This window comes from Cryptomeria japonica, chromosome 8, assembly GCF_030272615.1.
Source record: "Cryptomeria japonica chromosome 8, Sugi_1.0, whole genome shotgun sequence".
In the NCBI taxonomy this organism is placed as follows: Eukaryota; Viridiplantae; Streptophyta; class Pinopsida; order Cupressales; family Cupressaceae; genus Cryptomeria; species Cryptomeria japonica.
The window spans coordinates 586372248-586444336 of record NC_081412.1 but is presented as its reverse complement, the minus strand read 5'-3'; positions in this window follow the sequence as shown (position 1 = coordinate 586444336).

The window sequence follows — 72089 nt, the reverse complement described above, 5'->3', positions numbered from 1 at the left end:
CTCAGAAAGCACCAGCAGGTCAAAATTAGGGGAGCCTCCATTAGATCTTGCAACCACTAGCTCCGATTTGGAGATAAAGGCTCCAAAATCTTCTTTAACCTCCTTAAGCAGAAACAAAATAGAGAAAAAATTGATAGAATAATTGTAGATAACAAGGAACTCCTGGATCTCAATGATATCAAAGAGGCCTTTGAAATATTCTATAGAACTCTCCTTACCACAGAAGATAATGAGGCCTCAAAAGAGGCTCGACACAAATGTAGTACCATCATCCCTAAAAGGATCTCTGAAGATGATGCTCTCCTCCTCAAAGCTAGGATCTCTATACAAGAAATTGTCGATGCCATTAAATCCCTCAAGGATAATAAGGCTCCAGGTGTTGATGGTCTCCCTTCAGAGTTCTACAAAGCCAATCTTGCCCTTGCTCTATTTGTTATTGCCTCATATGCCCTTTGTATCTCCTTAGAGATGATACTCTATCTCTTAGAGTCCATGTCATCGTGCTGCCGGATGACTCTGAATTGCTGAATATCCAATTGGCTGATGATACATCTCTTTTCCTAGAGCTCTTTAGGCAAAACATTGATTCCCTCAACCTAAAATTTGACACCTTTAGTAAAGCCTCTAGAGCCAGGATCTCTAGCTCCAAATCTATTTTACGTGGCTAGAAGGATGAGTCTCCAGACTGGCTACAGCAAGATGGGTACTCACGTGGAGGACCTGACATGATTATCAAGTATCTCGGTATCCCCTTCTCTATTTCCCCCTCTCTTCAGGACATGTGGACCTGGGTTAAGGGGAAAATTGATAAGAAGCTCAACAAGTGGGATAATAGGATCCTCTCCCTAGCAGGTAGGGTTCAAGTATGTCAAAAACTCCTCTCCTCATACAGTATCTACTACTCTTCGGTTTGGATGTTCAACAATTATCAAATTTATGAAATCTAAAAGGCTATTAGATGCTTTCTCTGGTCTGATGGTAAGGGAAAAAGAAAGGCCCATGCGTTAAAATGGGCCTGGTGCCACTTAGACAAAAAACTGGGAGGTTTGGGCCTTAAGGATCTTAAGCTACAAGGAATCTCCCTTGTCACCAAATGGATATTTTATGCACTAGATGGACAAGAACCTTGGAAGATTCTTATCAGAAACAACATTCAAAATGGATCCCCCAAGGCTGCCAAATCATGGAAAGTCCTCCCACTCAGTGATCTACTTGCTGGAAGTTTCTCAGTGTCTGTCCAAGGCACTTGGGTCCTTAATTCGATCTGGAAAGCCTGGGAGCATGTGCGTACACTTATTTGGAATCGTAGCATTGACTATGACAACACTATACATGGTGAAAGATTGATATGGTGGAGCCTCCACCACAATTCTAAGCCACTGGCCTTAACCCAAGGTTGTTCTGCTAGATTCTAGCATAACAAGGGGATCAAGTATCTTATGGATATCCTAGAAAATGACAACCTCATCATGTGAGAGGAACTTAGTAGTAAATCTAATCTCCCATCTTCGCATAAGCGGACCTACAATATGATTAGGAATGCCTGTAACACCCTCAATCTCCCTAAGAACACTCATGTTGACACCCACAGGTACCTCTCATTCCTTTGGAAGGATGGCTCCCCCCTCCCAAAAATTAAATCCAAAGTTATCTACAACCTGCTTAACTAGGACACCTCTATGATCAACCAAGTCAACACCCTATAGAATGTCCACCATAGCCCTACCGCTTGGTATAAAACCTTTGAGAATCTTTGGAAATCTCCCATCCCCCCTAAGATCAAGTGTTTCAGGTGGCAACTCTTACTAGATAGATTGCCTATTAGGAATAATCTAGCTGCATATGGTCTCTATTTTGTCTGCAATAAACCTGAGTCCACTTGGCACATCTTCGTTGACTACCCTTTTGCTAGGGAGGTCTGGTTAATGTTTGGAATATCCATTACTGAGCACGTCTTCACTTATGATATAATTACTAGTTTCATCCATAATCTTAAAAAGGATGCTAACTTAATTTGGCAAATTTTGTCTTCTTTTATCCTTTGGTTTATTTGGAAACTCAGAAATGAGGAGAAGTTCCAAGGTAATGCTAGGGAACTTACTGGTTTTTTTAAAAAGCTCACACATTATAAAATTGTTGTGCAGGTTTGGTTCCTGATGAATGTTGAACAAAAAAAACTCCTACGGTTCCTCAAAGAAGGCTGAGCCAGCATGTTTATATACAAGATGCAAGATGGTTATGAATGGGCAAGGATCGTAGAAAATCAAACTGCCTTCGAGAGTGTAGCTAAGAAACTGATTAAAGAACTCCAAGATACCAGAGCTCCCTCCTTCAACAGGGTTGACATGTGCATACAAATTATGGAAAGAAAGAAGGTGGTCTGGATGGAAGGACCACAAGGGTGGACCACATGGCTAGAAGACCAGGATGAAATCCTCCTCTAGTTCCTTATGGTAGAAAGCACAACTTTATTTTGGAGCTTTCTTTTAGTGCATTGTATATGACACTCGTCTAGTTCTTTCTAGTTTCACTATTGAGGCCCTGCCTCCCCTGAACTCATTTGTATAAATATCCTTTTTGGTTTCTTGATTTATAATATAAAAAAAAAATTAGCTCAAATTTTACTATTCTTAAATTATTTAGTTTATTTTAAATTATTTATTTGATTAAAATTGAACTGAATTGAATTGAATTAAAATTATCTAATTTTAGTTAAGTTGTTTTATTTATTTTTTAATACTTATATAATTTTTAAATTTTAATTAGCTTAAATTTTACTATGTTTAAATTATTTAATATAGATTTATTTACTTAATTTCAACTAATTTAAATTAATTTATTAATTTAAGTGATGTTGTAAAGAAATTTAAATTTAGTTTTTTCTTTTTCTAAAGAAATAAAACTGTTTAATTTAATTTCATTTTAGTTATTTTATTTTATTTTATTTAAGTGATTTAAATTAAATTATTATTTTTTTTTTTTAAATAAAAGGGTTAAAAACTTTATTGAAACTCAAGAACAAGAATTACAAAGAGAGCTAGAGCCCCGGGCCCCAGGGCAGAACCAAAAAGCTAGCCCCACCACAACCAACAAAAATCTTCTACAATTCTTGAGATTGATCCTCAGAAAGATGCTCCCAACTTTCAACCTTCCAATCACTACCATGTTCCGAGGCCCACTTTGCCAGACAATCAACTGCTCTATTCCATTCTCTAGGGATGTGGATAAAGGCCACCTGCTCCATTAAATAACTAATATGGAGAATCTGCTGAACAATCCCTGCCAACTGCCACTGAATCCTATTATCCTTCTACTCATTAAACAAGTTAACAACAATTTGTGAGTCTAATTCACAAATCACCTGCCTATGACCCTACTCCCAAGCCCGTTCAAGGGCGTAGAGAATTGCAAATCCCTCCATACAATTATTAGAGTATCTCCCTTTATGAACCAAAAATAGGGAAACAACTTCCCCCCTGCTATTCCTGCCTACACTCGCAACACCAGCTGGGCCAGTGTTACCCCTAAATGATCCATTAGTGTTAATCTTGATAATCCCATCCTGATGGGGTATCCACCTTCCCACTCTTTGAACCTTCTTCGAAGCCCTTCTACCTCGCCTGACACAAGCTGAGGCCAAAGACAACTCTTGCAAGACAAACCTACTCACAATGTCTACCTCATCTCTATTCAATGGAAAGTTTACCTCACATTTAGCTTCCATTGACTCCCAGATCATGGCCATGATCCTATTCCAAACCTTCTGTACAAACATTTTGACCTCACGAAAGATCCTTCTATTCCTCTCGAGCCAAATCTACCATAGAATGAAGATGGGCCCGATATACCAGACAGTCTGGAGGAAGGAGGACATGATAGGAGGTCTGCCCAAACTGCTCTAAAACTCCACCAGAGAATCTGAATGGACACACGGATGCTTCCACACTCCCCACCAATAATGCCAAATAAGCATCAAGAAGGGACATCTAAATAACAAGTGTGAGGAATCTTCCTCCCCATTACCACACATAACACAAATAGACGGCCCCAAGAATCCCCGCTTGCAGATATTATCGCAGGTTAGACATTTATTCAGAGCCAAGGTCCAAGCAAAATAGTTACACTTCGGCCAGGAAACCTTATTCCACACCTGTTTCCACCAGTTCACCTCCCCTTCCTCCAAACCTCAATTCAACAATTCTCGGTATCCACTAGCTACCGTAAAAACTCCCTTAGGGTTTGGAGATCAAGCAAGCCCATCCCTTCCCTTGAGGAAGCTGCAGTGTCTACTCACCAGAATGCCTTGCAACTCTACACACTCATCCTCCATCCCCGCAACTAGCCACTCATTAGGAGCTTTCCATCACTCCAAATCTAGCCTACCACACCTATAAGCAACCTTAAAGTCACTCACCCTTGACCAACCCACCTCAAAAAACCTTTGGCCCAAATTCCAAAGATGAGGGAACCAATCAAGGATGGGAGGATAACCATCCCATGAAGCATTCTAGAAAAGGACCTCTTCCCCCCTTCAACGAATCCAAAAAAACCTAGACTTAATGAGAGCAGCCCCCCTCTTGAGAGTGACCCAAATTTAAGAACCCTTTCCCTCAAGTGAATATCTAGCGATTTCCTCCATCAGGATCCTCGTCATATATTTGCTGGCCAAAATCCTAGCCCAGCCATGATCCTGCTCCACACACCACCTCCAATACAATTTAGCAGCCAATGCTTCCCCAAAAAGAATAGATTGCCTTAGACCAAGTCCCCCCAACTGCTTCGGGGTGCACACTAAGTTCCAATTAACCAGACTCCATTTGGATGAGGAAAGATTGCCTGCCCATAAGAATTGCCTAGCCAAAGAATCCAATCCCTTCAAGAACCACTTACTAGCCACATGAAGCACACATTGATAGATTGGAAGAGCCTGAACCACCGACTAAATTAGTTGAACCCTCCCAGCAAAGGAAATCCATCTATGAGTCCAGTAATCAACCTTTGTGCAGAATTTATCAAGAATGCCTTTCCAAAACTCCCTAGGAGGTTTGCCAAGAGAAATAGGGATACCCAAGTAGATCAAGGGCAGGGAGCCAACTTGGAATCTTAATATAAGTGCAATGCTCCTTTGAATAGATTTAGGAGTGTTGAAGAAGATGATAGAATATTTATTCTCATTGATCAACTTGCCCGAGGCCTCAAGATTTTATATCCAAGGCCTTTCGTAGATTAGTAGCTTCTCTGACCCAAGCTAGCCCCATAAGGGTTTTGTCATCCACAAACTAAAAATGTGACTACGGTTGGATGTCATTACCCCATCTCCAACCCTAAATAATACCCAGCTCCACATTCTGCTTAATCAACCTCCCCAACCCCTCAACCAACAAAATGAATAAATAAGGTGAGAGAGGGTCCCCCTAGTGAAGACCCTTGGAAGCACCAAATAGCTCAGTATGGTCTCCATTAATAAGCATAGACAAAGAAGTAGTCATAACACAACTCATAACCCACTGAACCCACTCATCAACAAAACCAAAGGCCATGAGGATCTTCTGAAGGAAGGACCACTGGACTTTATCGTATGCCTTAGCCATATCTAGCTTGATAAATATAGCTTTTTCCTTGGATGAAGCCATGGAATGAATGGTCTCTCTAGCAATGACCACACCATCTAGGATTTGGTGACCTTCCACAAAACCACTTTGCTCCTCTGAGATGATATTCCTCAAGCACTTCTTCAATCTTTCTGCGATAAGCTTGGAGACGATCTTATAAACCACATTGCAGAGAGAGATAGGGTGGAACTGACCTAACCAGTCAGCCCCTTCACACTTGGGGATAAGAGAAATGAAAGTCGCATTCAATGCCCTAAGCATCTACTTGTTCCTCTGGGACTCCTGGACCACCTCCAATAAATCCAGTTTGATAATATCCCAGAACTCTTGAAAGAATTCCATCGGGAACCCATCCGGACCAGGAGATTTTCCTTTCCTCATGTGAAAGACAATCCTTTCTAGCTCTTCCAATAAGATACGACACAAAAGCTGCTCATTCATCTCCCCCATGACCAAAGATGGAATGCAATCAAGAACCTGATTCTCTGCCACCTAGTCCCCCGAGGGGTCCTCCCTAAATTGGGCCTGAAAGAACTATAACAACCCCCTACAAATCTCCTGCAAGGACACACACTGCTCACCTCTATCATTGACCAGAATAGGGATAGAGTTACTATGTCTTCTTGCTTTTATTGAGTTGAAGAAGAAAGCAGTGTTCGTGTCCCCCTCCTTCAGCCAATCAATATGAGCTCTCTGCTTTCAGTATATTTCTTCGTGAAGCTCCCATTCCTTGACCATCTTGATAGCCCTTTTCTCATCCCTTAGTAGCTCCTCAAATAGGCCTTGCTCTCTGATTTCACTAGTGATCCCATTCAATACCAGTTGAGCAACCTTCTTCACATGGAAAATATTCCCAAAGCCCTAGCAGTTCCACTGCTTAAGCTGATACTTAATAAATTGAAGATGCTTGGCAAAAGCATACATGGCAGTGCCAAAGGGTGGCTTCCCCCTCCTCCACCTCTCCACAATAAGGGCTTGAAAGGAGGGATCCCGAAGCCACATAAGTTGAAATTTGAAAGAAGGAGAGTGAGCTACCCGAGCTGAAGAAGAAACTAGCTTGATGGGCTAGTGATCTGACCCTCTCTAGTCGAGAATCTCGGAGCTAGTGGACCACCCTCCACCAATCCAGAACCTAGAGACTAGAAAATGGTCTAGCCTCTTTGCAATCCAATACTCTCCCAGCCTCCTATTGTTCCAGGTGAACAAACCATTGCTAGGCTTAATGTCAACCAGCTGCAGCAGGGATATATTATCCTAGAACAAGACAAAAGAGGGTTCCAATCGCATGACACCCCATTTCTTTTCACTTAACTCAAGGATGGCATTGAAGTCACCTATCATAATCCAAGGATGAAAAGGGGCCAGCCTTCGCATACAAGAAATATGGGACCACAGGTTTTTCTTACCCTAAAACTCTGTAGGGGCATAGATGTTAGAAAACAAGATGGGTTCCCCAGTCTCAAGACTAGAAAGGACCCCAGATAAAGAAGATCTGGAAGCCACCCACCAGACTAGGAAAAATCTTGAGGGGTTCCAAAGGCATGCCACCCATCCTGAAGATCCAGCCACCCCAACACACTGACACTCACCTCTCCCTTATAGCATTGGCACTAGACCCATCATACTTTCCACTGAGATTTTAGTTTCTTGTAAAAATAGGATGTCTAGTGAATGATTCCTAATCAAATCTCAAACATCTTTTTGTCTAGGGCCACTGTTCAAGCCCCTCACATTCCATGAAAGCATAATCATTTAAGGGGATTGGAAAAATGTGTATCCAAAGTCTTTACTGACCCTGACTCAACCAAGTTCTCCCCCATCAATTTGATCTTATCCAGATCCTTTTTTCTGCCAGCCTTTGAGCTCTTCTCTAAAGCACTTTTCTTAATATCTTTCTGATGCAAACCCAGGAGGGTGAAAGACTTGTTAGATTTCCCCCCAACTGAGTCCAATTTAAAAGCTAATGGGGAACCCTTCCCCTCAACCATATTCTCTTCCAACCTAGGAGTGGGTCCCAGCTGAACCCCTACTGTCTGATCCATCTCCATCTGTTGGCTTTCAACCACAAGAAGGGCCTAGGTAGAGTCCTCAATAACACTTTCCGGTGCCTCCCCTAGTGCACCTTGATCTAAAGGGATAAACCCCAGATTAACTTCCTAGTGGCTAAGATCATCTAGAACCTCGAATCTGTTGAAGGAATCCTCCCCCTGTCTCTCTTGTAAGTGCCTCTTTTGTCCTTGGTTCTTATTTTTTGTCTTAACTGCAACAAAACTATCAGTACCCTCAACCTCGACCGACATGGTAGCTTTCCCTTTCTCAACCATATCTGGGCTTAGGTCCGACTGCTGAGATTGATGCACCATCGGTTTATATCTAGGACATTTATGTTGTAAATGACCATACTCATGACACAGGCAACACCAAAATGGGAGAATCTCATAATCTAAATGCTGAGTCCAAGAACAAGAACCTGTGCACATATCTATAACATCTGGAAATGGTTTATTGAGATCAATTGCAACACAAATGCACATGAAGGTCATTACCTTTCTCCCTAGGGTTTGTGTTGAAGATCTCACTGGCCTCCCTAATAGAGCAGCAAGCATTCGTAGCACTTCCTCCATACAACATTCCATAGGAAAACATGGTAGCCAAACCCACACTGGAACCCTATTTGGGAGCTCCTCCAAAGGATTAAACCCTGCATGCCAAGGTTTGATGAACAAATGCACTAGGTTGTAAAAATACGGCCCTCCTTCAAATACCCTATTTTGATCCTCCATGTAGTTGAAAGTAACCATGAAATAGTTATTCGCCAACAGCATAATCTCCATTTATCCTTCCGTTGCCCAAGTCCTCTGTGCCCAGTTTTCCAAAAACTGCAAGGACACCCTCATTCCCAAAAACTTGCAATAAAGGGAGTGCTTTGAAAAATACTCAATGTCTTCAGCTATCATCTCAAGAGGAATGACCAAATTCAACCTTTCGTTGCATCTCTCCAAACATCCATTAATCTTCAAAATGCGAGAACTGCCAGCACTCCCATTCCTAGAATCAGATGAAAAGAGATTATTGTTGAAAGTATTCATACTCTGAGGTGGGGGTTTTGAGCCCACTGTAGCCTGAAAATTCATAGTTGATGCATCCAACGAAGCCATACCACCAAGCGATGCCATCTAAACAACAAAAATAAAAACAATGACCACGCACCCCACCACAAAGGGGCCACACAAGGAAACACTGCTCCCAAAGCACCCTCCCTCCCTCACCACCGAAAGGAGGGCCTGCTAACACCCCAAACCCACAGGAAGAAAACCCCAGCAGCCCGAAACCCACCCCCGCGCAGCCTCTACCTGCCCCCCCCCGCGCAGCCTCTACCCCGCCCCTGCGCAGCCAAAGCCTCGCCCACCAAAACCCCCACAACCCCCTCTGCACCTAGCACCACCCCCACAGCTGCTAAGCACCCCCAACCCCCTGCAACCACCCCACCTACGAGCTAAGGCCACGAAACCCTAGCTCAGCAGCTCAAGGACCCTCGCATGCACGCCATCCATTGGAGAGCAAAAAATCAAAATTAAATTTATTTAATTTAAGTTTTTCAATTTAATTTATTTATTGAGTCCTACATTAACTTTTAGTTATTTAATTTAATTAGAAGGATTTAAATTAAATTGATTAGAGTCAAAGATATATTTTAATCAAAATTATTGTTTACTTTATTTTCTTACTATTATTTATTAATATTGTATAATTAAGTTATATTGTTATTAACACATTATTAATTTAGTTTAATTTAGTTGAATTTCAATGGAGGAGCCAAGGGAAAAGGATCTTATACTCTCAAGCAAGGATAGGTAGTTGTTCTCCATAAATTAACTTCAAATTTTGTGAAGTTTATCCTACATTACATGGAGTCCCCTATTGTGAGGGTTTGGAGGAACATAAGGATGCAAAAAGAGAACACCTTGAACTGTTGAGAAAACCCCTGTATAATATTTGATCAAGTATTTTTAGCTATTTATCTTCAATTTCATTTTTCTATTCCAATTTATTTTAGTTTCCAAAATATAGAAAAAAAAATTAGAAAATAGATAAAAATATTTAAAGAGGACATTACACAAATACAGGCAGAGTATGATATCCCCTACCATAGATTTACTAGAAGAGTAGTAGTATGGACATTCCTATATTTCCTATTCATTTTAGGGTTCATCTTGAAACTTATCAGGGATTAGGTGTAGCTTGACTAAAAGTATTTGTATCATATTTAAAATCTTAAGATAATACAAATATTCAGGACATTTGAAATTAAATGCTTGGTTATCCATTCTTCTCCTACATTATTCTCCTGCATTGAAGGATTAACTTTTTTCAATCTCAAAAATGAATATATCAATTTACCTTGACCATCCTTATCTTAGTTCCTATTTAATCCATAGATTATCCTATATTCTCTATACTAAAATGTGTATAAATATTCTATGGAACTACTTTAGAACCTTTTCGTTTGGGATTCTCTCCTTGTAAATTTGAGCTTACAACTCGGGGACTGCACATGGTACCTCTATTCTAGAATTAGTGCTAGCATTTGAGAAGGTTTTGGGAAAGGTTAGTCAAAATTTTACTATTGAAAGCCACTCCTTCAAACAAATAGATGAAATGATGTCCATTTGTTGCTGCTTATACACTTATGTTACTATCTTGCACTATAGAAAATTGTTTTGAAAGACATCCATTAAATACATTGCAAGTTTTTGTAAGAATCTCTTAATTTCCTACAAAAATAATGTATGCAGCTTATGTTTTATGGGTTCAATATAGAAAGTTCCTATCTAGATGTGTTCAATTTGACCAGTAGATGCTATAGGTGTTTATGCTAATACAGAGAAGGTTGAGGATGAATTGGGTTGGAAGTACGCTTGCCACCATATATATGACTATTTCAATTCAAGCATTCTATATTTTATTAATGTATATATTCCAAATTATGTTATATCATGGTGGTGTTCTAAGTTAGCAATTTTTAAATGTAGTGATTGATTGTGTTTTTATCACTTTCTGGCTGTTTCTCTAGGAACAACATTCTATATCTTTGTCATGATTGCATACTAATTTTTGGGATTCTGACATTTATAAATGACAATTTAATTTGGTGTGAATGCAATTTAATGTTGTCTATTGGAGGGCCAAAATATGTCATGATAATTGCTTTAAAACAATATATATATATATATATATATATATATATATATATATATATATATATATATATACACATATATATATATACATATATATATATATACATATATATATACATATATATATACATATATATATATACACACATATATATATACATATATGTATATGTATATGTATATATATATATATGTGTATATATATATGTGTGTGTGTGTGTGTGTGTGTGTGTGTGTGTGTGTGTGTGTGTGTGTGTGTGTGTGTGTGTGTGTGTGTGTGTGTGTGTGTGTGTGTGTGTGTGTATATATATATATATATATATATATATATGTATATATATATATATATATATATATATATATATATATATATATATATATATATATATATATATATATATATATGTATATATATGTGTGTGTGTGTGTGTGTACAAGAGAGAAAATTTCGATAGAAAATTCAAAACTTTAAGGAAAAAATCTCTTTAAAATTTGCATATTTAGTAAAAAGATTGTTTGCTAAAAATGCATTACAAATATTCGGGAAGTCTCCTGTTGGCAATTTGGAGGAATTGATTATGTGTTGTATTGTTTTTTGTCATTGATGGCAACACGGGCAACACTGACAACACCAGTTGTGCTAGCTGTTTTGGTTGTTTACCAGTATCCTTCTGGGCCCAATAGGTTGTTTGGTTTCTAGCTGGATTAGATCATGATTATCTGGTATGCTCTGCTATGCTTTGGTCTGTGGAACTGGTTTAGATTGGCTATTCATGTGTTCTTGATGTGTATCACATTCAGCTGGTTTTGATTCAGTGATCAGATGCTATCCTGTATGCTAGTAAGCTTGGTTTGTTGTTCCGGTGAGGGTTTCACTGGCAGAGCATTGTTGAAGATATTTGATGTTATACATAAATGGTATTGGTGCGGCTTCTAATAGAGATTCATGATATTTATGGTGATCATGTTTGAGACTTGATTGATTGGGATAATTGGTTTAGCGTGTGGACCTAAATTGGGTCTCGATTTATCTAGGTTATGGACCGGTTTCTATAACGTGTTGGAGGATGTTCCTGATACATTACCGGCAGGATTTAACTGATTTTTTTACATTTTTTTTTCCCTAAGATGACTTGGTTGGTCATTTCATTATGGGTTTAATTCATGAATTTATTGTATTATCTTTTAGGTGGCCGACATAATTATTTCGGTCTTGGGTTGGTATAAATATTTGTAAGATCTCATTGTAGATCATGGTATGGAATATGATGCAAGGGTTATGGTTATTTAAGGACAAAATAATGTAATAATCATCCAAGCAGATGATTTGGTCGGCCATTAGGTATCGAACTGGGTTTGTGGAAGAGGTTTTAGGCCTCTGGTATTGAGCTTAACCAGAACTCTACTCAGGCATGGGAGATACTATACTTGCAGTTGAATCTTCATTCTAGATTGTTGTCTGATGCTTTATGTAGTTAGTGAGATACCTTTTGTGATGAGAAGTGTGCTCTAAGTTGTTGGCCTTCCTGCATGTGCAGGCCCCTGATTGTAATATTTATTCATCTAGTTAGTGGATAGATATTGTGGGTCTCCAATCCCACCGTGGTTTTTCCTCTTTGAGGTTTTCCATGTATAAATCTTTGTTGTTATGGTGTTCATCTTTGTGATTACATTATTCCTTATTGTTATATGCTTTTATATTTATCAGTTGTTGAGTTGTATTAATAAGGTTAAATTTCTCCATTCTGGTAGAACACTAATTCTCCCCCCCCTCCTCTCAGTGTCCTTGGTTTCCAACATCTCCAATTGTTTTTCTAGCTTACCAGACACTTTGAGTTGTGTATGGAGATCTTGGGGTATGCCCACTTTATACATTCTCTTCTATAAATATTCATAATCCTGAAGAGAGAGATCTATCAGGTACATTTTAAAAAATTAAATGGGCTTGGAAATCCCACATTCAAACCCCAGACAAGTTGAAATTGTGAAGTTGCAAATTGGAATTACAAATTTACAACCCGATGATGTGGAGGATACATTTTAGAAAATGATGAAAATACTGCATGCAATTTCACATTCAACATGTGTATCAATAAGTAAAATTCTAGTTGAGAGTCCTAAATGACTTTTATTAAAGAGATGAAGAATTAAAATTGGTCAAGGTACTACATTGAACATGCTAGATTCAATCCATCCTAGCACCTCAAGTTGAGGGCATGACCTATCACAACCCCAAATATCCTTGATTGTTGGATTAAATTTTCTCTACCCCTACAAAAATAGAGGCATCTAACTCTGAAAGTTGGACAAACTATATAACGATAATTTAACAAATCTTAAAAAATCTTGCAATTGACAAATATAGCAGCATCACAAAGAAGAAAAAAAGACAAAAATAAAGACTTAGTTACTAGAGCTTGTCATGAGCAGACTACACACCCAGAAAAAAAAAGAAAAAAGTTATAAAAATTATGAATGCTATGGGGTTTGTAATTTTGCATCAGCATCATAAATGCATTACACACATAAATGCAAAGATCAATCAAGTTAATAAATCTTCACAATTTTAACAAATAAAAAACATCTATTAAAAATGTATTTAATTTTTTTTTTTTAAATATAGTGAAATAAAAAAAATTACAATACATATATGTATATTATACCTAATCCTGACAATTGCTAAGAATTAAGACACATTTCATGATTTTTTTAAACAATAGCACCGAATCAAGTTGCCCAAATCAAACAACTCGCATCAAATCAAACTGCTCAAATCAAACCTTCTTGCACCAAAGCAAGGTACTCTCTATACCCAACGAAACCTTCCAAACTCTTTATCTACTCACTATTTCGCAAAAACTTCCTATTGGTGTCCTTATAATCTTAGTACAATGTGTTGTGAAAAGAAGTTAAATTCAATTTTATAAAGGTAGAGAAATTTTTTTTGGAATCTTAACTTTATATTTCTAATGAAATAAAACTGTTTAATTTAATTTGTTTTAGTTATTTAATTTAATTTATGTTGTTTAATTAAATTAGTTTTTTTTTGTTTAAGTTAAGTTGTTTTATTTTATTTTTTAACTCTTGTACATTTCTTAAATTTTAATTAACTCAAATTTTACTATGCTTAAATTATTTAATTTAATTTAGGTTATTTTATTTGATTAAAATTGAATTGAATTGAATTGAATTTGAATTATTTAATTTAAGTTGAGTTGTTTTTTAAATTTTACTTTGGTTAGATTACTTAATTTAATTTAATTTACTTAATTTTAATTAATTTAGTTTGTTAATTTAAATTAAATTAATTTATTAATTTAAATGATGTTGTAAAGAAATTTAATTTGAATTTCTTCTTTTTTGCTAAAGAAAGAAAACTATTTAATTTAATTTAAGTTGTTTTATTTGAATTTTTTATTGACTACATTAAGTTTAAGTTATTTAATCTACTAAAAATGATTTAAATTAAATGGATTAGAGTCATAGGTATATTTCAATAAGATTTATTGTTTACTTTATTTTTTTAAGTAATATTTATTAATATTGTATTATTATATTATATTTTTAATAACACATATTTCATTTAAATTAATTCAAGTTGTTTTATTTTATTTTTTTACATCTTATATAATTATTAAATTTGAATTAGCTTAAATTTTACCATTCTTAAATTATTTAGTTTAATTTAAGTTATTTATTTGATTAAAATTGAATTGAATTGAATTGAATTGAATTAAAAGTATTTAATGTTAGTTAAGTTGTTTTACTTATTTTTTAATTCTTATATATTTTTTAAATTTTAATTAGCTTAAATTTTACTATGTTTAAATTACTTAATATAATTTAATTTACTTAATTTCAATTAATTTCAATTATTTAATTTAATTTTTTAATTTAAGTGATGTTGTAAAGAAATTTAAATTTAGTTTCTTCTTTTTCTAAAGAAATAAAACTGTTTAATTTAGTTGTGTTTTAGTTATTTTATTTTATTTTATTTAAGTTTTTTAATTTAATTTTTTTATTAACTACATTAAATTTTAGTTATTTAATTTAATTAAAAGTATTTAAATTAAATTCATTAGAGTCATAGGTATATTTTAATCATAATTATTGTTTACTTTATTTTCTTAGTATTATTTATTAATCTGCTCAATACAAAGTGAGCCCTTCAACATGACCCCGACAACTCTCATCTTAATCTTCAAGTGACCATTGCTAGAGATGAGCGCTAGAAAAGACAACATCATAAGGCACTAGGTACCCAAACGAGAGCCAGGATGCTCTAGCTAGACAAAGGAGACAAAGGCTCAAAGTTCTTTTTCAATAGTCTGAAACAAAAACAATGTAAGGAGAGGATTGATAAGCTATTGGTGGGTGACAAGGAAATTGTTGTTGATGAGGAAATCCTGAATGAGTTCAGTAAATTCTACAAGCAACTCTTCTCTTCCGAAGACTCCCTTGCCTCAAAGGCTGCAAGGATCAAATGTAAGGATCTTATTCCTAAACTTGTATCTCCCAATGAGGTTATCTCTCTTAGTAGACCCTTCTTAGTGGAGGAGATTGTTAGAGCTATTAACTCCCTTCATAATGACAAAGCCCCAGGAACGGATGGGCTTACCATAGGGTTTTATAAGGCTAATATTTCATGGATAGCTGATGATATTCTTGAGGTCCATAATGAAGCCATCAAGACTGGAACTTTGGGAATTAACATTAATAGAGGGTTGATCAAGCTTATACTTAAAGAAAGGGACAAGGCTCTAATCAAGAACTAGTGCCCTATTACTCTACTCAATATTTCTTACAAGATCCTTGCTAAACTAGTTGCCTTAAGGCTCGAACATATCCTCCCTAAGTTTATATGCCCCACCCAAACTGGTTGCATTAAAGGAAGATACAGCTTGGAAAATCTGATTTCAAGCTGGGAAGCCATGGAATGGGCTAGAGTCTCGGAACAAAAGGTGGCCATGTTTTTGTTATACTTTGAAAAATCCTATGATAGGATTGAATGGGGTTTCATAACCACTATGATCCAAACCTTTGGATTTCCTGAGATCTTCTCTTAGCCTGTTAAGGTCCTTCTTAAGGATGCTCATGCCTAGGTAGAAGTGAATGACCTGATTTCTCATCCATTTGAGCTCAGTAGATCTATTAGGCAAGGTTGCCCTCTTGCCCCTATCCTTTTTGTTATTGCCTCTGATGCTACTTTTTAATTGCTTAGAGACAACTCCCACTCCCCTAGGGTTAAGGGAATCTCCCTCCCTAATGACTCAAAACTGATCAACATCTAATTTGTAGATGACACTACCCTTTTCTTTGATCTTTCAAAAAGGAATTTGGTTGCTCTATCAGCCAAACTCTCCTTGCTATGTGAAGCCACGGGGGCCAAGATCTCCTAGCCCAAATCTACCATGCTCGGATGACTGAGAAACCTCCAAAATGGCTTGCTACCTATGGGTATCAATGGGGAGGACTGACCACAATTGTCAGATATCTAGAGATCCCTTTTGCAATCTCCCCTTCCCTTAAGGACATGTGGGCATGGATTAAGGGGAAGATTGAATATAAGATCTCTAATTGGAATAAGCACTATATATTGCTGGTAGGAAGAATGCAAGTGTGCCAAAAGATTCTCTCATCTTACAGTATCTACTATGCATCTATTTAGATGTTTAATAACTATCATATCAATGAGATTCATAAAACCATGAGAGACGTTCTGTGGTTAGATGGAAGAGGTCACAGAAAAGCTCACTCAGTCAAATGAGATTGGTGTTGCATGGATAAATCTATTGGAGGCATGGGTCTTAAGGATCTAAGAACCCCAGGGATTGCATTGGCTGCCAAATGGATTTTTCATGGTTTGGAAGGTAATGAACCATGGTAAGTGCTCATTCATAATAATATTAGCAAGGGGTTTCCTAAGAAAGCTAAATCTTGGAAGTCCCTCCCCATTAGTGATCTACTATCTGGATCCTTCTCAGTTTCTACCATAGGGTCTCTTATCTTCAAAACCATCTAGAAAGCATGGGAACTTATTTGATCTAATGTTGACAATGGTTGGAGCAACTGTGTTAATAAAGTGTGTGGTGATAGGTAATTCTGGTGGAACTTAACCCATAAAGATAAGCCTTTAGCCCTTACTTAGGGTTGTTCGGCCAAAAAATGGGCAAGCAAAGGAATTTGTTGCTTCAAAGACATCATTACTAATGAAACTCTGCTCTCTTGGGAAGAGCTCTCTGCAAAATTTAATCTGCCTCCTTCTAACAAAAGGACTTATAACATCTTATGCAATGCTTGTAATTTCTCCAGCCCCCCATTGCTTGTGATGTTAGCAACCCTCTTTCCTTCACTTGGTCCAATGGAAGCCCAATTAGGAACCTTAAACCTCTTGCTATCTATAAAACCCTCTCCTTTGATAACAACATCCTCAACCATCCCAAGTCAATCTGGTATCCGGACCTGTCGAGAGCTCAGTGGGGTCATATCTTCAAATCTCTTTGGGGGTCTCCATTGGCTCCAAGGAAGAAAACCTTTCAGATGGTTGCTTCTTCTAGACAAGCTCCCTACTAGGCCAGATTACACTAATGAAAACCTATGTTCTATCTGTAAAATTAGGGAAACTAGTAGACATATATTTTCTGATTGCATTGTTGCTAAGGAAATTTGGCTTATGTTTGGATTTACTCTTCCTATGCATTTTAATATTCTTGATGTTGTTACAGGGGTCTTTAAAGGACTTAAGAAAGATACTAATGTGTTCTAGAATTTACTTTCTGGTGATATCCTTTGGTATATATGAAAAATTAGGAACTTAGAAAAAATTCAAGGGTAAGTCATGGCCCTTACAGAGTCTTTTCGATGTCTCACCCTCCACTCTCTTTGCTCACTGGTCACTATGGTGTTCAAGCTTAACAAAGAGAAGTTTCAGAGGTTCCTTTCAGATGGACATGCCACAATATTCATCTTCGAGCTATCTCATGGATACACTTAGGGGAGAACCAATACTGAGAGAACTCCTTTTGTGAATGCCATCGACGCTCTTATGGAAGAAATCACAGGCAATGGCCACCGGGTTAGACAACAGATTATCCAAACTACTAGGATGTTGGACAATCACAAGCTTGTTAGGATGGAAGGACCTACAAGATGGATAAGCTGGATGTAATCCACGCATACACCATGGACAAGTTTTTTTGCTTCTTTTTTACAATATTGTAATTAAACTTACGTACAGCCGTAACTGCCAAATCACATACTCTCATTTTTTGCACTATTATTAAGTAACAAACTGCTCCTATTTTGTACAGTTATATCGAACTACTAAAGCAGTTACATACTTGTCTGTAATCCGGTTTACTAACTATATCAATACCAAAAAATATTGAATGATAAAGTTATATTTTATTACACATATTTAATTTAGTATAATTTTAGTTGTTTAATTTAATTTAATTTTTTTAATTTAAGTTGTTTTATTTTATTTTGTTAGCTCTTATATAATTCTTAAATTTTAATTATCTAAAGTTTTACTATGTTTAAATTATTTAATTTAATTTAAGTTAAGTTGTTTTATTTGATTTTTTAATTTTTATATAATTTTTAAATTTTAATTAACTTAAATTCTACTATGTTTAAATTACTTAATATAATTTAATTTATTAATTTAAGTGATGGTGTAAAGAGATTTAACGTTAGTTTCTTCTTTTTCTCAAGAAATAAAACTGGTTAATTTAAGTTCGTTTTAGTTATTAACATATATTTATTTTTAACTTAATTGTTTAAATATATAGTGAATAAATATTAATTTTTGAAATTATTAATAATTAATATAGAAGATAAGTTTCCACATTTAAATTTGGAGAGGGGAAAAGTATTAAGAATTCACTAACATAGAAATTGTGAGTGCACAGTTATAATTTGAACATCCCATTACAGCACTATTAAAAAAAAACAGACTCTTTAAAATAAATTCTGAAGGCCAGTCGTCACCGTCATGAAGTAGTATGATCCAAACTAAGGCCAGCAAAAGCACCAATGTCTTATTTTTTGTTTGTGATAGTTAAACTAAATACACCTCATTTTCTATGGATAAAAATTCTGTCGTTGTAACTCACGAATTTATTAACATTTATCGCTTAAGTAGATTTTTTTAAAATCAATTAGACGAGTAAGCATTAATGGTGGCTTCGATTTTTTAACTTAAAAAAGAAATGTTACAGTAAAATAGCTTCAGCAATTGTATATATTTGATCGTTGTGTTGCAAGTAACCCAAATCAACTAACTCTAACATGTCTTCAGTTTATTACATCATAATCTACTTTTACTTTTATTTTCAATATGGCGCAAGAAACAAACCAATCAAATTGAAATCTAAAAAATCCATTTAATAATGTTGAAAAAATCTAAACATTAAAGCTCCAAAGTACGTTAGAGAAAGCCATCGTTTAAGGCTCGCACGTTTTGACTTTGACAATATCTCACTTATAACATTGTGAGCTAAATAAATCATTTTTGGCAATGCCAATACATTAAACAAACCCTAAAACAAATTTGTCATAATAGAATATTTTCGACCTCATTTTCTGGGTTTTGTAGCATGACAGATGACAATTCCTGTGAAAATGACAAATTTGGTAGGAAGTTCTCCACAATCGCCTAATAAGCTGAGATAATAATTTTCCAATACCACCTATAACCAAATAGTACGTCTAAATCAATAAGATAAAATATTTCAGAGAACATACTAGCAGTTCCACTAAAACAACAAAGTATCTATAACCAAAAGAGGGTGCTAAAATATTGTAACCAACAAGAAATAATAACCCAACCAGAAACACTTGTTTTATTTTTCTATCCAACAACTTTATCAGTTATTTATAACAGTCGCTGTTCAGGCTTCCATATATAATATGCCCACTCATAATGCGTGAGTGACTTTGAGAATGAATATTGATCTCACACAATTCATTGAGTTCACGCGAAAGTGATTTTGTACTAACTTAATTATTCGGATTTGTTTTCCTTTGTATGATATTAGACTACTTTACAAGAATATTTTTTATATATTTTATTTTATCTATAGTTTTAATATTTGATTTTTAATTTTTAAGAATATATTTTTTTTTTCTACAAACTTTCTCACCTCTTTAAACTGCGAGTAAAGTGGAACCCAAGGTCAATGGGGAGCAAACCCACATCCCAGCCAACTTTGCTACCCGTGTGTAGACTAAAAATATAAATTTTAATATCTAAATATATTTAGATGTAATATATAGTCTTATTAGTACTTGCCCTTAGGCAATGCTATTGTAATGAGTTTTTTGTTTTCCAATCACAAACAAGTTTTAACTTTTAATTTTTTCGATCTTTTTATTTACCAAATGCTAGTTGTACAATTTTTAATATTATAAATTACTAAAATTATTTTTCTGTAAGTACTTATAGGGTAAATACAATTTAGCTATTATAGAGCGGATTTTTAGGAAATCCAAAATAAATGGATTTAGTGGCAACTATTTGGAATATAGATTGATTTTAATATTTAATATGATTTGCATTAGTCAAAATTATTAATTGTTTATTGTTTATATATTAATAAAACTATTAATTGTTTTATTGAGTGATTTTTTTAGATTGCTATTACTATTATTCTTCATTAAATGGTCTTATTTTTAATTTATATTTGACATTGTAAATAACATTAAATTTTTACACTATAATATATTTTGACATATTTTTGAATTTATCTTCAACATGTATATTTAAGAGAAAATTAAGAAAAAAAAACTTTAATATTTATATTTTCATAATAACATAATAATACAAATTAAAGTAACAATATACTAACTATAATTTAATAATATAAAAATGATAATATACTAATAATAATTTAATAATATAAAATAGTATGTTAATAACAATGCAATTTTAATTATTACAATAGAAAATTATTTATTATATTATCTTTTATGATATACTATCTTATGTTATTTTTATTGTAAATTCATGTTCTTGTTTTTCTATTATAATAATTAAAAATATTAAGGTTAATAATAGGGTTCAATTAGGATTGGAGTAGGTGTTCCTAAGATTTAAAATGGGATTATAGGGTTAAAGTTTAATTAGTATTAAGGTTATGGTTAATATTATGATTAGAGTTAATGTGGATAATAAGATGTAATTACATATTTTCTTGATCATATTTATTAATGTGTTATTCATAAAATATTTTATAATCATATATTTAAGACAACACAATTGTAGAAAGATAAATAATATAAAACAAAATAAATTAAATTAAACAATATATTAGTTATAATTAATAAATTACTATTTAACTACAAATTAACAAAAAAGATAAATAATATAAAATGAATTAAATTAAATTAAACAATATATTAACTAAATTTAATAAATTACTATTTCAAATACAAATTAACAAGGCAAGTAATGGGCACTATGTGGCACTTGTTTTTATATGTAATTTTTTAATAGTTTTATTTATATTTTATTATGGAACAAACATGTTTTCAGGGGACACAAAACCCCCTACAACAAGTTTTGAAGGGACCTGAAACCCTCAATTTTTTATTTATTTTTCAGAACCTCAGAAGAAAGCTACAATAAGATACAACATAGCCATTTAGCAGCCCGACCACAACCTATCAAACAAGATTAAACATTGAATAAATAGTTGTGAAAGGAAAGACAGAAGCTAACCTCCATAGAGATCAAATAGATATAAGCATAGGGAACAAGGCTTTCTCAACCTCAACCATGGGTTTTATCAAGACTCCCATGATGTTATCCTTGAGAGTAAACAACACTAAGCACAACTTGCCTTTAAAGATCTCCACATCAATATGAAAAAAGGGAAAGAAGTCAATGAAGAGGCCAACATCAACTTCCTTATAGCCAAAAGACATACCTTCATCCCTCCAACAACACTTCTAGGAAAATCTAGTAGAATCCAACTCCACCTCAATAGGAGAAAGGTCAAAACCAATGACATCCATCTCCCCCTCAATAGAAGATAGGACCACATCTATAGAGAAAACCAGTGTAACTCAAAGATGCAGAAAATGAAGCACAAAAACCAAAGCCATGAAAACAAGGAGGGGGGGAACGAAACCCCCACTAAAGAGAGACCTAGAAGTCAAGAGAACTAAGCAGAAGAAAGCCATAACTCATCATCATAGAGAACACAAACCAAAGAGAATCCAACGGAACCCATAACAAAAAAGCTCTCCCAAAAGATTAAGATAAGTAGAGAAGCACAAGGAGATGAGAGATAGAGAGACCACCATAGTTCCATTGCATAGGTCGAGAATAATCTGAGACATAAAAAAGAAGTCCTCAAAGAATCAAACATGAAGAACTCCAAGTTAACATGGAAATAGCTTCCACACAGCCCCATGGCAAGATGAACTATAGAGAAATTGGGCCTCACAAGATGAGGAATGGAGCCTAGAAAGAATCCAAAAAATGAATTAGAACCAATAGGACCATGAAAGAAAAAGTTGAGGAAAAATCAAGGGTTGTCCATAAAGGAGAAACACGAAGGAACAGAGCTAGGACCCCATCCATATCTCACAACCACAAAGAAGATCGGGAGCACCCCGAAAAACCCAACATGAGCAGGAATAGAGAAACCCAAATAGGGCAAGCCAAACCTCTAGATAGTAGAAACAACATCAACTGTGACATTCCCACACAATCCCTAAGTAGCCCCACCCATATTAAACTCCCAAGTGTAGTTCCAACCTCTAGCCCCAAAACTGGCCTTCAAAGAAACTACCATATCAACAACTGGCACTGAAGCCAGACCATCAGTGCCAATCCCCCAACCTTCCAAGACCCTTGAACCCCTACACACCTCTTGCAACATAGAAGCCATGACATAAGGTAGAGGGGGGGCATCATCTGCATCATCTTCCTCTCCAGTATCTCCTTCCTCTCCATCTCTAATTTATCGGTTATCATTTGTACTATAAATAAAGATGACACATTTTAGTATAATAATATGTTTAGTTCTAAAATATTATTTAAAAAATGATACTTAACATTTTGTCCATTGAAGTTGACATTGGAGACAAATTTTTTTTGGAATTTTTTTTTTCCAATTTTAAAATAATTGAGATGCATGAATTTTAAATTTTCAAATTACATCAAATTTTTTTCTTCATTTTAATTTTTTCATGAAAATTTTTAAGTACATTAAAATAAAATTTATTTTCAAATTATTTAGAATTTGTATCTTGATAACTCTTGGTTTGTTAGGTTAGCATTACCCTCACCTAACTTAACACTATTAAATTTTGGTAACATAAAAAGATTAAAAAAATAATAGAATAATAAAATAACACAATATAAAACATTACCGATATAATCATGAAAAATATAAAATAGTAATATAATGTTTAAAATAAAAATATTCTAATAATTAAAGTATTAATATTGATAATAATATAATAAGTCAACAATATGATATATTAATGATTAGAATAATAAAAAATAATAATTTAATCATTTTAACATTAATAATATAAAACTAACATTTTAATAATAGAAATAAAATATATTAGATTATGTTGAAGAGTGAAGATCATTTTATTGAAGATTGAAGATTGTTTTATTGAATAAATATTAATGTAATATTATACAAAATAATAATATTAAAAAATAATATAATGAATATTAGTGAATAATGAATTTTAGTACAATGTAATATAAATAAATTTATGATTTGTCCACTAATCACATTCTCAAATAAATATTAAATTTTAGAAGAGTTATAGTATTCTTAATTGAAAAAAATAAAAATTGTTTACATAAATTTATAAAATTAATAGCTCTACCAAGCCTCTCATTTATTTACTACATTTTATATGTACTAGATTGATTGAGTTCTTCAGTTATACATTCATTCATTATAATTAATACATTTTAAATTATTAATCTCTTCTATTTGTTAATTGTTTGCAAAGAAAACATATACAATTGCTATTACAAATAGGGTTAGGATTATAGTTCAATTGGGATTAGATTTATAGCTTAGTGTTAGATTTTAATTAGGAGTAGGGTTCAATTAAGGTTAGGACTATGATCTAATTATTTTTTAATTAAAGCTATAAAATAAATTTTTTGAGTTTGGATTAAATTATGGTTATAGTTCAAACATGGTTAGGGTAAGGGTTAGGTATAAAGTTAAATGGGAGTTAGGTTTAAGGATCAAATACGTTTATAGGTTAATCTCTTCTATTTGCTAATTATTTGCAAAAATCATACTCAATTATTTCTTTATCTCTTATTGACAAATGGTGATTGATGGATATCTTGTGGTCATATTCATTTTCCCATGTATTTTAGAACACACAAACTTTGACATTGGATGGGTAACTATTAGACTTTGTCACATGTAATCAAATTTTTCATGTTGTAATAGAAATAGAAATGGTCTTATGTAGTAACAATAAATAAAATTTAATTTTGTATCAACTTATGCATGAATATGATCTAATCTTATCTAAATTGTGTTGGACACTTGTTATTCTTGCTATATTTTTTATTGAACTCCATAGCCACAAGTTCTAATAGTAAAGATACATTGACAAGTTGTTAAAATACTTTTCCTATCTTATGTGTATATCACACTTGTTTTTATTTAAAATTTTAAAAATTAGGGCTTACAATTTTTTTCTAGATTGTTATATTTCCATGACATCTCATTCTCGAGCCTCTTGCATTAATTTGATTTATTTTTAAAAATTATTTATGGATAAATATATCTAGTTACATGTATTAATATAGATCATAATAAAATTTTGAATGATAAACATGTATGAAATTATTTACAATAGAATATTCTATGTTCATATCATAATAGGGAGTAGAAAACTTGGTACACCAATTTTTTTTGGCTTAGATAAAATTTTTGAACATCTTAATTTGATGTTTCTATAATGGGAACCTTTGAATGGAGGTTCATCTTAATTAGAATGTAGTATTCTATTACTATTTTTTTAAAATAATACTTTTATTCAATGACAACCTTTGACTGAAAAGTGAATGGGTGTCTACAGAGGAGTGAGGATCACCCTATGCTAGGTATTCAACCTAAACAAATTTTAGAGGATATTACTTATCTGAGCAAGAATGCTGTGATTTTCAAATTTATGAGACTTTGCCTTTTATGCTTGCTTTGAATTCTTGGGAGAGGCAAGTCTAGAACCCTAAAGGAGATATGAAGCTTATGATGGCTACACACAACTACTTTTTGGATGTTTTCTCATACATGGCTAATAGAAATAAGGCCTTTGAAGGGGTTCCTTACTTCTATAATCAACCTAGGCTCTTTATCAAACCCTAGCATGCAAGGTTTGATTTTTCTAAGGAGCATCGCTCAAATGTACTGGCTTGGGTTCATCTCCCTAAGCTTCATCTTGAATTTTGGCATAATGATATTCTTCATTCGACTGCTCTCCTTCTAGGTAAACTTATAGTGGGATTTGTGACTCAAGCACAAGTTAGAAAGGTAATTTATTATGCTCACATTTGTATTGAAATTAATTTAAATAACCCCTTGCCTAACTTAGCAAAAAATTGCCTTAGGTCCTCTTCTTAGATTTAGCATCTTGATTATGAGACACTTCCATTTAGATGTTGTATCTATCATGAGTATGGGCATTTCAAAAGGAAATGTCTTAGTTCCATTCTGTTAGTGACAACTAGTGCTACTTTTGGGGTTGATACTAAGGTCGATAAAGGAGAGGCTCCTGTGGTTCATAAGAGTGCAGATAAAGAAGGATTTGATCTTGTTAAACTTCAGAACAATGGGAGAGAAAATAAGACAACCTTGAAAGATAGGTAGAATGATGAAACCTTCAATCATTTTGATACTTTGCATGACATAATTCGGGAAGATAGAGTTCCTATTGAGCTGTCATCTAATGCTAGACCTTTGGGTATAGTTTTGTCTATAGATGGAGAAAAGGATAATAGAAATTTGGACTTGGCAGATCTATAGGAGTAAATGGATGCATGCCTACCCTCTTAGAATCTTGATATTCTTGTACCAAGTGTATCTCTTGTCCTACAAGATATTAAGGTTGTAGCAATTCCAGTCTCTTCTCCTGGAAAGGTCGACTAATATATTGGGTAAAGTTAAACTTTGGGCTCACCTTAGATAAGTTGGTCTTTGGTTCCCCTTCTCCCTTTGATTGTGGCTGGGGACTTTAATATAGTTTTGAGCTTGGAGGAAAAAAGATGAGGCTTGGCTAGATTGGATCACTCTACAAAGATTCTTCGATATAATATTAACCTTTTGAACTTGGTTGATGTGAAACCAAATAATGGTATATTCACATGGAATAATAGGAGATCAGGAGTTAAGAAGCTATATCAGAAAGGCTTGATAGGTTTCTTGTCTCCAATTAATGGTTGTGAGATAGGTGGACTATTAGCTTTGAAATTATATATTGGAGAGGTTTTGATCACTGGCAGATCAAAATCCTAGTTTCTTCTTTTAGAATTTAAAAAAAACCTTTCTTTCAAGTCTCAGCTCTTGTAGTTTCATGATCTCTCCTTCTAGGACCTAGTGATTATTTAATGGCAAGGAGGAAAACCTTCTCATGATAGGGATATGTATTCCTTTGTTAAAAGATTAAAATATATGAGATATAAGCTCAAGATGTCAAAAAATAAATGTTTTGGTAATCTTCACTTTGAGATATAAGCTCAAGATGTCAAAAAAAAATGTTTTGGTAATCTTCACTTTGAGATATAAGCTCAAGATGTCAAAAGATATTACCTATTCAATCTATGATAAAAGATTGACTATAGATTTGAGTAGAGAGTAATCAATCATTGTTAAAAAGTTAGAGGAATGTGAGCTACAAGAGGATATTTTATGAAGAAAAAGTATCATATAGATTGGATCCAAGAGGGAGAAAGGAATACTACTTTTTTTCATAATTCGGTCAACATCAAATGAATGGGAATCTTGTTTCTTCTCTCATGATTTCAAAAGGTTCCCAATTGTCTTCATTGGGAGAGATTTACAGAGAGGCTACATTTGATATTTTTCTACCTTATTTACTAAGGACTCTCCCTTTCGAGGGATGGAAAAATTTCCATTTTGGATTGCATGCCCCCTTTATTTTATAATGCTATGAATGAAGCACTCATTCAGTCAATCTCTTTGCAAGAATTGAAGGAAGTGCTATTTCATATGAAAAAAGGTAAATCCCTAGGCCCTGATGGATTCCCTATCAATTGTTTTCAAATATTGTAGGAAACTATGAAATTTGATCTATTAGAGGTAGATCAAGAGTGTCATCAAAATAAGAAAATGTTGAAATCCATGAATTCTACTTTTTTGGATCTTATCGGTAAGTCAAAGGAGGTGAATAGTTTGAATTAATTTAGACCCATTGATTTATTTAACATGGCCTATAATATTATGATGAAGAAGCATCCCTAGTCTATGAGCAATCTTGCATCAATGAAAAATATTTCCTTTCAGTTTAGTTCTTGTTTAGTTCAATGTGTAGTTTTTTGTGTTCTTACCGGTTGCTACCGATAGTTGCTTGGTTTTCATTGCAAATCCTATTTTCAGTTTCTAGGCTAGTTCATCTGCTTAATTCCATATTTTTAGTCTATGTGGATTCTTTTCTAGTTATTTACCACTATTGGTTGAGTGTTTCTGGGTTCTGGGATAGTTCTTGTGCTTATCGGTTAACTTTCCTTCATTACTAGAGTAGTTCTTGGTGTCTAGATCTATTTTGGGTCTTGTTTGATGTTCTTTGTTATGTGGCCAACCTTCCTACTAAACCACACTTCATGGTTGTTATTTTCCAAAAATATTTCTTTCATTCTTAAGGTTGACCAAGCTAAACATTTCATTCTCCTTCATTGGTAAATGTAATCTTTTGAGGTCAACCCAGATATGTTCTTAAGGGTATAAATATGGCACTATGTAATCATTTGTAAGAATAGAGAAAGTGGAAATGAGAATAAGGATTGAGATTCGTATTTAGTGATCTGATTTATTCTTAGAGTCTCGGTTGGATTGTATCTAGCTTGAAGAATGTATGTAACCGGTTAACTACTTGATGTTCTAGGATGATTGTATGATGATAACCAGTTGGTTGCTAGAAGTTATAGAGAAATAATATGACCCATTTCTATAATATTTCAATGTTTTCTTATTGCTTTTGTTGTGTCATTCTTGCTGCATAAGCTAGTAAATTCTCTTTTGAGGGTTTCATCAGTTATGGCTACATCAAGTGGTATTAGAGCTGGTTATGAACTAGCTAGTGGAAGAGTTGTTTGCAAACATTGAGGTATTCCTTTGGGTGGATAGATCATCAATTGGAGGCAGACTGTGTGTGTTCAATAGATCTCTGATGAGAGGCAATTGAAACTGGTAGTCAGATTGATGAGTTGAGGTAGTTCACTAGAGGAGAAGAGGAAATGCTGCCTAGAAGGACAAACCCCCAAAGGGTAGAGCAGATGATGGACTACTTAAAGAGTGAAGTGAGGAACGAAATCTGAAACACATTGGCTGGTTTGTGAAGGTTCCTTGAATTTGAGGATGAGTATAAAGAAGTCAGTGAAGAGCTTGAAGCGAAAGAGGCTAAAGGACCAAAAGACAAAAGAGAGGAAAGATTCTTGAGAGGAGTGGTGAAAGTGAGTAAAGTTCATAAAGTGGAAGTTTCAAACTTTTTTAGAATGCTAAACCCAGAGGATCTGATTGTTTGGATTGGAGAGTTGGAGGATTCCTTTGAGTTTTAGGATGTCAAGGACCTGCAGAGAGTCCATTTATCACTCACTAAGTTGAAAGCGCATGTTTCCTTATGGTGGAAAGAAATGCAGAAAGACAAAGTGGAGAATGGAGAAATGAAGATCACCCAGGGGAGATAGATGGTTGCAAATTGAAGGCCAAGTTCGTATTGGGAGACTATGAGATGGAATTGTTCAAGAAGTTGCAAAACCCGAAACAAAGAAACATGATTGTGAAAGAGTACACTGAGGAATTCTACAAGGTGATGATTAGATATGGACATGTAGATATGGATAGAGAAAAGGTTGTGAGGTACATAAATGGACTTGCATTTAACATTTAGGATGAGATGAGTATGTTTAGGATTTCCACAGTTGAAGAAGATTACCAATATGCTTTGAAGGTTGAGGAGAAGATGATAAGAAGATAGCTGAATAACCCTAGAGCGAAGGAGAGATTCAAGTGACAGATGAGTACAAAGAAGAAAAATATTGAGGAGAAATCAAAACCTAAGTGGAGTAAAGAACCAGAATAGAAAACACTGAGGAAATGTACTGGTAGTAGTGGTAGAGAATTTCCTAGCAAATGTTTCAAGTGTGGAGAAACCCGACATAGATTTTCTGAATGTAAGAAGGGAATGGCAAGAAGTTGTGTGGCTAATGAGGAACCAAAAGGTGAAGTTACCAGACTTGACTATATACTAGAGCAAGGAGAATCCCTTATGTTTAGAAGAGTCATGATGGAGCAGAGCAGTGAGGATACTAGATCTAGTCAGAGAAAGAGTCTTTTTTGGACTATATGCAAATCAAGTGGTAAGTGTTGCAAGGTTATTGTAGATAGCCGAAGTACGAATAATTTGGTATCTAAAGAGATGGTAGTGAAGCTTGGATTGAAGAGAATTGAGCATCCTTGTCTTTACAATGAAAGTTGGTTACAAGATGAGCAAAAGATAGAAACAAAAGAATAGTGTTGGGTGAATTTTAATAGTGGGCCTTTTAGGGATGATGTTTTGTGTGATGTTGTATCTATGAGTGCTTGTCATGTCTTGTTGGGAAGACCTTGGCAATTTGATAGAGGATCTATTTAGGACTATAGAAGAAACCTAGTCACTATTTAGAAAGATGGGCAAAAGTTCACAATGACTTCTTTGAAGAAGAAAGAGAAGGAGGTGAAGAATCTGAGTCTTGAGAAAAGTTGCAGTGCTGAGAAAGCAATTGTAGGGGTAATACAAAAAGATAACATGAGTTTGTAGAAAGATCTGATAAATAAGCTTGATGGATAGATACAATCAGATGACAAAGAGCTTATGGTGACAAACTGGATGAAGTCTTGTGGTAGAAACAAATTAGAGTTGTAGAAGAAAGAGAGAAGTAAATAGAGACAATGTGCAGATCTGAAGCAAAGGAAGAGAAACAAACATAGTCAAGTGTTAGAGAAGTCGGTTGAGGTTCCAGAGGAGCTAAAGAAGAGGTTGGCAGATAAGGAAGATGTTTGGATCATAAATGAGCATGGGGTATTTATCCCGAATCCTTTTAGATATTCATGAGTTGCCTCTCATGGAACATGTTTTTCTACCTAGGTGTTTGATGTAGGAGCATCCCAGGTCTATGAGAAATATTGCATCAACCAAAAATATTTCCTATCAGTTTAGTTCTTATTTAGTTCAATGTGCACTTTTTTGTGCTCTTACTGGTTGGTACCTGTAGTTGTTTTCTTTCCACTATAGATCCTATTTTTCAGTTTCTTGGTTGGTTCATGTGCTTAATTCTAGATTTTTAGTCCATTTGGATTCTTTTCTGGTTAGTTACTGCTCTCGGTTGACTATTTCTGGGTTTTAAGACACTTCTTGTGCTTACCGATTAAATTTCCTTTATTACCGGAGCAGTTCTTGGTGTGTGGATCTATTTTTGGTTTTTTTTTATATTCTTTGGCATGTGGCCGACCTTCTTGCTGAACTGCACTTCTTGGTTGTTATTTTTTAGAAATATTTTTTTCATTCTTAAGGCCGACCTAGTTACACATTTCATTTTCCTACATTGGTAAATGTAATCTTTTGAGGTCAACCTGGATATGTTCCGGAGGGTATAAATATGGCACTATGTAGCCATATGTAAGAACAAAGGAAGCAAAAATGAGAATAAGGAATGAGATTTGCATTTAGTGATCCAGTTGATTCTTAGTCTTGATTGGATTGTATCTGGCTTGAAGCCTACATGTAACTACTTAACTACTAGATGTTCTAAGATGATTGTATGATGATTACCAATTGGCTACTGGAAGTTTGAAAGAAATAATATGATTTGTTTTTGTAATATTACTATGTTTTCTTATTCCTTTCAGTGTGTTACTCTTGCTGCATAAGCCGATCAATTCTCTTTTGAGGGTTTCGCTGGTTATGGCTACATCAGATTATCACAAAATTAATTGCTAAAATACTTAAGGTGTATCTCAAGGATTTGATTTCTAATGAGAAGGGGAGTTTTGTGGGAGGTAAGTAGATTCTAGACATGGGATTATGATTGCTATAGAGGATATTCATTCAATGGAAAATTCTAAGGAGAAGGCAATGTTCATCATGGCTAAGGCTTATACAAGATAAATTGGAGTTTTTTGTAGAAGGTTCTTCTCACTTTTAGTTTTGGGGGTGATTGATTTGATTATATTTTGAGTTGCGTTACCTCACCCTCTTTTTTCCTTATTAATGGGGAGCTTTCAAATCTATCTGGTGCTTCTTGTGGTCTTTGGAAAGGGAACCTATTGAGACTATTAGATTTGTTTGTTAATTACTGCTACTAGTATATGTTGTTGTCATTGATATCAACATACTCCTGTGATCTATTCCAGTGTGTTTGGGAAGAGTTTTTGATCTGGTTTTGTATTTTTTTCACTATTTTGCAGAATCCAATATTTCCTCTGGTATATTTCGGTGTGATCAGATCTTGCACTGAAACTTTGGATTATTGTTTGGGATGATCTTTTGTATCTTCCTTTCATATGGTTCATGATTTCGTGCTCCACAAGTTCTCTTTCCTTGTGACAGTTTCTGATTGGCTATGTTCTTGTGCTTTGAGATGTTGAACAATGAAGATTTTAAAAAAGGTGTTGGTGCAACTGTTCTGGATGATTCTAACATTATTTTTGGTGTTAACTAGTTGTTTCCTATTTTTATTGGTGATCCACATTGATCATTGTGTGAGTGTTTTGTGATCTATATGAAACAGTGATGATTTACGTGTTATGCAGTATTTCTAGTGTTGTAGCATGTTATAGTTGATATTGGCAAGATTTACGATGGATGTAATCATTTGAGAATTTGAATTAGGTCCATGCTATGTAATGTAAATCATAATATTGGTATGGTGGTTGATCTTTGTATCGTGTAATACAATTTTTTTAATTGTGAGTTGAGGGTTGAGGATTTAGCTGACCTTGCTATCAAGGTTGATGATTTGTATATATAAGTGAGATACTTATGTAATTTAGGTGTCGGTATTGATTCTACATTATCAGAGAGAGGTATATGTGTGAAAAAGGATATATCATTCAGCGAAAGTGTTGAGGTGTGGTGTTGCAGAGAAGACAACTGTGCTTAAACGAAATTGTCATCAAGAATTTATAGATCGTATCATTGTAGTTCATTCCTTCTGGATTGTAGTCCAAATCGTATTGTAAGTCAGTGAGACTTCATTGAGATTTATAGCCTTCTAGGCAAATATCTTTGAGAAGTGTGCTCTAGGAAGTGTGCCTAAATGCATGCGCATTCCCCATTGTAATATTTTCATATACTACTGCAGAGTATCATCTTACTATGGGTAGGTTCCCACAGTGTTTTTTCCCTTAACCCGGTTTTCCACCTCAAAATATTGGTGTTGTGTGTTGTGTTGTTAATTTTCTTATCTATATGTTGTTGTGTTTTATTGGTTTATGTTTTGAAGTTTAATTTGTTGTAATCCGGTGAAGACTGATTCACTCGCCCCTCTCAGTATTCCTTCTTGATTGCTACTAATAAATCCTTCTTTCTCTCTCTTTGTTTATTATCATGGATAAAGGGCTTGGTAGGTTTATCAAGGCTCATGTAAGAAGGTATAATCCAAGGCTGGAGCTACAGCAATTATATTCCTCCGCACTCTCACCTTCAATTTCTTAATGACACCACTTCAGTGGGAATGGCCATAATTAATGAAGTTGTGAATTTTCACAAGGGTTTAGACACTTATTTGGCTACCTTCGAGAACAAAATAATGAGTACAAGTCATTTATATTTTTATTTAAACACCTAGGATTATCCAGAGTAGGTTTGATAGAATTTTTAGATTTTTTATTGGTATGCTTCCTTTGGTGTATATTGGGATTTCCATTAGTGTTGGATCTCAACAAATATAGTTTTGGAAAGGAATTTTAGATAAGTTTCATAAGAAATTTAGTTATTGGACTCATACATGCCTCTCATCTACTAGAAGAGAGACACTTTTAAAGGTTGTGATTCAAGCCTTGTCCACTTACAAGTGTTTTGTTTAGGCTGCCCCTTCCAATTTTGTCAAGCAGTTTGATACCCTTTCTCATCAATTTTTATTGTTTGGTAATTTTATTTCTTCAAACCGACCAAAGTAGAAGTGGGGTATTGGCCTTCAACTGGCTGGTATGATTGGTTAGGTGTTAGGTACTAAGTATTATTAGATGTGGTGTACTTATCAAGATCAAGATTGGCCTAGGACTATTACTCATAAGTACCTTTGTGGAATGAGCATCTTGGATGTGCCTCATTATTGCCTTAAGGGAAAGGGGTGTATGACCTTGGAAATGTTCAATTAGGGAGCAAAGATTATCAAGGAGGTTTTATTTTGGATTTGTAAGAAGGGATTTGATGCTCTCTTTTGGTTGGATTCTTGGGATGGTTAGCCCCCTGTTTTGTCTAATTTTCCTTATCTTGAAGGATTGTGTAATATCTTATCTAAAGCTAATTAGAAGAAGGTGGAGGATTTTAAGACTGTGAATATTTTGGGTTAGTTGGAGGTTGGTTTCTTGAAGGATCTCTAATATTGGCCTTGTGGTGGTACTATGGAGGATCAACATGAGCTCACAAGGATATTAGCAGGTAGTTTGTGTAGTTCCCTCAAGGAGAGGGATTCTCTACATGTGGGCCTCGATTTGAAATGTAAGTTCTCTATTGACTCAAGATATTTTGATTGGATAGGAAGTTGCATGATCAAGTTGGTTTTCCATGGTGGGAGTAGGTTTGAAATGTTTTTCCCTGACCAAAATATAATTTTATTTTTGATGGGTGGTGGCACAAGATAAGTGTCTCACTTGGATGAATTTGTGGAAGAGGGGATTTCATGGTTCCTCCATCTATATTCTTTGTTGCAATAATGAGGAAAGCACTTTTCATGTTTTCTTTTAATGACAATATTCCAAGGTGATGTAGCATTGGTGGTGGGGGCCATGGCCTCATGCTTGTGTTCATGCCATTTCATTGGTTGAATTTTTCGATAGTATGGATAGATCTCTGACTATGATCTCTTTTCTTCAAGTTGTCTATGTTATTGGTCCTACTCTCATTCTTCAGAATATTTGGTAGGAAAGGAATTGCAGGTTATTATAGGGTGATTTTCTGATGGAGGCTCAAGTGTGGCATAAAATTATCAAGAGGCTTTAAGAGACTATTACAACTAAGTGTGACCTTTCTATGGAAGTGGACCCTAGTGACCTTGAGGTTATAAGGAATTTAAGTTTTATAAATATTAGTGGGTTTTCTAATATTAGCAAGAGGCCTCAACAAGTTAAGCAAAAGATTCATCTTGAAGGGAGATGACTCCCATCTCTTGGAAGTATTTTGAAGGTTAATGCTGATGGGTCTTCTTGATGTGATCCTAATAATGTGAGAATTAGGGGTATTAGTAGAGATAGTGATGGCAGTATTGTGTTCTTCTTCTCTATCTATAAAGGGCAACACTCTAATAATTTGATGGAGGCTCATTATTACAATGAGTTAAATTTCTTGATTTTTTTTATATTTCAAACAATGCATAGACATTTATGGTGATTTTTTTACGTTAAAATTTTGGCAATAATCATTTGTTATGTTTGACAAAGGCGACAAATAAATTTGTGAAATGTTGTGTAGAAGGTATTCATGATAGTTTAGATGGTGGATTAGATTACATGCATCCCATTATTATAGGCCGAACCATAATGTCATGGTGGCTTGTAATAATCACTTCATAATAAATTTGATAAAAGAGTGATAGAATTTGATGTAACAAAATTATAACAGTAAATTTATAAGAAAATAAATTTGAAAAAAGGTGATAACTGTAGATTTTTTAATGAATTTTAAAAATAATATAGAAGTTGGTTAGTTTAATCTTTTAAAACAAGATCTAAGATTTTATCAAATTTTCTTTTTCTTATTTTTTAATATTTGAAAATTTATTTGTTATTAAAAGAAATTACAATTTAAATGACGCCTCTATAAAATAAGTCAAATTGAATTCTTTTAATTGAATGTGCTTCATATATTTATATCCCTAAACAAAATTACAGTTTAATTGATGCAATAAAACATAAATGAAGATGTTAAGAAATACTATATCCTCAGTCCTATATATTTTATGCATTAGCGAGAGCAAATTATCAATAATGTGATTTTCCAATACCACCTACAAATGAGTAATACCCAATAAAATACATTATCACACAATGCCATGATTTCCTTTCTAGTGTCATTGAATGCTAATATGAGAGGCTATAATCCCTCCTTATATAGGATGCTCACTCACAATGTTTACGTGATTTGCTGAATGCTTACTCACAGTATGTGCGTGAATGCATAATGAATGACTCACCCATCCATTTCAACTCATACAATTTTGTTGAACTCGTGTGAATTAATTTTATTATATCTTACATTATTAGGGTTAGTTTCTTGTGTTTGACTTTATACCACCCTCCAATATTTCATTCATTCGTTTCCAATACGTTTCTTGGTAAGAAATTTTAGAATCAATTTATTTTTGAATTTAATTTTAATGAGATAAAAAAATTATGAGCATAGATCATTAGATTTTAGAAATGAAATTTGGACTACCAAAATTCAATAATTAAATATACACTTTTGAAAGATTACGACTAGTCATTACGATTTGGTATATATTAATTTATCATAGATTTATAATTATTTTTAAATTTAAACATATGTTTTTATAATAATTTATTACATATATTATTAAACATATGTTTTTATAATAATATATTAAAAATATTATTACTAATCTATTATATTATTATCTATTTATACTTTAATTTCTTATAATTTATATTAATTTTAATTAGACTAAGGTAGGGGTCTCATGGAATGAGCTTAAACTCTATTTTTAAAGAAGAGGTGGTCCTTTGAAGAAATTATTTTTTTGTTATGGGATTATTTGGAAAAAAAAATTTCCAAAATAGAAGCCCCATTTTTTTTGGCCTATAAATTCAAACAAGTGAAAATGAGGTGGCGATAGAGAACTAAATCTATTTTAGAGAGTACTAAATTTATTTACCACTAGTCCTTAAATTGAGGAGCTTAAAATTTTAAGCTAAGCTGTTGGGAATACCATCTTTAAAATATTTTACTAAAATCACAACAACTCCAACTCTATTAATTAGAAAGCCCCTCCTAGGAAACGTAAGATAGTACCCACCTAGCTTTTCTACCTGTACCATTTAATGAATAGGTAGAGACACACTACATAAAGGCAGAGAATCAAAAGACCAACAATAAAATAAATAAATAACATATACACCTACATAAATGGATACAATGTTAAGAAATTCTTAAAAATAACAATTTCATGAATTTTGTCTATGATTTATATTCTACATCTAGCTAGGAATTCTGGAAAAGCTAAATATGATGGCAAAAGAAAATTGAAATTGAGAGTGTAAGATTGATTGAATGACTAGGATTGAATAAAATCAATAGACAATATTGAGTGCACACCAAAACATAAATTAGAAAGTGGAAGAGATAATTGGTAATATTAATTAGAAAGTGGAAGAGCTAAGTGGGGTCATAAATATTAAAAAATTATTTAATTTGAATAATTTGGAGAAGGGGATTAAAACATTATCTAATCATGGAAGGATAAGTAGCTTAGAATAAAGGGATTAAATAATTAAGAAAATTATTAAATCGAAGAGGAATAGTTAGGATTAGCTGATTAAGATCAAAATTAATTGATTAGAAAGAGACAATGATGAATATCAATTAAATAATGAAGATTATTTAATTAATAGTTTAGAAGAAAAATTATTAAGAATTATTTAGTTATAGAAATTAGAAGAAGAATATTAGTACTAATTAAATTAAAATTATTTAATCAGTTTACATGAAAAAGGTTAGTGAAAAGTGTCCTCGGAGACTTAGGAGAGTTCGCAATGGATACCTATGTCTTTTCTCCTCTTATTTTACTCTACTTTGAAAAATGTGTGGTCTTCATAGATATTGTTTAAATGTTTTTCTTGATCTTTCAAGGTGTTAATTAGACAATTACTGTTCTTATGGAATTCAAATTGCTTCATTTTTTTTATTTTATTGACATATTCACTGCTTTTAATTTAACTAAGATTACTTAAGAATTAAGATGCAACATAAAATATTATGGTCTCATAATGGTGATGTTGTAGGTTTGGAAACAATGCTACCTTCTTTAAACTGGCATATAAAATGATAATATCAGAGAAAAATAAATTATATCAGACACAACTCTAATGAATGTCAAGAAACATAAAAATAAATCAATCAAACATTCAAATTAGGGGAGGAAGAGTACCCAGATTGATTTTAGATTTAAATAGTTTTTTATTGCAACATACTAAGAAAATTACAGAGTTGTCATGTATAGAGTTCATTGCATCTTTGAGAGATTGAATTTTCTTAAATGAAAACTACACTTTACTACTACAAATAGCATGTCCACTCTAAATTTTGATTATTTGACAATTATAAACTATGCCAAACCTAAGCTTGTATGACATGCTAACATGCACACTCTAAATTCTAACAAAAAATTTGTTTATTATTTGACAATTGTAAACTACACTTAAACTAAGCATACATAACATGCTTTATTAAAACAACACTATGAATAGGAAAATCTAAAACTAACATAACAACTAACTACCATAACAACTAACTACTGCCAAAGGACAACTAACTACCGCCAAAGAACCAAAACAAGCAGAGCCCTGTCATCACTAAAATCAGCCTAGATAAAGGGAATGATTTTCTAAATATCCAACCCAATCCTCAAGATCCCAATAAAAGTATAGATGATGTTGAAGAAGATGGGAATATGGTGAATGAAGGTGATACCATGTCTCCCAATGGTACTAGTATTAACATGGAGACCCTCGATAATACTGCCTCTAAGATCAACATTGATAGCAGAAAATCTCCTTTAACCATTTTGAATACCTCAAAGAGTGGGATGAAAAAGTTCTACAAGGTTATTGATTGGGTCTATTCAAAGATGGACATTTTGAAGAACAAGCAAGAGGAATCTTCTAGGAAAGTGGATAGCTTAGAAGCTATTGAGGTAAGCTTAGTACCCTGCATAACTACCTGAATGAATTGACTAAAGCCACCAGCGATGTAGAGGACATCACTGAAGCATATGGATCTCAATTTAAGGCTATAGAGACTAGATTCAATGATTTGGAGAAGTGGGTTTTCAATCATGAGAACATCTTGAAGAAAATTGGAGAACAAAGCCAAAAAATTATGAAAGCCTTAGCCAATAGCTTCAGTATGATGATCAACAAACTAGAATAGATCCATCAAGAAATTAACACTATTGATACAACCGAGTATAAGGTTTTGACTCTTGAAGGGGGCACTATTGGTCATGGGAAAAGAACTCAAGCTAGTACTAGGAAGATGACCCAACATACCAAGGAGCTGGAGAAACTGAAGAGCACTACTACCTCTATGGTCTAGCTAGAGAAAGAAGCACCAGAGCTTATCATAAACATTTCATAGGTTGTGTTTCTCATGGTTGTCCCTTAGTTATTTTTGTGATGTCCTTCTGCCTCTTTTGGCTTCTTGTTGGCTTTTTGTCTTTGCCAACTATTTCTTTTTTCTATTTTTATCTATCTCACTAGTCTTTAATGTCTTATCTTTTTCTTATTAATTTACTAAATGGTTTTGAGGCCCCTTCAAAACATTATTTTCACTTAATCGAAACCATAAAAACTAACTAACAAATCAAGGAGCATGACAATCATGAATTAAGAATGCAAGTCATGCATTATTTTGCAAACATAATATAAGCTAAATTAAGGAAAAAATAACTGTTATTTTAAACAAAAATTTATTGAAGATATTGGATCTATCAAACTGTGAGCTCAAGCATAAATTTTCTTTATACTTTCCCCTTATGCTTTGAGGGCTCACTATGTGATATCTAAGTGATAAAAAGTAAAAGTTTTCAACCAATTTGGTGAAGATATCTGCTAGTTGATTTGATCCTCAACCGAATCCTAGATGAAGTGATACTTCAAGTCAAGCTGCTTTGTCCTACTAAGATGGACTAGATACTTTGCTAATTTGATGGCACTTGTATTGTAGGTTGAATTTTCTTCTCTCCAATTTGTTCCAAAAAATTTATAATCCAAAGAGTTTATGTAGGTCTAAGGTGATTGCAACATACTCTACTTTTGTTCATGAGGGCAATTTTTTTTCTTTTGTGTGCTCCAAGTAATTAAAATAAAAGCAAAACAAAACAAAAATTTAGATGTAGACTTATGCTCATCCAAACTACTTCCCTAATCTTAATCAATAAAGCCAACAAGATTGAACCTTTCAGAAGACTAGTAATGAATACAAAAATGTAGAGTTCCTTTCACATACCTCAAAATTTTCTTGACTACCCTCATGTATATTTCTAATGAATTTCATGTACCTTGAAACAAGTGAAACTAAATATGCAATATTATTCTCTCTGTGGGTTAGAAACATAAAACTCCCAACAATACTTCTATAAGTTGTATCATAAACTATTTCAATACCATTATATTTGTAGATTTCCATGACCACATGGAGTGGAGGTTGGGTTAAAATCAACCATATCAAATTTATTCAATATATCATTTACATAATTTATTTGACAAATGAAAATTTCATCTTTACTTTGATAAACCTCCATTCAAAGAAAATATTTCATGAGACCTACATCTGTCATCTCAAATTCATTCATCGTAGTAACTTTGAGCTCATATTTCATCTTAAAATTGATAACCATATCTAATAGTTCATCATGTTCATACAAACTTACGGTAAGAATATCATTATCTTCTTGTTTTTAGTAAATTTTAGGTTCACTCTTAGTTCTCTTTAAGATTTTCTCTTAAAAGTACCCATCAATCCTCATATAACATGCTCTTGGTTCTTGATTTAGGCCAAACAAAGCCTTCTTCAACCTATAGATATGATGATATCTTCCTTCTACCTCAAAACCTTGTGGTTGTTCCACATACACTTTCTCTTTTAATTACCCTTTTAAGAAGGTACTTTTCACATCCATATGATCTATGCTCTAATTATTTTAAGCTAGTAATGAAATTAATATTCTAATAGTCTCTTATCTTTATACTAATGCAAATGTCTCTTCATAGTCAATGTCATACTTCTATGTAAAGACTTTAGCAACTAATCTTTTCTTAAGCCTTTGAACACTCCTATCACTATTGTACTTTATCTTATAGACCCATTTGGTACCAATATCCTTCTTGTCATGTGAAAGATATGTAAGTTCCTAATTCATTACTGATAGTGGTAGTTGTGAAAATATGGTTTCTAGGGAAATGGTATAAAAGTTGAACTTACATTGAAAAAAGCATCCCCATCCTTAAAGTGTTACATGGTTTAAAATGGGGAATGAGATCACTATTGATAAGAGATACTTAATCAATTTTTTAATAGGAAAGACTTATAAAGATGAAATATGGTCCAATGTCATCCAAATGGATGCATGCCATTTGTTATTTGGAATACCATGGTAGTGTGAATAAAATGTTATATATGATAGGAAGAAAAATACATATACCTTCTAGAAGGATGACTCTAAAGTAATAATGCTACAGCTAAATGATGAAGGAAAGATCAAGAATATGTTGAGTGAAAAAGATTTTATCAAAGAGATGAAGACAATAAGGTTTTATTATCCACTACTTTTCCAAATAATAGAAGGTGAAGAAGTAATCATACCTACAAAAGTACCAAAAGTACTAGAAGAGTTTGTTGATCTATTATACCAGATGAGTTACCTAATAGTCTACCACCAAAAGGGATAATAAACATCTTATTGATCTAATTCTAGGGGCATCTCTACCCAATTGGGCAACCTATAGGATGAGTCCTACACAACATGTAGAGCTCAATAACAAAGTGATGGAACTTATAAAGAAGGGTGTCATCAGGGAAAGCATGAGTCCATGTGTTGTATTATCATTGTTAACTCTAAAGAAGGATAGCACATGGAGGATGTGCATAGATAGGATATCCGTCAATAAAATTATTGTCAAATAATAGTTCCCTATACCTCATCTAGATGATATGATTAATGTGCTCATAGGAGCTACATATTTTAATAAAATTAATATGTGAAGTGGCTACCACCAAATTCGGACTTGAGGAGACAAATGGAAAGCAACCTTCAAGACAAGACATGGATTATATGAGTAGCTAGTGATGTGATTCAAATTATGTAATGCACTAAATACCTTCATGAGACTAATGAATATTGTGCTACAACCTTATATTGGTAAGTTTATTGTATTTTATTTTGATGACATTTTGGTTTTTAGCAAAAGTAAGGAGGAGAACTTGCATTACTCAAGGGCCATATTAAGAGTGTTAAGAGAAGAGAAAATTTGCACAAACCTAAATTTATGGAGGTTTACGTAAGAAAATTTGATTTTTTGGATTATCTCATCTCTATAGAGGGTGTCAAGATGGATGTAGACAAGGTCAAATAAATATTGGAGTGGCCATGTTCAAGAAGCATGACAGACGTAAGAAGTTTTCATAGGTTGGCTACATTTTATCAAAAGTTTATGTGAAACTTTAGGAGCATTGAAGCCCCCATAATAAATTATACCAAGGGCATGAAATTTATATGAAGCAATGAATCTAAGAAGAGTTATAATTTTTTTTTGAAGAAGGTAACTAAAGATTCCATACTACCATTACCAAAATTAGATAAAGTAGATTGTGATGAGTCATATGTAGGAATTGGAGTTGTACTTAGTCAAGCTAGTTAATCTATCACCTTTTTAGTGAAAAGATGGACGATGAAAGAAAGCATTATTCTACCTATGATTTATAATTTCAAACAATTGTGAAAGTATAGATGCATTGGAGGCATTATCTTGTGTCCAAGGAGCTTTTGTTGTTTACAAATCACATTATATTTAAATATCTAAATACTCAGAAGAAGTTCAATAGAAGACATGCAAAATGGGTTTCTTTCTCACATGGTTGTACCTTTGTCTTGAAGCATAAGTTATCTAGGCAAGAACAGGTTGTAGATGCATTGGGTAGGCATTCTATCATTTTGTCAACTATAGAAGATGAGTCAATTGTGTTTAGTACTATAAAATAACAATATGAATATGATAATGATTTTTGGGAGATTATTGTGTTAGGCAATAATGCTTTAAACCCACATATAAATAATCCATTTATTACATAACCCATGAGAGAAAAGTAGTCATACAAGCTTATGAAATCACCATAATGATAAGACCAAAATGGACAAGCCATGAGACAATACAAGATATATCCAGGGAAAACCCTCATGAGGAAAAAACCCAGACTCCAAAAGCATCCATACTCCATCATATTGTTCATCCATAAAGAAATATAGAGTTACAATGAATACCTCTAAATCATCAAGCCCTCTTATGCTTTCCCATGTATCCAAGCATAATTCTACAAATCCCATGCCATGATTTATAAATGCAAACCTCCAAATGACTCAATTTACAATGATAACCCAAAACCACCAGCCAACCTTAACCACTAAACATGTGCTTCCTTATATAGACCAAAGCCAACACAAAAACTCGTGGTAAACTAAAACAATGTGCCACAAGTCCAGGGGGTTGAGCTTATTTGGTTAAAGAATTGAGTTCTCAATGTGGAGACCCAAGTTCAACTCCCAAGAGGACATCTTTGTGGAATTTCTAAGTTGTGACTCTTGGTCTTCCATTGGTTTTATTTGTCACATTATGTAAAGTGGATTTCTAATTTGTGACCCTTGGTATTCTAATTGTTGTTTCTAGTTTGGTGCTTGAAAGGAGCTAGTGTTTGAAATAAGCTTGCTCCAAAGGAGCTAGTATTTGTAATAAGTTTTTAATTGTTCTATGATACTTATTACAAAAAAAAACAATGTGCCACAAAACCATGTGCTTACCTACCCCTTGACCCAATTTTCTTTTTTTTAATATTTTCCCCATTATTAAATAAATATAATATATTAATCTCAATGTTACAATACAACTCATCAAGTGGTCCCGAGAATATTCTCAAGAAATCTCTAGATGTTACACATCCTTTTCTAACATGAATGAAATTTAAATACTACATTACATGTGCATGGGAAACCACATAATAAATAAATATTACAATTATAACATTATTATGCAAGGTGTACAACACCTATTTTCTCAACATTCTCCCACTTCTTGTGTACATTGCATAAGGGTCAATCAATGAAGTACATCATAATAGCCATACATGTAACAACATAAATCTCCTACATGCTCTCATGCTCCACCAAGATATCTACAATAAAATAAAGTAACCACCATCTCAAGCAAGAAATCCTCTCATCGTCCAACATGCCACCTATGGAAGGAAAGGAACAATCCAAGGTGAAGATGCACCAATCCATGAATAAAAGCATAAAATCCAATGTGATAACAAAGGCTCCAAGATGTTGTCATAAATAAATAAACCCACATGATCAGAAATGAAATCTATGACACATGTCAATATATCCAATCATCCATACCTCCTAGGTATAAAGAACATGAGTTAACTCATGCTAATATCATATCAACCCATAAACCGCAATCAAGCTCCCTATATCAAAACATGCCAATGAAGTACATATATATCCAAGAACTCCCACTACATGGGTACTACCAAAATATAAAATGAAGCTCAAAGCATATTAAGTCTACCAATAACCACTCATATCAAGGTGTGATACTCAGATGTAGTACCCATGAACAATCACAACATGTAGTACCAAGAACAATCACAATGATATACACATGCAACCCAACTACTGCATACTCTCCAACAATATGTCACCATTCTCTCAAACAAGAGAGAATACATAGAATGAAGAGAGACAACCTATAAATCATAATATATCATTCTACCAACACCTCAAATAAGAAATGTTGTGTCAAGTATGATCCTCTCCAAAATACCCCAAAAGAGAAGCCAAAACAACATCCAAAACACATTTAATCCCTTGGACCAAACAAACATAATTATTATAATACCAACATGGATATAAGATTCTCATAACCAAGAAGATCAAACTCATCATATCTATTCCCAATGGAGGAAATCAGTCTGCTAAACCATCTCCTAACATCCTCATAATGATATCATAGTATGAAATCATATGCACAAGTAGATAGCCAGTGCTATACATCTCTCAAATGAACCCTCCAGAACTAAACATCTCCATAGCTCAAGATTCATATCAATGAAAAATAAGCATAATCATAATCCACTTGAATGGAAACAATGGGAAATACCTCTCAAGTAAACCACTAAGTAGACCAAGAGTGGGGAATGAGAATTCTCATCAAACTCTACAAGTGATCATGACTCACATGAAGAACAATCTCCTCTCAAGTTCATATTGAGTGAATGCTCCTTAGACTTCCTGTTGAAACAGGTCATCCCAACACATGTCTCTAATCATAAAAGAACACCAATATTACCAACATCTCTATGTATTCATGAGCACCTGTAATTGATCAATCCATGCCAAACTTCAAAAGAAACATAGCACCATCATGAATTCATCAATAAAACGATCATACACTCAATACAAAGAGAACTAACCAAGATCAATGTCAAAGCTCCAATCTCAAGAACTAGGAACATAAACATGACAACATGATCTAACCATCTCCTCCAAGGAGATAACATTCTCTATATGAATATATCAAATAACTATAACATTCCATAACTCTAAATGTATATATCAAGAGTGTACCATGACATAACAACCACAATAATGTGTCAAATGAAAGCATAAAACCACCACAACCAAGGACTCCTTGAGCCCTCAAGATGTCAACATTCTCAAATATCATGCCAAATTCTAAACTAGTAATCAAGAGTAAACCATGACATAATAACCATCTCCTACTAGTGTACCTACAAATGTGAAAGACCCTCTATAGAAGAAAGATCGAGAGTTCCTCCAACATCTGCACATTATGAAGATCATCCACCATCTAGTGGTGAATACACATCACTACAACAACTCCCACTAAACTGTGATATTGAGTCATGCATGGCATCGTGATAACCATCTCCTACATGAAGAAAATCCATGTCTACACGCATACAACTGAAAAGTCAGTAACACCAAGTGTAGCCATGAACTCCAATCCAAGAAGATGCATACAACCACCAACAAACCAACAATCAAGAATTAATCCTACACCACCAATACATCACTATCAAAAGCTCCCACTGCAAGTGTAACCAATGAATAACCAAGCTATCATGACATCATGATAAACCACATGCTACAAGTCCCAACACCAACTACTATAAAAATCATCCATCCTCTTATCTCAAAACAAACATAGCAATGTACAAATGACCATAAACAAGGTCAATTAACAAGTATGCACCATAATCAATCAAACCTGGTGAATATAGTCACTCCATATCTGAAACATCCTATTGCAACTCAAAAGGTGATCAACCCACATAAATACATAACTCATAGGCCAAACATTGAACATGTATACTCATCATCACATTAGTAAACTGCAAACTAAGATATCAAAGAGAATAATATTATCGACCACAATGACTCAAACATCAAATCAACATTCAATCTGATTTGCTAGACATGTCCATAGCCAAGTACTATAGTCAATAAACCAAATAAGAATCAAGGAAATAATCAACAACCTCTTAACATCAAACCAAATTACCACAAACATGACCATGTTATGTCAATGCAAAATATGTACCTGCATACCCATGACACCATAATAATAAACAAAACTATATCTACACTCAACTGTCACCCACATGAGACTCCAAGTCCCAAACCATGTCCAACCATGTATTCAAACTGAAGACAACCTGTGTACTTGTCACCATCAAAGTCCAACTTTGAAAACACCTATAAACCTATACCAAGGAGCACCAAATTTGATAATCAGTTGTAGCATCATAAATATCTCATAAAAACATGTACTCCCTAAATATTTTGCCTCATGACTCATTTGGATGCACTCACACTTACACCCTAAATCTCAAGCACCTACGAGTGATGAAACAAGTACACACGTCTCTAAATTTATCAAACTGATAAAATAATAACACCACACTGTATTCAACTGAATATGCTTTCCAATGCTTATTCAATCCAAAATCCGATTCCATATGCAAAAGTTATGACCAAAACTATGTAATGGAGAACATCAGGCTTCTAGGCTCCAGAAACCTATCAAAATAGAAAAATCAAGGAACCAGACTTGTATCAAACTCTAGTACTCAAAATTGTATTTCCAACAAGTATAAGAAGTCAAAAAATGGACTCACTGGATGAAAGTTATGCTCCACTGAATAAAATTAGTCCATTTCCTTTTATGAAAATAATTTGTAGATTTTTAAAATTTCCACTTTAAAAGAACCAAAAACCATTACAATTTTTAGTTTAATAAAAGTGTGGTCAATTGGGAATTGCATTTACATTTTACATGACATTTTTTTATTATTTTTAAAATAATGGTTTAATTTTCATTGGTTATTTATTTGTCAGGTAGGGAACGGTTTGACTTGTGTATTCATGTATTCTTGTGTTATTGCATTGCATAGAGTTGGTTTGGTTGGTATGTCATAGATGTGCTAGTGTGGATTTTTGATTTCAAAATTGAAGTATCTCTAGTTGACTCACTGTTGGTTTCATGCTGATATGTGGTGATTTGATTGAGTGATAGATTCTGGTATGAGGATTGGTTTTTCAGTGTTCAGTGTTGCAGTGTTTTGGTATTTGATCCGTTGTGCTCTAGAATGATTATATCTTGAGTTGGGGATTTGGGAGAGTGTTTGGGATGTTCATGTAAACCGTTAACTTAGATGGTTCATGATTTGGTGCTCCACAAGCTATCTTTCTAGTCCTACTTACTGGTATTGAGTGTTCTTGAGTACTAGCGTGTTGATTGATGAAGATAAAGATTAAGTGGTGTTGGTACAACTATTGTGGATGGTTCTAATGTTATTTTTGGTGTTTCCTAAATCATTTCCTATTTGTTTTCTTGGTCTACATTGACCATTGTTCACGTTATTGACGATATTATGGGTCCAGTGACATTTCCTGTGTCATGCATCATTTTTGGTGGTGTGGCGTGTTGCATATGTTCTTGGTGAGATTTCTGGGGGTGTTGCATTTTCATGGATTTGATTTAGGTCCATGATATGTTGTCATGACATTGTATTGGTCTGATGGTTGATCTATGTATCATGTGATGTAATTTTGTAATTAGGTCTTAAGGGTTGAACTGACCTTGTAGTCAAGGTTGATGATTTGTATAAATAGGTGCAATATTCATGTAATTTGGATATTAGTGGTGTGTCTGCATTATGAGAGAGTGGTGTATGTGCGAGCAAGTGAAATCATCTTTTGGTGAGAAGTGTAGAGCAGAGAGTGTTTCCGAGCAAACAAATATTCTTAACCTGAACTATCATCAAGCATTTAAAGATACTATTAGTTTAGTTCATCTAATTTGGATTGTTGTTTGATCTTTGTAAGGCAATGATGCTTCCTGAGGGTTGTATCCCTTCTTGTTTTTGAGTAGTGAGCTCTAGGCAATGTGCCTAAATACATGTGCATTCCCCATTATAATATTTTCACATACTACTATGCAGAGTATCATCTTATTGTGGATAGGGTCCCACCATTGTTTTTCCCTAAACCGGGTTTTTCAAGTCAAAATATATTTTTTATGTGTGTTGTTGTTATTGTGTTTATCTTTGTTCTTGGTACAATTATCGAATATGAAGTTGTTCTTAAATTCTAAGATTTTGTGAAAACTTATTTACCCCCCCTCTTAGTTTTCCTTAATTGTTGTTGCAAACAATTCATATCAGAGCTAGATCCTCTAGAAGAAGCTTGACCAGTTGAGGAGATCTGGGAAGACAACCTATGTTTTCAAGAAAGAGAGTGAGATTTGATGGAAAAAATCACACTGTATGGAAGGACTGGATGGAGTTTCATTTGAAGTGTTTTGAAGATGATTATTGGAATATTACAAAGGATACTGATAATGTTACTCAAAATGGTTTGGTTACTGCAAATGAGATCAAGGATGCTAAACATATCATAAAAGCTAAACAAGCATTGTTGATTTCCCTGACCAATTCAGAGATGCCTAATGTAATGGGATTGCAAAATGCACATGAGATATGGCAAAAGTTAAAGACCTTGTATGAAGGAGATAATCATGTCAAAGTTGCTAAACTGCATAGTTTGAAAGAAAAAGTATGAGATGCTGAAGATGGTTGAAGATGACAAAATACCATCCTTTATGGATAAAGTGAATGAAATTTTTCATGAATATCAGATTTATCTATGGAACTCTTGAAGAAGATAAGATTGTTGCTAAAGTGTCGAGATCCTTGCCTCCTACTTACAAATATAAAGTCGTTGCTATTGATGAGATCCAGACTGTGACCACTATGAAAATAAACATGCTAGTTGGTAAACTTGCTGCTTTTGAGTTGAGTAAATTTGAAGAATCGTATGGTAAATATGAGATTGCATTTAAAGCCTCTGTATCCAGGAAGCAGAAGTATGATCTGGGAGAAATTTTATCTAAGGTTTCTATATATGAAAGAGAAATGAGAGTGATGGAAGAACAAGAAATAGAGTTGGAAGAGATTGAAGCACTTATTGCTCAAAGATTGCCTAAGGTAGATGGTAAGTATGATAGGAAGTTACATTTGAAATGGTTCTCTTCTAATAAGATAAGAATTTTTGCTTTTAGGTGTCTTGAAATAATGTCAAAGTATGATAAGAATGATAAATTTGATAAGCATGATAGATATGAGAAGAATGACAAGAATGATAAGCCTAACTAGAAGTACAAATATTAGAAGAAATGTTATTTTGTTGCTGATTAAGGTGTGACAGATTGAGAGTCTGAGAATGGGAATTCAGAAGATGAATTTGTATTTATTTCTATCAAGGAAGATAATCCGATACCAGTGAATTCTACAAGTTTCATTGTTGAGGATAAAGCTTTGGCTACTAAGATTGAAGAAAAAGATGAATGGGTAATTGATAGTGGTTGTTGACATCATATGACAGGTGATAAAAGTAAATTTGTGAATATGGAGAAGTATGATGGTGGTATAGTAAGATTTGGAGATGATAAAGCTTGTGTAATTCATGGTAGAGGTTCTATTTCTTCTGATGGTAAGCATAATATTGATGATGTCTTATATGTTGAAGGTTTGAAGCATAATCTTTTGAGTGTTGGACAAATGGTTAAAAATGAATATGATTTGAGATTCAAGAATGGTAAATGCAAGATTCTGAATGCCCCTGGTATAAAGATTGGATCAAGAACTAAGACTAAAGGTAATATCTTTCATTTGAATGTTGGTGATAAAATTTGTTTGATTGCTTGGATAGATAAAAGCTAGTTGTGACATAGAAGGACGTGTCATGTTAATTTTGACTGCATGATTAAGATAAGTTCTACTCAAGCTATTAGAGATTTGCCTAAGATTGAGAAACCTTCTAATCTAGTATGTAAATAATGGCAGTTGGAAAAGAAAACAAGAATTTTATTTTAGAGTAAGTAGTATACATCTAATGGATTATTAGATCTTGTGCATACTGATTTGTGTGGTTTTACAAGAGTGAGAAGTGTGCAGGGTGACATATATTTCATGTTGTTGATTGATGACTATTTTAGAATGATGTGGGTTACTTTTCTAAGGGAGAAATCAGAATCACTAAAGAAATTTAAAATATTCATAGCTAAAGGTGGAGACACAGATAGGATAGAAGCTAAAATGTCTGAGATTTGACAAAGGAGGATAATTGACATTTGGTTAGTTTGATTCATTTTGTGAAAAGCATGAAATTAGAAGACAATTATCTGCTCCTAGAACCCCTAAGCAGAATGAAGTTGTTGAAAGGAAGAACAACACTATTTGGATATTGCTAGGACTATGTTGATTGAAGGAGATATTTCAAAGAATTTTTGGAGAGAATTTGTTAGCACTATTGTATACACATTCAACTAGGTTCATATAAAAGGTGATTCTGGTAAGACTCCTTATGAGTTATGGTTTGGTCATGTACCTATAGTTAGATATTTTAGAATTTTTGGAAGAAAATGTTATATGAAAAGAGATGACGGTATACAAAAGTTTGATGCAAGATGTGATGAAGATATCTTCTTGGGTTATTCTACTAAGATAAAGGCCTATCAGTGTTACACTAAGACGTTGAAAAATATAGTGGAAAGTGTAAATGTGAAGGTTGATGAATGTCATGGAAAGCAGATCATAGCATGTAGATATGAGTTTGATGATAATGATGTCATTTCAAAACAAGTGCATACAGAGAGCCTAAAGTAGAATAATCTGGTAGAGATAGTCAATCCAGACATTGTTGCTACAGGTGAATAAGTTCAAGAACCTGAGAATCAAAATAATCAGAAGAATCTAAGATATGTGAGATTAAATCATTTAGAAAATCAAATTATCGGTGAAAAAAATAAAGGTGTGATGAGTAGGAGAATGACTGTTGCTAAAGAGATATGTTTGATTTCCAAGATTGAGCCTAAAGATTTTGCTAAAGCATGTAAAGATGAGAATTGGATAAAAGCTATGGAAGAAGAGTTGAATCAGATTGAGAATAACAATACATGGGAACTTGTTCTGAGACCAAAATATAAGAATGTGATTGGTACAAAATAGGTATTCAGAAATAAATTGAATGAAGCTGACGAAGTGGTTAGAAACAAAGCAAGATTGGTATGTAAAGGATTCTCACAAATGGAAGGAATTGATTATAAGGAGACTTTTTTTGTGGTAGCTATAATTGAAATTGTTATATTACTTCTTGCACATGCTACTTATAATAATTTCAAGGTATATCAGATGGATGTGAAGTCAACCTTTTGAATGGTGATTTGGAAGATGAAGTTTGCATTGAGAAACCAGATGGGTTTTTGTTATCATATGAAGGAGACACGGTATGCAGATTGGAGAATCCAATTTATGGACTTAAACAAGCCCCTAGAGCTTGGTATGCTATATTTGATAGGAATTTGATGAAGTTGGAATTTTGTAAATGTGCTACTAATAGGAATTTATACTTTAAGGTTGATAATGATAACATTTTGATTGTTGAAGTTTTTGTTGATGATATTATTTTTGAAGGAGATGATGTTCTGAGTATGAGGTTTTCTGATGATAAACAAAAAGAGATTGAGATGTTTATGATAGGTGAGATGAAATTCTTCTTAGGATCGCAGAGTAGAAAGAGTAATGAAAGTATTTTTTATTTCTTAATCTAAGTATGTGAAGGACTTGTTGAAGAAGTCTGGGTTAGCTGACTCCAAACCTATTGGAACTCCTATGGTGATTGGATGCAAGTTGTCTGAACATGATGAATCTTTGAAAGTTAATTAGACCTTGTATAGATCTATGGTTGGTGGACTGCTATACTTGACTCAGACTAGACTAGATATTATGCATGTTGTTTGTCATTGTGCAATATTTCAAGCCAATTCTAAAGAAAGTCATGTTACTCTTGTAAAGAGGATTTTCAGATACTTGAAGGGGACAATTGAATATGGTTTGTGGTATCCAAAGAATGAAGATTTCATGTTATGTTCTTATACTGATGCTGATTGGGTGGGTGATATTGATGATCAGAAGAGTATTTCTAGTGGTACATTCTTTTTGGGAAAGAACTTGGTTTCCTTGACAAGTGATAAGCAAGATACTATTTCTCTATCTATTGTAGAAGTTGAATACATTACTACTACTAACAACTGTACTCGGGTAGTTTAGATGAAGCAGATGCTAAAGGACATTAGAGTTGTTTATGATGATCCTACTATTATATATTGTGATAATTCAAGTTCTATTAATATTTCCAAGAATTTGTTACTGCATTCTAAAATAAAGCATATATCAATCAAGTGTCATTTATTGAGGGAGAAAGTCGGTGAGGAAGAAATCAAATTGGAGTATGTATCTACAAAGGATTAGATTGTGGATATCTTCAATAAGATTTTACCTATAGATACATTTGTATATCTGAGAGATAAGTTAGGGGTCTCTGCCCCTCTTGATAAGAACTAGTTGCATTGAGATGCATGAATCTGGTGGACTCCATAGTCATATCTTCTTATTTGAATCGATGAGCAGGTGTTGCTACTCAATAGGGGTAGTTAGTGTGTGGTTCAGTGGTTTGTGTTTAAGGGAGAGAATCATAATTTGCATATTCCTAGAGGGAGATATTTTGTTTTTAGAGTCCTTTTGCATTGATGTGAAAGGGGGAGAAAAGAATATGAAAAATTGCATTACCTTGGAAGCTTTATGTGCATGATCTCAGGGGGAGATTGCTAGTGTTAATTTCTTTCCTTGCATTAATTTTTTTTCACAGACATATATTTCCATCAATGCCAAAGGGGGAGATTGTTGGATATTGTTGCTACTAGGATATGTTGTTGTAATTGATGTCAACATATTCCTATATTCCTTTGTTCAGGTGTTGCAGAGAGTTGGTTTGGTTGGTATGTTGTAGATGTGCTGGTATAGGTTTTTTATTTCAGTGATGAAGTATCTCTAGTTGATTCACCATTGGCTTCATGATGATATGTCGTGATTTGATAGATTTATGGATTCAGGTATGAGGATTGGTTTTTCAGTGTTCACTATTGTAGTGTTTTGGTATTTGATCCATTGTGCTCCAGAATGATTATGTCTTGAGTTATGGATTTGGGAGAGTGTTTGGGATGTTCATGTGAATCTTGAATTTATCATGATTTGGTGCTCCACAAGTTATCTTTCTTGTCCCAATTGCTGGTGTTCAGTGTTTTTGAGTATTATTGTGTTAATCGATGAAGATTTGATTAAGTGGTGTTGGTGCAGCTATTGCGGATGGTTCTAACGTGCTTGTTGGTGTTTCCTAAATCATGTCCTATTTATTTTGCTTGTCTATATTTATATCATTAGGTGCATTATTAAGGATCTTATGGGTCTGGTGATGTTCTTCATGTTTTGCATCATTTTCGGTGATGTAGCATGTTGTGGATGTTCTTGGTGATATTTTTGGTGGTGTTTCATGCTCATGGATTTGATTTGGGTCCATGCTATGTCTTCATGTTATTTTATTGGTCGGGTGGTTTATGTATGTATCATGTGATGTAATTTTGTAATTAGGTTTCAAGGGTTGAGATGATCTTGTAGTCATGGCTGATGATTTATATAAATAGGTGCAATATTTATGTAATTTAGATATCAATGGTGTGTCTGGATTATGAGAGAGTGGTGTATGTGCAAGCAAGAGAATTCATCTTTTGGTGAGAAGTGTAGAGCAGAGAGTGTTGCCGAGCAGACAAATGTTCTTAACCGGAGCCATCATCGGGCATTTAAAGATGCTATTATTTTAGTTCATCTAATTTGGATTATTGTCTGATTTTTGTAAGGCAATGAGCCTTCCTGAGGGTTGTATCCCTTCTTGTTTTTGAGTAGTGAGCTCTAGGTAGTGTTCCTGAATTTATGTGCATTTCTCATTGTAGTAATTTCACATACTACTACAGAGTATCATCTTATTGTGGGTAGGTTCCCACTATGGTTTTTTCATTAATCGGGTTTTCCATGTCAAAATCTTGGTGTTATGTGTGTTTCTATTTGTTGTGTTTAACTTTATTATTGCTGAAATTGATCAAATATGAAGCTATTTATAAATTATAAGATCGGGTGAAAACTCATTCACCCCCCTTCTCATTTTTCCTTCATTGTTGTTGCCAATAGTACCCGTCGTTGGTGGGCTATGACTAGCATTACGATCCCTGCAATACATTTGTATTGTGGGTGTTGTAGTACTTAGAACTGTGGTCCATAGTATTTAGGTACTATGATTACCATAGATAGGGGCAAAAGCCATCACGGGGAGTGGATGGGACCCCGCCACGAAACGTAAAATTTTATTTCTATTTTTTCTTTTCAAAAACTTGTTTGCCCTGTGAATATTTTTTTAAGTTATTTTTAGGTACGAATTCTTTTTTTCTGATGAGATAAATTTGTATTTTACTTTATTCTGCATATGCCTATCACAAATTTGATGCCTGTCGAGGCTGTGGTACTAAAAAAAATTGCAGTATTTTCAATTGTGATAAAATAAGGTAAATTAAAGATCATTTTTCATTTCTCAGCCAACCTGAATCCAATGGTGAGGTCCATTTTGTCTCACGAGGTCATTATTTAAAACTCCCTTAAAAACCCTGATTTAAATGCACATCCAAAGGAAACTCATTTGAGCCAATAATTTGCAAACCCCAAATCTGCAAACAACCTATGAAAACAATAAAACTAAAGACCTCAGATCTGAAATATAACAACATGCAACTCTGTCTCATACCTTGTAATGTACCAATCCTTTTATGCATAGCCATTACTTCCACTTTTCACCTCTTTGACTCAAGCTAGGGTCATAATTCTAAATCAACCATAAAAGCTCTGATACCACTTGTTAGGAAATAGTGCTTTAAACCCACATACAAATAATCCATTGTATACATAATTCATGAAAGAAAAGCATGCATACAATATTACAAAATCACCATAATGCAAAGAACCAAATAGACAAGCCACAAGATAACACAAGATATATCTTGGGAAAACCCTCATGAGGGAAAAACCTAACCTCCAAAAGCATCCATACTCCATCAAATTATTCAGTCATAAAACAATATAGAGTTACAATAAATACCTCTAAATCATCAAGCCCTCTTATGCTTTCCCATGTGTCCAAGCATGAATCCACACATCCCATGCCATGCTTCACAAATGACAACCTCCAAAGGACTCAATACAATGACAACCCAAAACCACCAACCAACCTTAACCACTAAACATGTGTTTGCTTATATAGACCAAAGGTCACCCAAAAACAACTAATGGTAAAGTAAAACCATATGCTTACTTACCCCTTGACACCACATTTAATATTGGGTGCTAAGTTTTCTTTTTTAAAATATTTTTCTCCACTATTAAATAAATACAATATAAAAATCTCAATGTTACAATATAACTTATCAAGTGGTCCCAAGAATATTCCCAAGCAATCTCTACATGTTACACGTCCTTGTGGAACATCAAATAAATAAATATTACATTACATGTCCATGTGAAACCACATAATAGATAAATATTACAATTATAACATTATTATGCAAGGTGTACAACATCTATTTTCCCAACATATGGAACAATTGAAGGATCTAGTAGTTGGTGATCTACAACACATTAGGGGTGAATAATTTTTCTAGGATGGCTACCTCTTCAAGGGAAACTAACTATGTATTCTAATTAGATCCATGAAAGAATATTATTCAAGAGCTTCTTAGCAGCTGAATAGTGGGGCATTTTGGTAGGGACAAGAAAATATCATTGGTTGGAGTTAAATACTACTTGCCAAAGATGAAGTGAGATGTCACTAGGTATGTCATGAGGTGTAAAATTTGTCAAAAGGCTAAGGCACAATCACATAATAAAGGATTATATAAGCCATTACTAGTACCTAAAGAACCATGGATAGATTTAAGTATGGATTCTATGGTTGGATTGCCAAACACACAATGGGGTAATGATTCCATTTTTGTTGTTATTGATAGATTCCCTAAAATGTACCATTTAAATTCTTGCAAGAAAACCAGTGATGTAAATAGTGTACTACACTTAGTTTTTAGACAAGTAATTAGATTACATGATGTTCCCAAGACTATCATCTTCGATAGCGATACTAAGTTCTTGAGTCAGTTTTGGATGACTCCATGGAAAAAGAAGGAAACCAAGTTATAGTTTAGTAGTGTTTGTCAACCACAAATAGATGGGAAAATTGAATTGTAATTCAAAGCTTGGGAAAACTGTTAAGGTGCATAATTAGTGAAAAGATTAGACAGTTGGACTTGACAACACCTCCAGCTAGGTTTTTGGTAAAGGTGATTTAGTCATGGTTAATGATTCCCCATAAAAACTTACAACAAATTGAAGTACAAAATGATTGACCCTTGTAATATTACTAAGAAGATTAATGATAATTCCTATAAGGTAGTTTAACTAGAGCATTTGTATATGTCAGCTATATTTAATGTTTTAGATTGATAAGCTTTTCATGGTGAGATTCATGATGAGGATAGTGAAGGTTAATTTAATTGGCAACAACATACTTCGAATAAGAACTTGGAATAAATTGCATGGATACTTGACAATTAGATTGGTACCACTCCACATGGGAAATACAACAAGTATTTGGTAGAGTGTGAAGGATTATCACCAACAGGTAGCACCTAAATTATAGAATGGAAGCTAAAGAAGTTTGATTAAGGCAAGTGGCAATCTTTTCAACTAGAGGAGAATGATGTAGGGACTTCAAAAGGTAAAAAAATTTCACTCAATTGTCTAATTGGGCTGAAATTTTATGGGTAGGTGTATTGTGAGGATTTGTTTGGATTACCAGCTACACCAAGTTTCATTGGACCTCAAGTAGATGCCATTTTTATGGCTAAATTCCTTCATCTGAAACATCAAAAAGAACATTTTCTATTTTTTCCTAGATTTTAAATTATTTATTTTCGAGTTATTTTCACACTCATGATTGTTATTAATTTAGAAATTTGGCAATGACAATTAGTGTCAAATTTATGACTTTTAGATATTTAAAACTTTTATAATTTTCAGAATAAGTATGAAAATTCACAAAAAATTTACAGATTAATTATAAAATATATACAAATAGTTTTAGAGTTGTTAAATTTGCTCTTTTTGAAACTATTGTACATTGACAACAAATTATTCACATCCAATGAGTTTGTTATTGATGTAATGTCATTTATTTATGATTACTGGTACTAGTTTTGATGCACAAGCAATTTTTTCCCTAAGTTTTAGTGCCTTGTATGGTGAGTTAGGCATGCTTAATATGTCAATAAGAAAAACTGAATTATTATTATTTTAGATTTTAAATCAATCCTTGATTTATTTTATATATTTCCTTATTTTTAAATTTATTTAAAAAAATATATTATTATCTATAAATACAAATTATTAATGAATTTTGCATTTATATCAAAAATTAAATGTCAAAATAAACTACTACTTAATTAGTTTATATAATCAATATTTACTTTTTAAATAAATTAGTGTTTTAGTAAATAATAAATAGGTCTTAATAATTTTAAAATATAAATTTAATTAATATTTTAATTTTAATTTTTTTTTAAACTTAAAAATTAAATTTTGCAGTACAATAGCTTCCATATTTGATGGGTGTGTTGCGAATAACTGAAATCAACTAACCCTAAAATGCCTTTAAATTTATCAGTTGTTATTACATCATAATCTACTTTAGTTTTAATTTTAAGTATGTACAATGTATGCATATTAAGACCTCAAAACGAACCAAACAAATCGAATTCTTAGAAATCGATTTAAGAAATGTTAAACAAAATATTCAGCAGAAACATTAAGTTCAATACCAAATATTCAGCCGAGATAATGAAATGATTTTTCAATACCACCTATAACCAAATGATATATTTTCTTTTATAATATGCTCACTCACAATGTGTGCATGACTTACAGAATGAATATTATTGAGCTCACGCAAAAGTGATTTTGTGCGATCTTACATTATTCAGCCTTCATTTCCTTTGTCGGATATTAGACAACCCTAACCAAGAACAATTTTCCAGAGTATTCATTTACTATTGATTTTATTCATGAAGTCCCAATATTTTTCCTCATAAGAAGTTTTAGATCAGACTCGAGAAACCAGATTTGAATACATAATTAAATACAAACAGTTGAAACTTGAAACTTTATTTGAAACATAAATTCAACAATTACATAAACTTTGAGGACTTTATTTATACATACATATATAATTATATAATCATACATTATAAATATTAATATTAATATGATAAGAAATAATTTGTCATTTAATTTTTAAAAAGTTGTAAATTTTTAATCTAAATATATGTTTTGATTAGATAAAATGGGGAGAGGTCTAGACCATCACATAAGAACTCAACAGGGAATGAGTGGAAGAAAATTACAAGAAATGAGACCACCAGAATCCAAAAAAGAGACTACCCTTTTTTGAAGCGACAATAGATGAGAACAACTCGACCTGATTTTACATGTTCAGAACACAGGGATTTAGGAGAAAACCCTGAACTATTTTCCTACAAAACCCCCTTGTCTAGGAATCAAAGTTGGCAAGGGGAAAATAAACTATCACCAAGTTTTGAAAGGCTTCTCACAAACTTTTTCTTGCAAGATCACCTTGAAATGAGATACACAGTCAAGGAGGGAAACCACATAGATCTATGGGCACCCAAAAATCTAGCCATAGCAAAAAATCCTAGCCATTCCATACAACAAAATAACTATATAATAGACTAGAGCAAAAAAAAAATCATTTTTTTTTTAAAGGAATCCCTAAACGTTTTATTGATACCTCTCTCTTCTAATTGTCATTCTCAAGATGAACCTAGCCATCCAAAATCCTTCATTTCAAATTATACTACATATTGAGACTTCAATTTATAAACCATATTCATCATATAATAGAAATATAACATATCATCAACATATAATGCAGTAATGATTATTACATAAAGTACTCATTTTATAATAGATACAATGATGCAATCTGGACCTTAGAAGTACCAATACCAATACAAATATATCAAACTTTCCATACATCTTAAAATATGTTTAAAAGACAAAGTAATTTCTTGATTCATTAAGTAAAATATTAAAACTCAATTTGAAAGTTTATGCACGAAAATCTATTCTAGAAAAAGAAATTCTCTTATATCTCACGTCAAATTTGGAATACTTTTGTATATTTTGAGTACTGTCTACAAAAAGTAGTGATATGATGCTTGGATGCTAGACATTAATGGACTTCACTTAATACATACAGTGAACTTTGAATCATTATAGTATTTTACGTAATGTTTCATTTCCTTAGATAATTTAACCGGTGAACTTTGAATTAATGTTTCATTTCAATATTAAACGGGAGAAAAATTTGCATCGCAGTGGTGACATACTTATTCATATAAGAGCTCTGGTATTAAATTCATAGAAAAGCACATTGATCGAACATAAGCAAACAGTTTTTCGCATTGGAGGCAAAGCACACTCAGGAATCAATCAAAAGTTAAGATCTGCTCATAAACTATCGGAATACTACAAATTGCGCTAGATTCTTTGGAGCAGAGTTACAGAGAAAGATGAGTGTAGCAAGCAAACCCTAATATTGAACCCCACAAGAAGTGCGCCAAGAATCAACAAGACACATTTAAAAACTTTTAAAACTTCGCACGCAGCCATCTTGTTTTTGTATTTGTCTTCTTGGTATTTTCTCATTGGTCCTGGGTTCAGCCCCCGCAGGGAGCCATGGAGACTAGAACCAAGGTAGCTCATAACTATTTTTGAGAATGTGTTTTTTCAATACCACCTATAACCCAACACTGTAGGTAATGAAAACAATACATATCGTCTTGGACAACATAGCACCGATTCCATCAAAATAATTAACTATCTATAACGAAATTGGGATGCTAAAATATTAAAGCTAGAAAGAACAAACTAACCACCAAAATTTGTTATATTATGTCATCAATATTCTTTCAAGTGATATAAACCAGCCTTCCTTATATAGGATTTCGGCTCATAATGTGTGCCTGATTTGGAGAATACCCTAACGTTAAAGTGTACTGTCATTGATCAATAGTCTCAAGTACCTTGTGTAGCATACCCACTCATAGTATGTGCATGACTCAAATGTCTTAACCATCCATTTCAACTCATTCAATTTGTTCACCTCATGCAAAAAGTCATTGTTTAATATCTTAACTGATTTGGATTTGGTTTCTTGTGTTTTGACTATATGCACCCTGTAAGAATATTCTACCAAAACTTTCATTAAGTCCCAATTTTTCTTGGAGAGAAATTTCACCACACTTGCTAGAATTATATGCCTATTTGAAGTGAATAGTTTTAATTGTTTTACTATTCTTCAATTTTCTAAGATGATTGGTCAAACTTTTTTTTTAATTTTTAATTCAATGATAAAGAAAATTTACATAACTATTATTAATTATAATACAGAGAAGAGGTTTTGCATCTTTGCTCCCCAAATTGTATAGAAATTTAAATGTTTAATAAGATGTAAATTGTTTAGTCAACTAGGTTGAAGAAAAATAATTTATGTAATTTATAAAGTTAAAAATCATGCATCTTAACTTTCTAAAACTATCAAAAACTATCAAAAAAAATAATTTATAATTCTAATTGGTGGAAAGAGCAATTTAATAATAGGGAGTTAATTAAATTGAGCCTAACGAAATCGATTGCAATAGTACTAGTCTAATCACAAGTACTAATAATAAGATATAAATTTTCAATGCCAATTAGATTGGAGAAAAATAATTTTATAATTTAGAAACTTAAATATTCATAGTTCTAATTGGTGGAGAAAGAATTGAATAATAACATGTTAACAAAAAATAATGGATTGCAATAGTACTAGCCTAACAACAAGTACTAATAAAATTATGTTAGAAACAAAATTTTATATCTATTTATAATACAACAACTTTCAAATAATCATCTACTATTGATAAAATTAACAAGAAAAAATTCCAATAAAACCTCACAAAATATTACAAATCTCACATAACAAAACATTCTATGGTCAAACATGCGTCAAACATTAAATAAAATCAAAATGATGAAAATAATATCGATTATGTTGAAAGAAATAGAGAAATGCCTTAGATTTAGCAAAGAATAAAATCCAGCATTTCACATACAAACCATGTCAGAATCCCATTTACTTATATAACTGTCATATTCTATTGTTTATGGATATAAATAGAAGAAATAGAATTAAAATTAGAGACCAAACACATGCTTTGTTGAACAATAGAAGCCAACTATCCATAGAGTAAATTTCCATAAAAGTAAAAAGGGATAAATGAAACATCAACCCTGGTCCTATCTCAACCCATTCCACCGATTCTCATAGCCTTGGATTGCTAATTTTCAAAACCTTAAAAGAGGAAGACACCATTCATCAATGATATTCACCTTTTACAGACATGTAGCTAACTAAACAACATTTGAGGATAGATATAATTTGAAAGTAAAAAGGGAAAGAACTTCCTCGAAATAGCATTCCACATTTTAATAGTTTGTTAAATTGAAACCTATATTTTGTACATTGTATAGATTTTTTATTTTTTATTTTTTTAATTTTTTTTAATGAATATGATCATACTATTGCACTATCGATACAAATTACACACTTGGACATAAGCATACATTTTCTTTTGTAAAATACTATACTCAACCCTAAGCCCTTATTAGTTTCCGCCATGGAACTATAGTGTGGAACTATAGTGGAGATGATATTTTAAATGGTGTTCAAAAATTCATTTCCTCTCAAACCATGAACTAGATTTTGTTCCAACGAGTTTTGATTGCAAAGATTTAGAAAACAAATGTACTAAAGTTAATTACAAAAATTGATGGCCTATTAATTAAGTCAAAAGTTTGCAAAATAATTATTTGGTAGGTTGGACAAAGCCATGAGACAATTTTTTTAAATGTGGGGCAGACGATATTTGAGAAAGTTTGGATGGTGGATTAGATTAAATGCAGTCCTTTATAGTCCAAACCATCAACATCAAGTATGATGGCTTTTAATTACCACTTCATAACAAATTTGATAAATGAGTGATGAATGTTTAATATTATAAAAGGGCAAATATAATTCAAAGCAAATTTTAAAAAATTGATAATTGTAGATTTTTAGAATGAATTTTCAAAATAATATAGAAATTTGGCTAATCTCAATTTATTGAAACAATATCTAAGGTCTTACAAAAAAATTTAATGTATCAAAATATTTATCATTAAAAAAAAGGTCAATTTTAAAATATTTTTATTCTTAGAGTTACAATTTCAAATGATATCTCAATAAAATAAGTGAATACATATTACAAAAATAAAATTGGAGATACTTTGAAGTTGTGCCTGAAAACATGATAGTCAACAATGAATCTTCTATTGTATTATTACTATGGAAACAAACACTATAAAAATAAGTTACGATTTAAATAAGAGATGCAATGTGTGAGTTCTTTCTAAGATGTTTAAAAGGAATTTAGTTGAAAATTTTGTAGAAGATTATGATGTTGGAGTGGAGACTATGAATTTGATGAGTTATGTAACATCTATTTTTTTTTATCAATTGAAACTCCTCTTAATGTGTAGAAGAAACCTTTTACATTTTAAGTTATTGATATACTTTATTATATCATAGATATATTGTTTTGGACAATGTTTTAATTTGCAAGTGATTTGACTGAATGTTAGAGTAAAGAGGAAAATATTTGATGAGAATTGGTAGTAATTAAAACACAGTAAATAATTGAATAACTTAGTAAAGTATTGTTATGCATATAACAGATTAACTATCCAAATAATCCACGAGGTTCAGTTATGCAATATAATCCACAAGGTAAGTTTGGAAAATGAGCTCCGCACAAAGTGGATGGCTTCGAGCAGGAGAAAAATTCAAAATTCGTGGACAGAATTTGTAGAGATCATAACAGGCATGGTAGAGGAATGGTGGTAGGTGGCGTAATAAGATCTAGGAAGGGAATATATTCTATGACTTCAAGTCTCAAATCCCTCTTTCGTTCCTAAATAATATTCCTTTGTGGGCTCCTAGGTTTGTGACAAAACGTAACATCATTCTAGTCTCTCGTGGTGATAGTCTCCAAAGATTACCGTTCTTCAATAGAATGTCCTTCAATCCAAAGAATAAATTTTATGGCAAGATCAACAGGGCCTTCAATAATATAAAAGGAGAGTTTTTCCAAAAGGGTAGGGCTCTAGATCGATAGGATAAAGGTATCTTTAAAGTTTGGAAACAGAAGAAGCCTCAACAACTACCTGTGGAGGAGGTTGCTTTGATTCTTGCAAATGCTGGCAAAGGAGGTGCCAAAGGATGTTATATAATATCCCTTCGAGAATCTTATTTCAATACATAGATAGAGGATTTCCGAGAAAGGGCCCTCATTGGTAAGTTTTCGAATCATTCTTTTGAAGCATCTTTTTTACAGTCATGGGCGAGGAATAATTTAGGTGGAATAAATGAAATTTTTTATGTATAATTTAGGTGGAATAAATGAAATTTTTTATGTTGATAATGGTTGTGGATTCTTTATAGCAACATTTTCATCAAAATATTTTAGGGATAAGGTCCATAATAACAAGGTTGGTTGGTTTTGTGAAGGATTTGGCCTTTTCACTATGCTTTGGGGTTCAAATTTTTATCCCAAGAAATCATGATGCAGGGATTTCGAGGGGTCATAACTTTTGATTTGGTTGTTCGATTGGGCTGAAATTTTACATGGACGTAGATCTTGAGGAGTTGATTGGATTGCCAACGAACCAAGTTCGGTAGGGCCTCCAAAACTTCAAATTTCTAGGGCCGGTTTAGTAATATTTTTTAGATTTCTAGAAGATTTCATGATTTTTGGGATAGATTTGAAAATTTTCCTTAAATGACAATTTTCGGATTTTGTAAAAATCTGCCCAAAAAGGAAATTTTTGGTGATTGTTTAAAATAGGGACTTTTTCATTGTAATGGCAGAATGGTTGGAGTTGCAGAAGAATAATGAAGAACATTTGATCTAGACTTGTGTTTATTTGTAATTATTCTTTGTTATATTGATTATGTTTTAATTGGCTACATCATCTGGTATCAAAGCAGGAAGATGGTTGGGAGAGAAAGAGGAAGAGGTCTTGCTTAGATGCATAGAGATGCAAAACCTCCAAAGGCAGGTTGCAGAGCTCACAAAAATAATGGAAAATCAGAGAATGAGGCAAAGGGAAGATAATTTTGATGAAGGTTCGGATGAAGGAGATACAAATCAGTCTGACGAGTTTGAAGAAGAACCAGTAAATCGTGGAAATTTTGAAGGGAGGATGCTTAAGGCATTAGAAGGGAAGAATGATGGAATTAAAGTTGAAGTTTCAGAATATGCAGGTAGTCTTAAACCAGAGGAGCTGACTGATTGGTTGAATGAGATGGAGAAATTTTTTGAGTGGAAGTCTATGATAGAGGAATAAAAAAGTTAAGTTTGCATGCCCTAAGTTAAAGGGTCATGCAATGATCTGGTGGGATCATCTATAAAAGGAGAGAACGAGGAAAAGAAAAGAGAAGATAAAAAACTGGAGCAAGATGGAGAAGAAATTAAGAGAAAAGTTTTTGCCTTTAGAAAATGCACAAACTCTATTTCACAGATTTCAAAATCTGAAGCAAAACTTATCTACTATACAAGATTACACAGATGAATTTTACCAGTTGTCCATTCGGGTTGAGCATCAAGAATTTGATGAACAAATGGCTACTAGGTGTGTAAATAGATTGAAGTTTTCAATTTGGGATGAATTAAGCATGCATTGGATCGACAGTATGAAAGAGGCCTATCAGCTAGCTCTAAAGACAGAAGAAAAGAAAAATAGACAGTATTTTCAAAGGAATAGAGGATCAAGAAGGGGTACTTCATCTCCTGCATGTGCCGGTTCAAGTTATGGCAGGGGGGATTCATCCCAAGGAGTAGAGAAGCAAGATGATACCTGCCCAGAGTCCTCTAATCTACAACGATGATGAGGGTTTCAAAGAGGAAGAGGCTATGGTGCCAGTAGAGGATGGGAAAGCCAAAGGAGACCATTCACTTGTTTTAGGTATGGGGAAGAAGGCCACAAAGCATTTGAGTGCTCAAATTTTAACATGCAAGATAGAAATAAAGGAGGACCATACAAAGTGATTTTAGCTAAATCTGAAAATGATGGAGCAGATTTAGAAGTTCTCCTAGACGTAGGAGAAAACCTCATGATAAGGAGAACCTTGATAATCCTAGAGAAGGAGAAAACACAGATTCAAAGCTCTAATGACTCATGGCTTCGAACAAATATTTTTCAAACTAGATGCACCTCAGGAGGAAAGGTATGTCAAGTTATTATTGATAGTGGTAGTTGTGAGAATATAATTTCCAGAGAGATGGTAGACAAGTTGAATATATAGTGTGAGAAACATAATCACCCTTACCGTATTGCATGGTTTAAGAAGGGGAATGAAGTTACTATTGATAAGAGGTGCTTGATCAAGTTTTCTATAGGAAAAACTTACAAAGATGAGGTCTGGTGTGATGTCATCCCAATGGTTGGATGTCATATATTATTTGGAAGGCCTTGGCAATATGACAAAAAGGTCATGCATGATGGGGAAAGGAATACTTATACATTTCAGAAGGAGGGATCAAAAGTCATCTTATTACCCCTTAAGGATGCAGGGGAAGCTAAGAATATGTTGTCTGAAAGAGAGCTTTTTAAGGAGATGAAGGTGACAGGATTCTGTTATGCATTAATGGTACAAAAGGAGGAAGAAGGAGGGATACCAATACCCGCTGAAGTAGCAAAGGTACTCAAAGAATATATTGATGTTATACTTGATGAGCTACTTAATGGTCTTCCATCGAAGCGAGATATTCAACATCATCTTGATCTAATTCCGGGAGCATCTTTACCTAATCAGGCAGCACATAGGATGAGCCCTACACAACATGCAGAACTCAACAAGTAGGTGATGGAGCTTATGAAAAAATGTGTTGTGCAAGAAAGCATGAGTCCATGTGTTGTACCAGCATTATTAGCACCAAAAAAAGATGGTACATGGAGGATGTGCATAGATAGCCACGCAAACAATAGAATTACCATCAAATACCAGTTCCCTATACCTTGCTTGGATGACATGATGGATGTTCTTGCAGGGGCTCAGTATTTCAGTAAAATTGATTTGAGAAGTGGGTATCACCAAATTTGGATCCGAGAAGGGGATGAATGGAAGACTGCTTTCAAGACTAGAGATGGATTATATGAGTGGATGGTAATGCCATTTGGGTTGTCTAATGAACCCAATACCTTCATGCGATTGATGAATACACTACTTCAACCTTACATTGGTAAGTTGGTTGTAGTTTATTTTGATGACATTTTAATTTTTAGTAAGAGCAAAGAGGAGCACTTACAACATTTGTGGATCATATTAGATGTGTTGAGGAAAGAGCAACTTTATGAAAACCTGAAAAAGTGTAGTTTTATGCAAGAGACTCTGGTATTTCTAGGATTTATTATTTCTATAGAGGGTATCAAGATGCATTCAGAGAAGGTTAGAGCAATTCTGGAATGGTCTAGTTCTTGGAGCATAACAAAGGTAAGAAGTTTTCATGGTCTGGCCATATTTTATCAAAAGTTTATTCGAAACTTTAGCAGTATTGTTGCACCCATCACAGATTGTACCAAAGGAAAGGAATTCATGTGGACTAATGAGGCTAAAGAAAGTTTTAAGTTTCTCAAGAAGAAGGTAACAAAAGCTCCCATATTAGCATTACCAGACTTTAAAAAAGTGTGTGGAGTTGATTGTGATGCCTCACATATAGGTATTGGAGCTGTTCTTAGCCAAGCAGGTAAACCAATCGCCTTTTTTAGTGAAAAGTTGAATGAGGCAAGGAAGAACTATTCCACATATGATCTAGAGTTTTATGCACTTGTGCAAGCCTTGTGACATTGGAGGCATTATTTAGTTCCAAAGGAGTTTATCTTGTTCACATATCACATTGCATTAAAATATCTGAACACACAAAAGAAGTTGAGTAGTAGACATGTGAAATGGGTTTCATTCTTACAAGGCTATACATTTGTTTTGAGGCACAAATCAGGAAAGAAAAACCAAGTTGTAGATGCATTAAGAAGATGTGTTGTACTTCTAACAACAATGGACAATGAGGTAGTTGGTTTTGATGCAATCAAAGATTTGTATGAGTCTGACAATGACTTCTGGGAGATTGTGGAACAATTGAAGAACCCAATAGCTGGACATATGTCTGATATTCAAGGAGAATACTTTATGCAAGATGTCTATCTCTTCAAAGAAAAATAGTTATGCATTCCAGTTGCTTCCATGAGGGAGAATATCATCAGGGAATTTCATAGCAGTGGTTTGGCTGGGCATTTTGGAAAGGATAAGACAATAGCCTTACTCGAAGATAAATACTACTGGCCAAAGATGAAATGAGATGTAACCAGATATGTGGCAAGGTGTAGGATCTCTCAGGTTGCTAAAGGACACTCACAGAATACAGGGTTGTACATGCCACTTCTTGTACCTCTAGAACCATGGACAAATTTGAGCATGGAGTTTGTTTTGGGATTGCCAAATACACAATGAGGTAATGATTCTATTTTTGTGGTTGTTGAAGGATTAGTAAAATGGTTCATTTTATTTCTTGTAAGAAAACTAGTGATGCAACACGAGTGGCCAAATTATTTTTTTTAGAAGTTGTTAGGTTGCATGGTGTGCCAAAAACCATTGTCTCTGATAGAGATACAAAGTTCTTAAGTCATTTTTTGCGAACTTTATGGAAGAAGATTGTGACTAAGTTACAGTTTAGCAGTTCCTATCACCCTCAAACTGATGGACAAATAGAGGTAGTCAATCATAGTTTGGGAAACCTGTTACGGTGCATTGTTGGAGAGAAACTCAAGCAGTAGGATTAGGCATTGCCCCAAGCAAAGTTTTCTTAAAACAGCTTAGTGAATAGATCTATAGGTAAATCTCCATTTCAAATTGTTTATGGTAGGAATCCTAAGGGTGTTTTAGATTTGGTGCAGTTGCCCCTTGGCGAAATAATCAGTGATGATGCAGTAGCATTTGCAGAACACCTTCACCAATTGCAAGAAGGGGTGAGACAAAAGTTGCAATAAAAAGTAATGCGAAGTACAAATCTATAGTCGATGTTGGTTGATGACATCATGTCTTTAACGAAGGTGATTTAGTGATGGTTTATCTATGGAAAGAGAGGTTTCCTACAGGCACATACCACAAGTTAAAATATAAGAATGTTTGTCCTTGCAGGGTTCTCAAGAAGATCAATGACAATGCTTATCAGGTCGATCTACCACCTGATCTTGATATCTCTCCTGTATTTAATATTTCTGATCTATACACATTTCATGGTGACATTCATGATGATGGTGGTGAGGAGGAAGTAGATTGGTAGCGAACACTCCCTAGTAAGAAACGGGAGAAGATTGCACGGACTCAGCAAAAAGAATACCATAGATACTTGGTGCAGTGGGATGGATTAGCACCAACAGAGAGCACATGGATTATAGAGTGGGAATTACAGCAATTGGATCAAGGTCAGTGGCAGAAATTGAGGACACCCACTTGCAGGAGCTGCGTTCTTTTCAACCAGAGGAGAATGATGCAGGGACTTCGCGGGGTCATAACTTTTGACTCAATTGTCCGATTGGGATGAAATTTTACATTGACATAGATCTCAAGGAGTTGATTTAATTTCCAACTAACCAAGTTTGGTAGGTCCCCCGAAACTTTAAACTTTTAGGGCCGGATTCCTTCATCTAAGGCCTCAAAATTGGCTGTTACTCTTTTTATTTTTATTTTTTAGAAAGTTGGTTTTTTAGTTAATTTTGAGCTTGTAATCTTTTTAAGATTAGAAAGTTGTTAATTTGTGTCGTAGTAATGTTTTTTATATTTCTACAAGATTTGGTGATTTTTGGGATAGATTTGAAAATTTCGTTAAATGGCAATTTTCGGATTTTGTAAAAATTTGCCCAAAAGGAAATTTTTGGTGATTGTTTAAAATAGGGAATTTTTCATTGTAATGGAAGAATGGTTGTAGTTGCAGAAGAATAATGAAGAACATTTGATCTAGTCTTGTGTTTATTTGTAATTATTCTTTGTTATATTGATTAAGTTTTAATTGGCTACATCAAATCAGATATATGAAATATGCTCCCTTCTGGGTTCAATTTCTTACTCTTCAATTGGAATATAGGGATTTAGATTTGATTAAGATGTTTGCGAATCAAATTGGTATGTTCATTAAACATGACCTTGTTCCTTTTGAGGAAACATGTCTTCCTCCTAGAGTTTGTCTTCTAATTCATTTGTTGAATCCTATTCTAGATCAGTTGGAATTTTCTTCCAAGTATGGGGTTTGGAATCAATTTGTGAAGATTTTACAATTGGAGAATGTAGCTAACCATTTTTATTGATAAACTAGGCAATTTCATGTCTACATGTCAAGGGGAGACTTGTGTAGAAGTTAAAGTGTGTGATGATTATGTCACTAATCCACATAAGTGTTGCTTAAATTCTTCTAATAAATAGATTATTTCTAATGGAGGTACAAATAAGTTTTATCAACAAGTTTCCTCTCCATATTCTCAAAATACTAATAAGATTATGGAGACTAAGTCTAATTCGATTCTTGTAATTGATTGTTTGATGCCAAAAGATGGGGGCTATTATTCATATGGAGGGACTCTACCCTTAATTCCAAATGGTTGTTTTTGTATCAAGATTTATGTAGAGAAGGATTAAATTTGGACTTTTAGTATTTCTTGTCCTTTAAATAATTTTCTTTCTTCTCCTCATTATTCTAAAGTCTTAAGGGAGAATAAAGAATTTTTAGCACAATTTAAAGTTCCCTTTCTAGTAGGGGAGTTAGATTTTGTCATTGAGGAACAATTTAGGAAAGCTTGTGGTAAAATTTTAGATGAGGAGCTTCTCTTTATTGGTTTAGAGATGAGCCTAATCATTATGGGGCTTCTTATTTAAGGACTATTTATAATAGTTCTTTGGGCAAGGTGGATTTTAGAGTTGGATCTTTATGTTGGGGAAAAGGCACTTTGAAAATGAGGGATTTTATGGTACTTGAGCCACCAACTAGTGGTTTGTAATCCAAATCAGAGCCTTCTTCTTAGTCTCTGAGTATTCCAGGAGGAAATCAAGATGAGAGATTGTTACTGTTGACATATCATAATGAAGATAACAACCTACTTCCTCAAGATTCTGATAAGACTAATACCATGCAAATAATACAAGAGCCTTCCTTTGAGTCTCCTAGTCAATCTTCGTTACATTGTTTTATTTATCAGACAAGATCAAAGAAAGATGTGTCTATCAAGAAGCCTAAAGGGAAGGTTGGAAGGCCTCTAAAGAAAAAGTGATTGGTTAAGAAAACCTCAAAAAATATTAAAGTAGGATTACAAACTACTCTAGGTGACAAATTCAGCCCTATGATAGTGGAATACTCTCAAGGGAAGTCATGAAAATAGTCTCTTGGAATGTTAGGTTTATTAATGCTCCTATGAAAAGATGCCTTATCAAGTCTCAGATTGAGGGTTGTGGGGCAAATATAATGTTGATACATGAGACCAAGTTTTCTCAAACTTCAGATTTGCAGTCCTTCAAAAATTGGAAAAAATTGAAATATGTTGCTTCTCAGTGTATAGGTGGGTTTGCGGACTTGCTATTCTTTGAAAGGAAACAAGTGTTAATATTGAAATTTTAGACATCAAATCCAATTTCATACTGGTCAGGGTTACTTCTTCACAAGCTATGTTTTATTTGATTGTTGTATATGGCCCTAATTCAACTATGGGAAAGCAGTACTTATGGGAATCTATATCAATTTATTTAGCTAAATATCCTAATTTTCCATTTATTATTGGGGGTGATTTCAGTGTAGTTCTCTCCAATAGGGATAAAATGAGAGGTATCATTCCTCCTCTCAAAACAATGCAAGATTTTAATTATTTTTTTAGTGCTAATGGATTGAAGGACTGTGTTCGTATTAATGGCATTATGACTTTGACAAATAGGAGGGATGGAATCTATCATATTGTTGAACGGTTAGATAGATTATTTGTTAATACAAATTGGTGTTCTAAGTATGGTATTCTGATTACCAATATTATTCATCTCTCAGGATCAAATCATCTTGTTATAGCAGAAAAAGTACCCTTATCTCTTAATAGACAAAAGCCAACATGTTATTTATCATAAATCAAGAAGTGGAATTCATCAGTGTTCAAAATAAGTTTCAAGACTAAAGTAGAATTAGAAGCTAAGATTGATAGACACAATCTTAGCTTAATGAGATCGTGCAATACGGTATTAATGGACAATCTTATTATCAACTGAAACAAATGAATCTATAGCTAGACGAGGTTCTTCATAGAGAGGAGATTTATTGGAAGCAGAAGTCTAGGGAGAGCTAGTTTCAAGAAGGAAACTGTCATGCCCAATATTTTTCCAAGAAAATCCAACCAATTTTTTAAAAAAATATGTTAATTGATGTTTCTAAATTTCCTATTACATACTCAAGCCATAAATAATGTTAGCTTCCAAGGTGCTACACATACTGTAGCATTAACAATAGTATTGTTGTGCTAATAATCATAAATGATAACAATAACAATTTTATCCAAGAACTTTATTATGGATAATTAATATTTATTTGACCACTAATATAGTCATAAATAAACAATTTCATTTATATATATTTCAATATATAAATGTCATATATATTAATATTATCTTAATATATGTAATTTTCCATATGTGATTAGAATATTTTTCTAGATAACATTAATTTACCCGTAATACTATAATAAATGCAAAAACTATGATCTTCCATTTAATGAATAAAATTTTCAATAAAGAACATTAATATAATAAAGAACATTAATATTAAGGAAACTTGTGACTTTATCATATCTCCATCATTAAATTTAAAATTATATATCTTTACTCTAATTCTAACGAAAGTCATTCCGTACTTTTGCTATGGCTAAGACTAGATTATTACCATGAGAAAAAGTATCCCATCGAAAGAATTCACTTTTTTATTGGTTTGTTTTATTTTATAGTTTCCTTGAAATGTTAAAGGAAACATTACCATTATGTGGGATGTATAAACAGTGGGAAAAGAACATATATGGGCGTTCG